The sequence below is a fragment of the Coenobita brevimanus genome, chromosome 40 (assembly GCF_032717465.1).
Source record: "Coenobita brevimanus isolate Jiangsu-jjx chromosome 40, ASM3271746v2, whole genome shotgun sequence".
NCBI classification, from domain to species: domain Eukaryota; kingdom Metazoa; phylum Arthropoda; class Malacostraca; order Decapoda; family Coenobitidae; genus Coenobita; species Coenobita brevimanus.
The window spans coordinates 44,246,981-44,319,069 of record NC_136993.1 but is presented as its reverse complement, the minus strand read 5'-3'; the positions used below and the strand labels follow the sequence as shown (position 1 = coordinate 44,319,069).

The following is a 72,089-nucleotide window of genomic DNA, read 5'->3' as shown; positions in this document are numbered from 1 at the left end:
TTCATTAGAATGGGGGAGAATTGTAACCATACTATGTTATGATAACCATACTATGTAACTTTAACCATACTACAGTATATAAACATCCCTTGTAATCCTATACAAATAACCATACATTCATAATGTCTTAAACCTGTGTACGTGACCAACAGGGTATGTATCAGCTGATTTCACAAATTGAAACCCAAGCAGCCGGCTCCCCTTGCACTGCCCTCGCTCTGTAGGAAGTTAAGAGACTGGCATAGAACGGATCAGGGCTGGGATGCACAAAACTCCGTCGGATGGCAGCCTTAAGGCTGGCCTTATATGAAATATTAAAGGCGGCCCTACGGCTGCCTCTAAGGCCTATGCACGACGACCCGTTGCTTTGTCTTAGGGCTGACTTAAGTTTCGTGCATTGGTCTTAGCTAAGGCTGGCCTTAACTGTAGGGAATGTTTTGGGGGAAATCTAGTGCGTCAGCTGCGACCCGGCCGACCAATCAGACGGCAGAACACAAACACTGGGCCAATCACAGACCTTCATGAATCAGCTGGGGGTGAGAGGCGAGAGGAGTGTTTATGTTACCGTCAATAGTGGGAAACCCGTCACTGTATAGAACGCCTAGGTAAACTTCAAGCCAAGGTATAAGATAAAATCATCTGTACACATTTCCTTGGTATTCTGTAGATTACCGTGTTTATTTTAGGCAACGTGAGAAACGACCAAACTGCAGCAAACCGACAAACTGTGAACTCAGTCATTTGAGTACGTTAGGTTAATTTAGGCTGCGGTTAGTTTTAGGCTGGGATGGTCTGGGCTACGTTTGTTCGATTACGATAGGTTAGGTTAGAAATTTAGGTAAGTGCTTAACATAATGTTCTTCTAAATTTACCTAACCTAACCTAGCCTAACCTAACCTAACCTAACCTACATTATCCCAGCCTAACCCCTTGTTATTACATTATACTTTGCCATAAAAATATTAGACATTCTACAGAATACCTATGCATTCTATTAAAGTCCCAGGTTAGGTAAAATATATAAAGTCAGAATGAAATAAACTTATTTCATACTTTGCCAAAAAATGTTGGTCATTCTATAGAATTCCTAGGCGTTCTATACAATACCTTATTTCACACAATGCTGGTAACAAAAACACAACAGTCAAGGATAAGCACGTGAATTGCCGGTAATTAATTGAAAATGGGTGCAATGACAAGACGTCCCAATATTAGTGATGAAGAGCAATACACCCACGCAACCTTTAAAACATTAGTAAGATGAGAGGGTTTAGGAGTAAAGAAATAAAATAGCAATATGAATGGGAACTTATCATGTTTGCCTTGTTTTACCTAACCATTGTCTAACTTTAAACAAAGTAATCAGCAACCACAATTACCTGGCATAAAAATGTCACCATAGACACCTTGGTTCAGATCTCTGGTGGTTAGAATTAGCCCAGATATTGGCAGCGTGAGTGCTGCCATGATATCTGTAATTACAGCTCATTATCATTTTCATGCTGTCAAACAACTTGCACAGCCAGTGAATGAAACCGTTTGCGGCTGACAAATACATTTTCTTTGTGATCTGGGGCCTTAATTGGTATTAGGGTTCAACCCATTGCTCCAAGCACTTTAGGAAGTTAGGAATAATGATGAATTATCACCAATCCATAATATGGCTGTATGGCATAGTAGAGGGAAAATAAAGACCATAAGAAAGACACAAACATCAAGAAAAGGGGGTAGAATGGAAGACAGAAGAGGACAGTAAGGAAAGAAGGACTGGAGACAAAAAGGCCCCTTTTAGTTGCCCCTTACAAGCAGGGATACTGGGGATGTATTCTTCCCCTCCCTTCCCGTGGGAACCCAAATACTTCAAGAAATTTATTTATTCTGTGGAAACCCTCGTCTCTGTCCTTCTCAGCAAACCACTGGCCATCTTAATTTTTCTGTCATTTTCTGTACAAAGTATCTGTCACACGTGATATTACTTTGCATACAGTTGACTCATGAATACCACCCTCCAACAACACTGAAAATTCCTACTGGCGGAGAACCTCTGGGTTGCCAAAAATTGTTGTGTAGGCAAGAATGGCATGGCAGTGTAACGTGACACTCCCAATATGAGGCTCAAGTTCTGTTAAACGAAGGAATTCGCTCCTGGGGAGGCGATATTGTCTCAATACATGTTCATCATTTATGTTACAAGGGGTTCAGTGGCTCCAAGAAACCTCCATTCCCTTCGCAAATCACGTTCTTGTTCACAGACAACCATCAACTCCATTCCGAGGCAAACAATAACAAGTTGGGTCCGGTTTGTGCTACCGAGAATATCAAATCGGAGTTACTTTATTTACGGGTCTCAGTACAGTAAGGCTGCTCCGACCCAGCCTCAGCGGTTGAGGCGGCCTTACCGAGGCTTACCCTCCTGTTGGTGCTTTGTGCATGGGCCTTAGCGACCCACGGCCTTAAACTACCCGACTTAAGGCCGTGTGTAGCCTTAAGGCCGTTTGTGCATCCGGGCCCAGATCTGTGGTTGTCTTCACCAAATAAACTCCCGTTATATATCACTCAAGACCTCTGGATTACTCCTAATGTGGGATACGAGAGGGGGTGAAACGCATATTCAGGATCCCTCTCTACGGCTGGGCATGTTGCGAGGGGATTCACAATTCTTCTTCACATCCACTTGAGTGGTGCTAGCATTCCTGCAGTGGTAATCATCACTTATACAACATTCTTCATCGAATCCTCTTAAAAGGGGGTGTGGGGGGGGCGTGGATTTATGTTCTTCAATCAACCCCTCTAGTATACAGTTTGTTACTTAATACGGAGGTCTTGACACCAAGACAACATCATACTGCAATGTAGTTCGAATTCACACTGGCACAAACCTACATGACTTCAACCGTTAAATGCAGGTTGTAGTCTTAACCTGCAGCATTCCATGTGGCCTCATCTGTGTCTCCTCAGGGACAGCGATGTGCAGAAAAGCCAAAGACAGACCCAGAGCTTCTGCAACAGGTTTTAGTGGCTCTGATCCTTCAAGTAAATGTTCTTATCATCATACGGGAGTTCATCCTTTTGTTTAAATGTTTTAAACATCAGAAGGATCTAAAGAACAATCAGAGCACACAGGAAGTTGCCTCTGAATGCCCTCCTGCAAAGAGTGCATCAACAGCAGAAGTACCCACCCGATGCAAAAAATGATGTCGTCACAACAAGTCTCGTGGGCACTGGAAGAGCAAGTGTCATTTTCCCCTAGGGACTGCAAACCAGGTTGCTCTATCTCAAAGCACTTCTCCGTTGTTGGGGAAAGCCCAGTGGCCTCCATTCCCAACCAGGGGTAGACTCAGATATTGAAGTAAAATCAGCTACTGATGGAACTGCTGTGGCGAATGTGGGGCCAGAACCCAGTGCTATGTCATTTGCAGTCTTTCATGAATCCTGTAAAATGTCCATACTTCTTGACACTGGCACTTGTGTCAATTTAACTGCAGAGGTCTCACTACAAGAAACTGAGCATCAAGTGGGAAAAACCTTTTTACGTCACCTTCCATCACTTGGTTTGATGGAACTTAGTTGTGCTCACTTAAATTTAACAGGTGTGGTTACCTTGCCTTTTCAGTTTGCTGGAGATGCACACACAGTTGAAGCTCAGTTTCATGTGGTTCCAGCATTTGTTCTTGCTTCAGATAGGTTTTGAGGTTACCTACTCTCTGTGATCATGGGATACATATTGTAACTAGTTCCAACTCAGTTACAGTATATATAGAAGCAGGAACTACACAGCCTCACCAGAGTCATTCCTACTGCTTCGTGCACCTTCTGCAGCAAATAGAGCTTACCCCACATTAGCTGATGGTGTCTTTAACCCTACACAGATTAACATTGAATCTCCCACCTTGTCTAACGAAGTACCACCCGTGAGTAATAATGACTCAGTTGTATCTACCGCTTCTTTTTCTTCTTCGTCTGCGACTTTAAGTGAGGTCATGATAAATGCACATGAGACCATTACAGTGGTAACTGACTGCAGGCAGTTGCAACTGGATGAGATAACTCGTGTGACTGTCCGTTGGCCTGACGTGAAGGAGGAAGTGGATGTTATCAGTTTGCCTGAGACTGTGGGTGTGAAAGGCTTTTCTCTTGGATCGACATTAGCAACCGTTTCCATGAATGGTCAAACAGATGTTCTGGTTCATAACCGAATGAAAGGTTTATTTAAGTTAAAACCAGGAGTTTGGCTGAGGAAGTGTCTTGTATACTCTTCCATTGTTACTGAAGAAACCTTGGCATCTGTAGAAGTTGTGGCTGGCCTGGTGTCACGAGTTGGTGCGATTAAGTATTTGGATAAACTCATGACATTAACTTTGGTGGGAAACCGCGAATTCTAGTGGAATCCCAGTATTTATCACTCAGTTTAACCGCCATGTATTCGCCCAATCGGGAGTGTTTTTCAGGACATTTTTCAGCATTTCATAAATGATCATCCTTGTGCGTGATGTTAGCACCTTCGCTGAGTGAATTGCGGGTGTGTATCGCTCACACTCGTTGGCCATTAGCAAGTGCGCCCATGACACTTGCCTCTCTCCCACAATTTGAATCAGTCAAGATTAGAGCACCGTGGAAGCAGGTAGTGTGTGTGGCAGCGTCCTTCCTCAGCAGCGACGCCTAGTTCCTGCCGCCGCCATTAGATTCCCACCTAGCATGATTGGCGAGAGGCTCAGCATGTGCAGAGTCCTTCCTCAGCAACAACGCCCAGTCATCCGCTTTGTCCACTTTTCTGACCAGTATTTCTTTTCGTTTTTCCTAGTTTGAGCGAGTGAGTGCGATCTCTTTATTTTGAATTCATGTTGAAATCTAACGTAAATTTATTTCATTGTAATGAATAAATTTAACAGTTCTTTTTCTTGAGCTTAATGTAATGTAAACTCGTGTTATATTTTCTATATTAAGCTTATTTCACTTATAGTTCCTAGTTTGCATAAACGCTTTGCCTTATTTACAACTGGTACTTAGGCCAGTCCTTTTTAATAACTTAAATCCGTTGTGCCATCTAAGAGTTAATTGCACCAGCAAGAACTTGTTTATCATTAATAGCATTATTGATTGTCAGGGGTGGAGTCACTTTCTCCAGAGGCCAACAGTACTAATAAACAGCACGTGTGAATAATTAGTCTCTGCTGTGTACTGTTGAGAAAGTTTATAAATTCTCGTCCTTAGAGAATCGGCGAAGTAAGCCGGCATAAAGTAATCATTGCTTGATTTTCACAAGACAATTCATTGTCCTGTTCTTAAGTATTATTGAATAATATTCTTTACTATTGCATATACCCAAAAACCCCGTGACATTTGTTGACCTCATTCCAGGATATTAACTCCTAGCTCTAAAGTTATTGACGAGATAATACTCACTCATACTTAGGTATTTATCATTAAAGTCTATAGGCACTATCTTACTGGCGATTATTGATTCAGTTCTATTAATTTACGTAATAGTTTTCAAAGTCAGTCGTTTGTTTAATTTTCTCTCTTTACCAGTTTGATTAGATAAAATTGGTCACCACTAACCTGTGCCTATATTCTTTATTCTTGATTATTGGCATCTTTCTTTGCAATTGCAGTCAGTACTGAGTTGCTAGTTCTCTTACATTGAGTTGGCATCATGTCTACCAGCATCTATGTACATGAAGCCAAAGATATTGGGCTTACAGACACCACAGAGGTAAAGAATTATGTCCTCTCTCGGCTTAGTCACGAGCAGCAACGCGAAAGTGATGCTCATGAAGAGTGTAGAATCCAACGTGGACATGAGCGAGAACAATGCGAACACGAGCGAGAACAGCGCAAATACGAGCGAGAACAGCACGAACACAAGCAAAAACAATGCGAACTTGAGTTAGAACAATGCGAGAGAGAACGTCAACACGAGTTAGAACAACGCAAGAAAGAAAGTCAACACGAGTTAGAACAACGTGAGAGAGAACGTGAATACGAGCGTGAACAACGAGAACATGAACATGCCGAGCGAGAAGCATGCGAAAAACATGAATTTGAAATGTTGAAGCTCAAGCGAGATTCCTTGGTTTCAGACACATCTGGTGCAGCTGGCCCAAGCTCCACGAGAGCTATCCCTGCACATATTATGGCGACCCCATACATCAAGCTTCCCCCTTACAAGGAAGGCGAGCGAATCGAGCCATACATAGCTCATTTTGAAGACATGGCTCAACTTTACCAGCTGGATGATGCAGCTAAGCGGCTTCATTTTCTTAGCCTGTTTGAGGGCCCTGCCCTCGATATTCTCCACAGAATTCATGGAGCAATCTCATGTATGAGATGATGAAGACCGCACTCGTCAAAGCGTATGGTCTAACAGTTGACGACGCCGAGAGTCAGTTCATGAGGGAGGGTTTACAGGAAAAAGAGACTGCCGTTCAGTTTCTTGACTGGCTTACTGCTTACTTAGATGAGTGGATGGAGAAAGATGAAACTCCTTCCACGCGTGAGGGGATAACTGACCTTATGCTGTGCACACAGCTAGAAAAGTCGTGGCCTACTGAACTTATGGCTCAGCTTAAGATCTGCCAGGTAAAGGATGCCAGTCAAATGGTGGAGAAGGCTGACGCATTCTTCACTGCATACGGGTATCAAACTCGCAAGCAGCATAACTGGAACAGGAAATCTGGGAAACCGTCACAGACTGAACCCCAGCAACAAGGCCGTTCTCTGAATAATGGCCAAGGTCCAAAATCGCAGAGGAAGGACCAGGGGCAAAACACTCAGAAGCCTGAGTGGAAGAGGTACAACAGATACCCTAACCAGCACCAGTATCAGCCATGCAATCGACTGAAGGGATAAACCTTTTCAGCACCAGCCCCAGTGTATCGGAGGCAGGAGGCGAACGCAGTCTTCATTCTTCACCATGCGTACAGTGGTGCCAACCCCACCAGTACAGGTACTTCCCCACAGTTCACTAGTCCCTCAGCGACATTGAACCCCCCTCCACAGATGGCCAATGCTCCCTCTTCCCAGGCAGTGAGTACGACCCCTCAAGTATCTAATTCTCAGGGCACCATGTTTGCAGCATCATTTATTCAGCAGCCTCAACAGTGGCTGGCTGCTACTCCACAGGCCCTCCCACAGGTGACAGTACCTTCATTGTTCAGCCAGGGTTTCTGGGAGACATTCCTGTGAAGGTCCTGAGAGACAATGGTTCCTCAGGTTGCTCTGTCAGGCAGAGTCTAGTTCGGCCTGAGGAGTACACAGGTCGACAGATCCAAGCTAACAATATTGATGGATCAGTGAGATTGTTCCCTGAGGCACATATCCAGGTGGCATCTCCATTTTACACTGGTATGACAGTCGCAGTTGTCATGCCAGAACCTTTATTTGACCTTGTCATAGGCAATATTGCAGGTGCCAAGTATAGTTGCACCGAAGATGATGCTACTCAGACTTTGGCCGCAGCAATACGAGCCATGGCTGACACTCCAAACTGTATCACCCTGGTGACCATTGAATCGCAGCAAGATCTGATATGTAGCAAAGTTGTTGTTCAAGAACAACATTCTGACCCGACACTTGCTGCCAAGTGAAAGAAACAAAAGGGTATAGTGATAAAGTATTCACGGGGATGTCAAGCCAAGTTCCTTCATAAACAAGGACGGCTGTACCGTGAGTCACGAACACCCCAGGGCGAGGTTCGACTGCAGTTTGTCGTTCCTGCCAAGTACCACCTAGCAGTGTTAGAATGGGGTCATTGTTCAGCCTCAGGAGGTCACATGGGCAAAAGGAAGACCCAGGGCCGTATCCGAGCTGACTTTTTTTGGCAAGGGATGGGACGAGAAATAGATAGTTTTGTGCGTTCCTGCAACGTGTGTCCATGTACCACTAATCAGGGACATGTCCTTCCTGTGACGTTTGAACCCACACCCATAATCTCTGAAGCAGTTGAAAGAGAGGGCAGTGATGAAGTGGGTGCAGACCTGACGTCTCGCCCGTTGGCCCCACAGGACAGTATGTCCAGGGCCTGTACATACATATGTACCGTAAGTTAAGTGGGAAGTTTGAGAACCCCGCAGAGACAGTCCGAGGCTGTGTATGAATTACCTTGTGGAACGTCTCGAGCTGAGGGCCTCTCTGAGGATTCCCGGAAAATGCACAATATCCACATGAGTGTTCACACCCACAGTGGGTGTCAAAACGTGACCTGGCCGAGATTGCGTAGGGATTCTCAGCTTCCTGTCATTAATCGTAAGTGTAGTGTTAGGTTAACCAGTAAACTGCCCGTTCTAAGAGATCTGAAAAATTCAAGAGCTGACACATTTCCTGGTTAATAAGTTAGCTTAACCAGTAAACTACAATGGTCCTGAGAGATCTGTAAATCCTAAGACTACGTTTCCTGGTTAATAATGACATAAGTACTGATTGCTCGGCAGAGAGAGAGAAATGACACTTTTGATGCTCAATCTTGATTCTTTTGCAGGTGCAGCTGGTGGGTGCAGCATTACCGTGCAGAACAGCTGGTTGTCCCTCGCATGCTGCTGCCCCTTCTCTTCTGCCGCATCGTCATTATTTAATATAAATTTGCATTATGTAATTTTACACATTGGTACAGTTACACCACAACTGTCACACCTACACCGTGTATTACATACATCATGCTACATAATAATTAGTTGTTAATGTAAATGTAGCGAACTTTTTGCTCAGTTTGACCTGAGTACAAGATTTTTCACCGTTGTCACGGGGTTTTTCCCTCAAGCTTGCTTCTATTACCGTAAATACGAGGTTTTTTCGCTCACTGGCGACTGTGACTTCTCCTATAGCAGGATAGCACACACACACCACAGTGTGAATCTTGTGTAACTGAAATAGGATTTATATGTATGTATATTGAAATTTTTTTCCTGAGAATAAAATTTCATTTTTGGTGGGGTGTAATGTCACGAGTTAACACAATTAAGTATTTGAATAAACTCGTGACATTAACTTTGGTGGGAAACCGTGAATTCTAGTGGAATCCCAGTATTTATCACTCAGTTTAACCGCCACGTATTCACCCGATCGGGAGTGTTTTTCAGGACATTTTTCACTATTTCATAAGTGATCGTCCTTGTGCGCGATATCAGCACCTTCGCTGAGTGAATTGCGGGTGTGTATCGCTCACACTCGTTGGACGTTAGCAAGTGCATGCACAACACTCGCCTCTCTCCCACAGTTTGAATCAGTCAAGATTTGAGCGCCGTGGAAGCAGGTAATGTGTGTGGCAGCGTCCTTCCTCAGCAACGACCCCTAGTTCCCACCGCCGCCATTGGATTCCCACCTAGCGTCATTGGCGAGAGGCTCAGCGTGTGCAGCGTCTTTCCTCAGCAACGGCGCCCAGTCATCCACTTTGTCCACTTTTCTGACCAGTATTTCTTTTCGTTTTTCCTAGTTTTAAGAGTTAGCTTTTGAGTGAGCAAGTAAGTGTGATTTCCTTATATTGAATTCATTTTGAAACATAACGTAAATTTATTTCATTGTAATCAATAAATTTGACAGTTCTTTTTCTTGACCTTAATGTAATGTAAACTCGTGTTTTATTTTCCATATTAAGCTTATTTCACTTATAGCTCCTAGTTTGCATAAACGCTTTGCCTTATTTACAACTGGTACTTAGGCCAGTCCTTTTTAATAACTTAAATCCGTTGTGCCATCTAGGAGTTAATTGCACCAGCAAGAGCTTGTTTATCATTAATAGCATTATTGATTGTCAGGGGTGGAGTCGCTTTCTCCAGAGGCCAACAGTACTAAAAAACAGCATGTGTGAATAATTAGTCTGCTGTGTACTGTTGAGAAAGTTTATAAATTCTCGTCCTTAGAGAATCGGCGAAGTAAGCCGGTATGAAGTAATCATTGCTTGATTTTCACAAGACAATTCATTTTCGTTTTCTTAAGTATTATTGAATAATATTCTTTAATATTGTATACTACATAAAAACCCCGTGACACCTGGCACCATCCCAGGATCACCCATTGTCCAGTGGGTCCTTTCTTCTGATGGCTGAGTCTCATCTAAATCAGCCTAACTTTCCTGAATTCAAGACTCAGTTGTCCTTGAACAGAATAGGGGAGCTGTGGCTCTAGCAGGCGAACCAGTAGGACACAAATGTGGTGCATCATCATATTGAGCTGAAGCCAGGAACTAATCCTATTTACATGCCTGCATATCGTCTTCCCCATTCACAGAGGCAGATGGCCGACAAGTTGGTTAAGGAGATGACTGAGTCAGGCATAGTCCGGGATCCTCTCTGGACCTTCTCTCAGAATATTGGGGAGTCCCTCTACATGTGGACTCTTGCCCCCTCCTCGCTTTCAGAACTCCTGATGGGCATTATCGTGAGGCTACCCATGGAGCTTCGGAATGCTCCATTATGCTTTCAGAGATAGATCAATGAAGTGTTCAGGGGGCTCTTGGGAAACACTGTCTTAGCTGATGTTGTGGATGTTTGCAAGGATGTGCCTGAACATCAGAGGAAGCTCCAACAAGTTTTCACCAGACTCATAGAGGCTGGTTCGAAGGTTAAGTTTTCAAGTGGAGGTTCTTGAAGAAGGAATTGTCCTTCCTGGGTCATGTTGTTGATGCCAGAGGCATTGGGATGGCCAATGACAAAGTTGCAGCTACCAGATATTTCCTTACACCCCCTTCAGTCACAGCAGTGTGCAGCTTCCCCAGATTGTCAGGGTACTATCGAAGGTTCATTCGAGGGTATGCAAACATGGCCTCTTCTCTCACTAGACTATTAACCCGCCCAATCCCGACGTTTTCTGAGCTTTGGTCCGCCACAGTCCCGGCTTTGTTGGACCATTTTTTTTTTTTTGCTCAAACATTCGCTTTTGGTCAGACACCAAGGAAAATCACAAAGAAAGGTGTCCCTTGGGTCCAGAAATGGCTTACCTGGAGCACGTAAGTTTGACAGGTACTGCCATGCTCTATGAGTAGTCTTTTCGCCGTACGTTTTCTATGGTGGCACGGGTACTCTGAACTGATGCAGTATACGTTTATTATCATGTATTCATATGTTGGAAATATGTATACCAGAAGTATATTGGGTTTTATACAGAAAAAACTGAGAAATAAGGTATGTACCATTGTGCGACCCTAGCAAAATCGGTCGATTATGTCACCGATGGATAACAAACATCGTTATTTCATCAGCTATTGTATTTTTTCATGTTCCATATTACTTCCACAATAACATCATACCATTTTCAACTTTACATAATTGTTTGTACATATTTTGAGGCATTATGACAAGAATTAGCATAAAAGTAGCGCTTATTTACCAAGTGAGATCATTTTATGTCATGCTTTTTTCAGCGCTGATTCTACTTTTTTACCTTTTAGATTACTCATAATATATAACCCACTTACATGTTATACAATTAGTTTTATAGATGTACTTGCTTTACGAAAAGAATTAGCATAAGAATAGCGCTTATTTACCAAGTGACAACTTGGTCTTTCATGCTTTTTTCAACTCAGATTCTATTTTTTCACCTTTTTGATTACTTATAACATAACATATTACCCATTTAGATGTTAGACAATTGCTTTTACAGAAGTACATGCTTTATGAAAAGAATTAGCATAGAAGTAGCGCTAATTTACGTAGGTAAATCATGTCATGTCATTATTTTTTCACCTCTGAATTTATTTTCTCCCCCTTTATAGTACTTCTCACATTACATTCTGGCCTTTTCCATGTTAGACATTTGCTTTCACAGTAGTACACGATTTACAGTAAGCCTTATCCTAATAGAGAGAGAGAGAGAGAGAAAGAGAGTGTGAGGTGGGATGGTGGTACACTGGGAGACAGCTTATCCCATAATTGGTGGCTAAATTTAGAGCCCTTGGGGAATTTCTCACTCCTCTTACACCCTGAACAGAATTACTGACTGTATGTTCTATGACTTTCAACTTAGACTATTTTTCAACTTACATACTAACTTTACAGTAACTATACCTTTCATGCTTTTTTCAACTCAGATTCTATTTTTTCACCTTTGTGATTACTTATAACATATAACCCATTTACATGTTAGACAATTGCTTTTACAGATGTACTATTGCGGACAGGAGTTCTTAGCCACCCTCGTCCAGCCAACCCGTGTATGTGGCAGCGTCGCATTCACGAGCACAGAAGTTGCCTTCGATGCACTTCTGTCGAAAATTATCCCTTCAGCTTTGGGCTTATACTAATGAGTAAAGCAATTGTAATATTTACTTTGAAGGTGTGACTCTGACAACACGAATATATCATACTGATTATTTAATAACTTGTTTCTCGTAATAGAGCCAAGCAAGTGACAAATATGTATATTTGGTTCCACTCCACAACTTCCTGTAGGGTTGAACCTGCGAACACAGAGTGAACCAGTTCGAAGCATTCATTTGTTACCAGGAGAGAGAGAGAGAGAGAGAGAGAGAGAGAGAGAGAGTATTTTTCTCATTAACTGGATATCTCTCTCTGGACAGAGAGGCAAATTACTTTCTTTAGCACAGCTTGTTAAATCAACAGCATTTATCTCCTAATTCATTATTCCAACGAAAGCAATCCTAATATATATATATATATATATATATATATATATATATATATATATATATATATATATATATATATATATATCACAAAGCAAGGCAAGTGATAGTGACTGATGGAAGAAATATTCACACTGTGGCCTGCTTTTAATGGATCACAGGAATCCAGGGTTTCTCATCGCTTGCATTTCCCTGCGCCAGTCTGCCTCCACCTCACTATTCCAGAAATCACAGGCGCCCACCATACACACACACACACACACACACACACACTCTCTCTCTCTCTCTCTCTCTCTCTCTCTCTCTCCTGTTAACAAACGAATGCTTCGAACTTGTTCACTCTGTGTTAGCTGGTTCAAACCTACAGGAAGTCGTGGAGTGGAACCAAATATACATATTTGTCACTTGCTTGGCTCTATACGAGAAACAAGTTATTAAATAATCAGTATGATATATTCGTGTTATCAAAGTCAAATCTTCAAAGTAAATATTACTATTGCTTTAGCCATTAGTACAAGCCCAATGCCGAAAGAATATTTTTCGACAGAAATGCATCGAAGGCAACTTCTGTGCTCGTGAATGCGACTCTGCCACACACACGGGTTGGCTGGACGAGGGTGGCTAAGAACTCCTGGCCGCAATAGTACATCCTTTATGAAAAGAATTAGCATAGAAGTAGCGCTAATTTACGTAGGTAAATCATGTCATGTCATTATTTTTTCACCTCTGAATTTATTTTCTCCCCCTTTATAGTACTTTTCACATTACATTCTGGCCTTTTCCATGTTAGACATTTCCTTTCACAGTAGTACACGATTTACAGTAAGCCTTATCCTAATACATACATATATATATATATATATATATATATATATATATATATATATACAGAGAGAGAGAGAGAGAGAGAGAGAGAGAGAGAGAGTGTTGCCTCCCCCACATCACTCTCGCTTTCACGAATCTGTCTGCGCTCTCCCGCCCCAACACTTTCACTTTCTGCTGCCCTAACCATCCCCACACCACTACTTGCTGCCACAGAACACATAGAAGGAACATACCTGTGGAACAGTCGCGATGTGACGTCTGTCCCAGTCCCACGTGGCGATATCTTTTCCTTCCCCAGCCAGGAAAATACGCCACCATGTACAGCTTCCTCGTCCTCGTCCTCATCTGATGGTATGTGTTGCTGCCTAGATGCAGCACTTGGTGCAGGCTGGCCGTCCCCTGCCCTCCTATATGTTATATATTTGACCTTCCTTGGGGAAGGGACCTCCTCATCACTGCTGCTGGTAACCTCCTCAGGCTGCATGTAATCGACATCGAGGGTGTCGTCGTCCAGTGGGGAATCACTATCCCCTGTAAAGGTATCCAGGGCGACTTGTATCTCCTCGTCTGACAGCCCACGACGCGCCATGTCTGACCTGGGTGACTGCTGACAGGTAAGTGAAGGATCACAGGGTCAGGTGGGGTTAATCTGGGTCTAGGGGATTATCCGCCTGGCGGTGAGTAGGTGAGGCTTGCGTAGGCGGGCGAAACAAAAATCAGGCGCGAATTTTGAAAAATGTGAAAATTCAGCAACTTGCAATGTTGCCGCGTTAATTCACGTCGCCGGGACATGAGTGCACATCATGTGCGGACGTTAATTCACGTCGCCGGGACGGTGCGGGTTAAAGAAAAAGGTTCCCTTTGTCTCAGGACCTGATCAGGAGAGGGCCATCACTGATTTAAAGGCTGCATTGATCTCTGCACCTATCCTATCCTTCCCGGACTTCAAGAAGCCATTCACAATCTTTACCAATGTTCCTGGTACAGGTCTAGGAGCTGTTCTGACCCAGCGCAATGCGTCTAGGATGTATTGGCCACCAGCCTATGCAAGTAGAATTCTTAATGATGCTGAAACAGGCTACTCTGTGATGCATTTGGAAGCCTTTGGTGTCGTGTGGGCTCTAAAGCACTTCCATGATCTCATCTTTGGGTATGACATCAGTTTATATAGACCACACGACTCTTACTGATCTCTTCAAGCGTCACAATCTGTCCAGCAGACAAGCTAGGCAGTTCTTGATTATTCAGGACTACCATCCTGAGATATGATACCTACCTGAAAGGGGAATGTCATGGCTGATGCATTGTCAAGGAATGCTCCTAAGTCACTGCAGCTGTGGTAGACACAGTTCTATCCACTCTCTCTCTAGTCAAGATTTGGTCTGCACAATGAAGTTATTTCAACTGGTCTATTGTTGTTTGCATTCTTGAGTCAGGCAATCGTCGTGCTGATAGGGATGTCCAAGGATCATTGTCTGATTTTGACATGATATTCAGTATCATAGTGCTGCATTTGGACTCTGATGCCACTCAGGTCGTGGGTCCTTCTGAGCTGATTCAGGATATGTTGGTTCTTGAACATGACTCTCCCAGGTAGGTCATCCTGTAGTGGAACGTTGCTTGTTGCAGGCTGATAAATGCTTCTACTGGTCTAAGCTGTGCTCCAACATTAAAACTCACATCCAACAGTGTTTCTCATTTACTCAGCACAAGGCTCAAGTTGTCCTCCTGCACCAGTGTTGTCGTACCTGACACATGCTAAGCCATGGGACACGGTAGACACAGACACTGTCAAGTTCCTTCGTACTGACAGTAGTGTGGAGTATGTATTGGTGTGTGTAGATCATTTCAGAAGGTATGTGGTTTTAGCTCCTCTGCCGTACAAATCTGCCTTCTCCGTGGCCCATGCTCTGGCCAAGCATCATTGTCACCCATTCACTACTCCAAAGGTATTGCTGTCTGACAAAGGTGCAGAGTTCCAAAACGAAATGGTGAGTGAGATTTGCTCCCAGTTCAACATTAACCAGACTTATGTAGTTGCCCATCATCTTGCTTCTAACGGCTTAGTCAAGGGGACTAACAGCAAGATTCTGAAGGCTCTTCGTCATGTGGTTCAGGGTTGCCACTCATCGTGGGATGAATGGATTCCTCAGATAGCTTATGCCATCAGTAGTTCCATTAATGTCTCCATAGGAGAGTCACCTCACTTTGCTTTGTTCAGTGAGGGCAAGCAGTTTCCGTATACTCTCCTTCTGCAGGGTCCAAATCCTGTGTATAACGTTGGTGATTATGATCAGGTTCATTTAGACATTAGTCAGGATGTCTTTGGTAGAGATCATAATACCCTGGACGCCTCTCGTCAGTTGATAGTATATCACCAGCACCAATGCATGAAACCCAGTGATAATGTTATTGATGATTTGGTATTCATGGCTGACCCTGACCATTCTTCTAAGCTCTCTCTGCACTTCTTGGGCCCACACCGTGTCATTGAGGAGGGGCTAGATAGCAAGGTGTGTGTCCAGGACTTACATTTCAGTGCTGAGCGAGTTGTGAACACTAACAGTTGTATGAAGGTAAGCAGCGATTTTCCTCCCTGTCTTCTTCCAACCCTCCATCATCATCATCTAACACTGATGAGTACCATAGTAAGTAAGATTCCACTGCTCACCGTGTCTAAGCCATTCTTATGTATCTGCACTGTACCATGTATTATCTAGACATAACTTTTGCAGGAAATCATTGTGACTACACATCATAAATTTTCAGCCTTGGGCTTGCGATGACAGCTCAGGCATTCCCTATTCCCAGTGCGGTGCATCCTGGTGTGCTTGTGGCTCCAGAGGGCTCTGTACTGATTGTGGAGTATGTAGTCAATGTCAGATACGACATATCTCCCATGGATTAGGTCTTGGCACAGATACCTATCCTGGTCCAATGTTTAGATGGTTTGGTAGGGTTATTCCAATCGCTCCTCACCATGAACTCCAGGAATGCCAGTACCCTGGACCCAACGTTGGATACATCTCTGCATCTAACAGTCGAGAGGATGGACACACTCTGTGCCCGGATTCTTGACTTGTCTGACCAGTTCCCCACCAATTCACTTGATGCGGGACGGAAATCTGCCTCCTGCCGTCAACGTCGAGGATTATTTGATTTAGGGGGCCTGGTCCTGAAGAAGTTCTTTGGCACTATTCAGGTGTCAGCTGTGTGTACATTAGGGAAACAATAGAACATTGTAGCTCAGGTAGTTGAATCACAGACTAGGCTAATCATTTATGAGCATGCCGAGTTTGTGAAGTTTAGGACTCACCTTAATACTATTGTCGAGTGTACCAATGTACTAACAGCACGTTTTCGTAGTTTAGGATCTCAGGTTGCCACGTTTGAGAATTTGCACCTTCTCATTCAGTACCTTGCACAGTTAGATTCAGATGTTTCCTTACTTCAGGAGTGGTGTTCCGCAATAATCACCTTCCTTGTAAATGCCAGGCTGGGTCGTGTTTATGTAAAACTGCTACCACTAGATTGTATGAGGTCCATTAATCAGTTTGCAAGTGTTAATTTCAGTTTGACCTCACTCTTTAAGGGAAGTCACTTAGAATTTTACTACCCCTTGTTGGAAGCAACCCACACTGACTCACAAATACTGGTTCACATTCCCTTGAAATCTGATGTAATTTATTCAGCTTACAGCATCACCCCTTTCCCGATGCACCTTAATGATTCATTACTCACTCTTGCATCCCAGTCAAACATGTTTCTTGTGGGGGATGATTTTATGTCCACTGCACTCACTACTCAAAGAGTAATGTCCTCCTGTAAATCAAGTTATTTCCACCTTCACGTTTGCCCTGTCTACTTGATTGCTCTGTTGCCATCAAAGTCAGCACCTTATGAACTGGCCCTCGTGCAGAATAACATGGAATTGATCCATAAATTCTGTCGGTTTGAACCTGTGAGTCCTGACTGGCCGGTCTGCCATGCACACATTGACAATAATCAGTTCTTCTACTTCAGGTAACCTGCAACCCTTACGTTCCTGTGTTCTTACAGAAGTAATAGTGTCATTCCAGAAGGTTACTATGTTGCTCCTGATTCATGCGAAGTTCATTCATCCGCAATCTCTACCCATCCTAACAGGAAACACCTTGGTTTTCAGGCGGTCCTACCCAGTTCTTTGGTTCCTCTGTCTCTGTCCTTTGACGTTCATCCTGAAAATCTGACTGTAGTGTCTGAGCGTGTGAAGATGTTGTCCTACTTGAATGATAGTGATGTCCTTATGTCCTCTGTACCATCATTCATACACCCTTATGTGTTGTACCCAATGACTTATGTCCCTGTAGTTGTTAGTCATTGTCTGTGTCTTTTATTGCTTTCTTAAGCATCTGGAAGATCGCCTACATACTCGTATTACATGTGAGGCATCAGGACCGGAAGTTGTTCCACCAACCCCTGCTTCACGACAGGTTAGCTAGATTGTAAGAGTCTGTAATAACCTTACTACTTTTGTTTTGCCGGCCTGAGGGCACTCTTATTTTACGTGTCTGAGCAATGTACCAATAGTATCCATATTTATGTATGTCCATATATAGGTATTAACTGTACTTATTATACCTTATCTTACCTACCTGCAGTATATGTTGCAGCTTACATTATATTTTACCTGTAGAATATCATTATATCTACCACTGTATCTTGTTATATCTATTATCTATCATTAGACATAGAATCACATAGGATCACATTGCTTGTTTCACATAACTTAGTCAGAGGCAGTGGAAACCTTCCATTGGACCGTCAGTTCCTCTCCCATGTCCTTAGTGCCGGCTGGATCAGATCATTTCTCACCAGGGAGAAGGGATAGGTACGTGTATTACACTCGCACTCAGACTTGCTCTATGACATCACTCCTGTACATAACTGTATCATACTGGTTATAATAGTCAAACTTCTGTTTTGCTATACTGGACTTTATTTAACCAGAACTAACTGAATCAACATACATTTCTGAAATAATGCTATCAAACAGTTGTATTAAGAGTTAATGCGGGCGAGGGAAATATCCGTCAGTGATATGGAGTGATTCATCGTTAAAGCCAGGTACCCGTACATTGAGAGGACGTCTACGGACGTCGCAGTTACTCACCTACTACAAATGTTCCAGGCCTGAAGTGTTGTGTCAGGTACATGTGTCCGAGTCTGGGGGACCTCCATTAGAGGTTTCTCCACAAACATAAGGGAACGGAAGTTGACTACTCTTTCCTTCATGCTTGAAAGAGCCTCTGGCTATCTGACATATATTTTTTGTTTTCTTAAGGAGATGAACTTCTTGCACATTATATAGCTGACTGATGATTAACTTATTTTGTTGCCTTTTTTTTTTTTCACCTTGATAGAGATATCAATTTTGTTTTAGTAAACAGGTTTTAATATATTTTTGGCGCCATATGGCCGAGTTGTTGCGGCGCCACAATACTATCCAATTATTCAGTTCAATTATTTTGCTATCTATAGATAATTTTTTAACAACTCAGGATATAACTCTTTGAAGGTTTGGAATTTTTAACCCCTACACCGCGGGCTTGTTTACCAATGACTTGCGTGTGCCGCGGGGTTATTTGGGCTCCGACAGACTCTCAAAAAATATTTGCCAAAAATCAGTTATTAGTCCTAGAATAATAAAATTACATATGCTTATGGCACATACCTTCAGCTTTCTCCTGGAATGATTGTTGAGCCTTCGTCTGTTACCGTAGGACTTGTGGAGACCTCTGAAGTAGGGTAACGAAGTCTCCACTTTACACTTCCCAACAACCCGTAATATGATTACCACAGCCAGATACAAACACTATAAACACTATTCTACAATTTTCAAGTAGTTTGGGATCCATACTAAAAAAAAAAAACACTGTAAAAGCAATGGAAATTACAAGCGCGTCTGATCGTCGCACTGGCAGTAGTTCGCTTTTGTTACTCTGTCATTTATTATTCATAAAACCCCTCACACTTTATATTTCTATTACTATATAACACTTATATATATCTACAGTCTTTATCCATAAGTTTCCTTCAGTAGTATTAGTTTATTGTCACTGTAGGGATTCAATTTCTTTCAGTAAAATACGTAGCATTCACTTTCTCGTCCTGTATACTGGCATTGAGAGTGAATGTCACTTTCATCTTCACTCTCATAACTCATAGCATTCAGACATGCTAAAGTGAAACTTTCACCTTCATTACTCCTAGGGTATATACTCGTATTCTTATAATACTACTCATTTACATTTCTATTTACGTTCTCTATTTTATTTACGTTATTTACATTTCTATTTTATTTACACTGTGTTGTGCACTGTCACTTGAAATAACTTATAAAACTATTTTCCATTGTTCACGTATATTTACATTCATTACTTTCACTTGCTGTTTACACATTATTTACACATTATTTACAATTCCACTTGCACTGTTTTACTCAATAGAAAGATCGTAGTCACTCTTTTATCAATTGTCAGCCCTTTACCTCTTTCCACACGAGGTTTAGTAGGGGGTAAAGGTCACAGGGCCATTTGCATGGGGGTGAAAAAAGGCCTTGAAGTCAACAAGAAGAAACATACGTACTCTCGCTTCGGAAGATGAGAGTAAACTGATAACGGAGGGCCAGCGTGGAGGCCTGCTTTAGGGGTTATTCAGAGTTACCAATATTGGTTCTTGAAACAGCTAAGTCTAGCACTGATATGATTGGCAGGAAATCTAGACAATACATTATAAATTTGGTAGTTCCAGGAGAATGTAAATATCACTTAGGCTTCTCCCTTCCCTCCTTACATGTATATTTATTACGAAAATAGATTAGAGGCCTACTTAGATATATATTCAGAGCTACCAATGTTATATCTTGAAACAGCTTTGTCTAGCACTGATATGATTGGCAGGAAATCTAGACAATACATTATAAATTAGGTAGTTCCAGGTGAATGTAAATATCACTTAGGCTTCTCCCTTCCCTCCTTACATGTATATTTATTACGAAAATAGATTATACGGCATATTTCAAGGGGAAAAAAACAGCGAAAATTAGCGAACGAGTGCACGTGAGGTGTTGTCAGGTGATAATTAGCCAATTCCAGGTGTATGGCACTCTCACTTACCTTATTTCTTTCTTGTATATATTATTTGGTATAAGAATATTACATAGGGCTTATTTCAATGGATGAAATCAGTGAAAAATTCCAGGGAAGATTTACTTAGCGTAGCACGGCCGGGCAGGCGAAAGGATAGGGTAATGGTGGGGGGGTTGGGCGGGGAGTCAAGAACGGGGAGAAATGGCTAAATTGTCAACAATGGATGGGAGTACAGATGAGATTAGGAGTGCTGACTAGTGTTGGACATTGGCAGTACTGATAGATGATACAAGCCCCCACTTGGAAGCCCGGGTGAATTCAAAATAACACAGAATCACAAAAGCGACGCCCCGCGGTATGATCCCTTGCTCCCAAGCGTCACGAAAGTGACGCCTCGCGGTTAAGGGGTTAAATGATAACCTTCATTATCCCAATCACTACTATTGATTTATCCGCAACTTGGTAAAAGTGCTTGCAGACTGCAAAAATTGAATATGTAAGACAACATCCTGGTGAAGTAAATAACATATTTACTACAATGATACCTTTAATAATATTGTTCTCTGAGGTCATTATTACCCAAGGAAGGATTTATTTCATATCAGAAGCATATTAACCCACCCCATCCCGTCGACGTATGGGTACGTTGCAACTTTTTGCATTTGCCAGTGCCGACAACGTACTGGTATGTCGTGCAATTGCAAGGTCCCTAATTTGCACAATTTTCAATTTTCACGCGTGATTTCTTGTACGTATACACGGGACACCTGCCTCTATTCCTCTACAAGATGCCAAGCAGGGACAATGCCTTACACCACATAAGCTCCCCCCTCCCCCCCTCACACCATTTTCTCGGCAATTCAACTGTTACCAGTGACCTGGCCAATAAAGACATTCAGGGCCAGAGTGATTCTCCAATCGATGACAATGTGGAGGACAAAGTTTACATAGCATTTGAGGAAGAAACAGTCAGAAATAATGATCAGGTAATATAGCAAAAGAAGGTCAGGTATGGTGATGAGTTAGTGAGTGAAACAATGCTTATAATGCCCATATTATTGTTTGAAAACCAATATACTCTCATACTACATATAAATTGGTACCAAGTAAATAAATAAATACCGTTTATGAGTGGTGTGAAATAATTACCCTCCCACAGAACTCGTATTCTTTGGTGCCAGCCTGTCAGAAAACCCAGACAGGTAAGGAGGTACTGGTACCTGGATCGAGTATTTTAAACCTCAGGTGAGCGATTTCTCTATGAATTTTCGATGTTTCTCACCAAAAGCGGAGGTTTTAGCCAAAAAATTTTTTTTTCGAAAATACCTCGGGATTGGGGGATGTCAGAGGTGCGAAATAGCTCGGAACGTGACGGGTTAAGCTAGAAAACAGATTTCTCTTACCCACCTGTGATATAATCCTTAGACATTTATCAATTTGAGGTGTGTATGGGGCATCATGAGGGACTGGCCAGCCCATCGAAGCCTGTCGCACGTTTCCTCTGCCTACATACAAGGGGGAAGTGCCATCTAGTTTAGCAAAGTTCCGGGATGTTATCAGCTGCAGGTTCAGGGGAATACCAATATGAGCACTCCTAAAACAAAGACAGAAGTATAGTAAAAGATATATATTCATCCAAAGGCTTCTCCCACCTGAAAATATCTGAGATAAGATATATAAGGAGAGAATATACGATACTGGGAGAATAATGCATAGCATGCCTCGTAGAATGGACCACATTATTAATTGTACATCATTCAGTTCTGAGGAATCCTGGTGCCTTATCACATGCCAAATCTTTTACACGATTTTGTTCCTTCAACTTCAGCTGCCAATTTGCTGTTTCACTGACTACTTGTATTTAAAAATTAAACATAAAAAAATATATATCAATATATCCTTCACCCGAATGGATCACTTTTGTGAGTAAGAACATAAATAATGGTTCACTTACGCTGATACCATGACATATTCAGCTGAGAGAAATATGGACGATGAAAGTATTTACCACGCCTGTACACCATCTCACTTTTTTTTTTCCTTTTCGAGTCCTTCCCTTTCAACGTTCTCTTAATTCCATTACTTGGAGGACGCATTTCCTATTTAGTTCTGTCAAAACTCAGATCATTATATTCAGCCTGATAAGAAGCGATAATTGAAATCTACATCTGGCTTTTCATGCTCAAAAGTTCTTGAGTATAATTGTGTGGGGATAGTAAGGTAATAACAGGATATATAGTGAACAGATGTAGAATGAAAACTAACTCGAACTGTAGCGATTTAGTTCATGGTTTCTTAGTTTAGAAATTTCTATCAATATAGCCTACCACAGAAATATTTAGTGCAAAGGGAAAAAATAAATGTAAACACGTTGTATTTCCTTCTGTAATGCCTGACAGTACTCTAAGTTTACTCTGAATGACGTGTAACAGACAGTTCACAGGGTCACTTTTCAAATAGCCATTGTTGCCAGTATTCTCGTCGGCCAAGGAAACTCCTTAACACATTTTCCAAAACTATTTATGCTTATTACACCTGACTGTAATGCTGTTGTATCTACTGTATATCCCTTACGGATCGCAATACTCTGAATTAATATCGTACAAAAGGATATTAACCAGGCACATTAAAAAATAAATTGCTATGGAAGAGGTGCTAAGGAGTCCTCACAGCAATAAATTCCAATGTTTATATGTCTGATATCTCAGGATGGGAATGGTATTTTTAGAGTCTATATTTCATTTTAATGTCTGTCAAACCCCCTTTTTTTTTTCACGTCATCAGTCCCCCCAGTGACTTTCCGCATAGAAATGTGTCTTATGGTCTAACACGAAATTTCAAAATGTTTAAACATTCCTTTTTTCTTTTATTTTAATGGCTCAAGATGCCATTTAAAAGTCCTAGTCATGAAAATAAAAATAATATGCATTCTACAGTTGCAATTCTCACTTTTTCAAAGATGCTCATATCATAGAAAAACTGTTTTGCAGAGCCCACTTGAAATGGCAACCGATTTCATGTGTGAATCGAATTCTTTACATATGCTACTTCACGTGTCTTTATAGCACATACTTTTTGTTTTTTTCAAAGTGGCGCTATTTCAACCTCTTAAATGTATCCTGAATTTTATTTACAATTGGTGTGTTTCCATGCAAATTGGGGAACACACTCACATTAAACTTTAAACAAGTCCTTTGTCTCTATTCTGGAATATCTTAGCAGTGTGTGTACAGTAAAAGACAAAAGTCTTGTTGCGGTTTGGTCCGAAGATTAAGTGCAACACCTGAAACATTATGATCGCTCTACCACGTTTACATACTCTTGATTGACATGCGTGACTTCCTCAAGCTTCATATCTGCTGATGATGGGATGACGGTATATATGAACCCAGGAAATTCTGAAGTTTTAACACTGACTCGCGAGAATAACTGAATCCGAATTTCGTGTACGAAATGCTAACGGTTCGGCGATGATCACCTGGACGTTTCACATTACACCTTAACAACGTCAAGCAGTCTTACCAGGGAAAGCAACATCCATCCAACTATTAGGGAGATGAGAGGTGGCATGATTTCCCTTTATTTACGAGAAGCAAATCCTGAACAGACAGGTCAAACATTTGCTATAAGCAAGAGAGGTAGATTAGGTGAATCCAGGAGAAAGGCACAACAGAAAACCGTCATCGTTCAGGTCGTCCTTGTGTTACCAAACCACTGTAGGACCAGGAAATAATCAGAATGATGGATGCAGCATCTGCAAGTAGTGCTTACGCTTTAAGAAACGAACTGCACCTGGAATGAAACACACGAACAGTTGTACGCAGACTTAGGTCGTCTTGTTAATGTGTTGGAACTCGTCTGCGAGATTCAGTTCGCCAGCAATTAAAAAAGAAAAAAAAATCGATTATCTTACAGTAACTCTGTTGTATGTTGAATACTGTAGTCAGTTTTGTTTTACTGTTAATTAATAATGTCAATCCCGGGTCATAATTATCAACTTGATTACTGATTTACAGTTTATAAAGATGAAGAGCTGACTTCCGAAGACTTACTGAGCTAAGTGAATTGTAACGCTGCGGACGTGGTAATAAAAAAGAAAAAGATGAGACAAGCTTCATACATACAGTATACTATATAATAATAGCAGTCGGAAAGACTTAATACGTAGATAATTTTCGTTTAGTTACAAAAAATGTGCTGGCATCCACATGCCGGTCACCCAGCATGAATGGCATCTCAAGTCAGTGCCACCAACAGTCCGTTCGACACAAAGCAGACCTCACCAAGACTATAGTCTTTTAGGAGATATTTTCACAAAATTTCACGACACGACTTTTGTGTCTGTATCTGCATTTTTTCTTTTTATCATTGGGACAGTTCGAAATATTATGCTGAATCTGGGGGGTTTCTCAGCCATGGGCAAATCTATTTATTAATATACTGTGAAAAAGTATAAACGTAGAGAAAAAACTTCATAAGATTAGCTCACTTGTATTATAAATGTACGTTCCTCAAGTTTTATATGTTCTCAGACTAATGCCAGGAATCTTTGAGAGGTCATATAACCAAGTCATATTACTTTTGTCTCCTCCAGATAATAAGTAATTGTTTTAAGTAGTTACACCACATGAAAGTCTCTGCAGTACAGTAAGCGTTCGCGAATATATACCATTGTCAAAAGCACCAATGAGACCAGTAGGTTCTACTGTTACCTTCTATCTGGTGACATTTGACATTTCATCCATGCTTTCTCCAAGCAATATCATTCAGGTATGGAAAGATTTTTCAAACAGGTGAGGACAGATCGGACATCCATTTACCCCTTCAGGACATGAGACCTCCCTAAAGCCGAACAAAGTCGTCTGGAGAAAAGATTAATAAATGAGGCTTAACAAACGGAACCTGTGTGACGATTATCGTTATATACCGGGGGCCGAGTCGGTAGAAAGGAGTTCTTTCATTCCCATGGATGTGGGTTCAAATCCAGTGCTAGGATGAGGAACTGTTTATGGTTCTGAATTTTTTTTAAAGCAGACTTTACTGATCTACCATAAGACCCACTGACATGTAAAAACACTCACTCTGATACCAATACCTCAGTCCTGTATGAGACAGGCTTAGCATGTTTTAAGTATGGACGGCGGACGTCAGTGCCGAAGTGGTGACATGTGGAGGTGTATGGTACAGTGCATGAGGGGACTGCTGGGCCTCATGGAACAGGATCTGGTGCTTACATGTGGAGTCCGACACATTAAATAATCTTGCTTTAACCAGTAACGTAAGACGATGTACAATATACAGTATGTAAAGTGGGCCACCCAAAAATAGCTGAAAATGACTATACATTTTTTCTTTTTCTTTTCCCTTTCCTTTCATGTACTGTACAAAAAAAAAAAAATCTACTGCAAATGTATGTGGCAAAAGTTTGGCATACATACAGATTAATACATTCAAGCATCCCAGTAATATCAGTTATCTTTAGTCAGTCAACCTATCTCCGAAATACCAATAAATTATGCAATGAGTTTTACAGGTATCATTGTAAGTTAAACCAACTCACTTCGTCTTCAGAGCTGCGTTGAGTCCGTCTAAAAGATCAACTCCGATGACCATCAAGTTCCCAAGTTCTCTAAAGGCACTTGATTCAGAGCTTAATAAGAACACCTTAACTGAAGCACCAAAAGATTCGATTGTCACTCTGAAAAATGTACAAATAAAAATTATAATTCTAGTACCGCGGCTGAGACCACTAGAACAACGCAGCACCAAAACTTAACGTCAAGATGCTATTATTATTTTAGTTTACTCTGACTTGGCCTAATAATGTTATCTTTGCATCTCGAATGCTAAGTTGTAACAATAAATTAAAATCAACATGTGATGCTTGTCACTCAGACCGTATTTCTTTGATTTTCCCTGGAATGATTATTTCTCCCATGGCCGACAGCCATCTGAGTCTGCCATGCACATTGCAGAGTTTATTCTCTAGGGCATGCAAACATCCATTTCATTCTCATATCCTTTGACTAATGCAAAAAAAAAATAACTAACCTTGGTTTAATCACGCTTGTTCTAATGTTGTCCAAAACAACGAGAAGGCCTAGAAAAGGTATCAGACCCAACCTACTCCTGAATCTCCTCATTTTTTTGTTTCTGTCCGGAAACGTGCTAAGTCTGTTCTTCGCTCTGTTAAAAATAATTTCATCAGTACTAAATGCTGTTAACTCTCCAACTCGAATTCTTCCCGCTTCTTCTGGCACCTTGCCAAAAACTTTTATAGTAACATTACCTCATCATCCACCCCTCCTCTCTTCCACTCTGATGGCTCTAGCTATTTCTTCTACTGATAATGCAAAACTCTTTGTTCAGACTTCCTCCTCCAGTGCCATCTTGGACGATTCCGGTGCTGTCCCTCCATCTCTTACCCCCTCTGACTTCTTCGTGGCTGACATTAAAATTCCTTGAAACGATGTATTTTCTGCCATCACTGGCCTCAGTACTAACAAGGCATATGGGCCTGATGGGATCCCTCCTGTTGTTCTCAAAATCTGTGCTTCTGTATATACACCCTCCCTAGGCAAACTCTTTTGTCCTCGTCTATCAGCCTGCACATCAACTCCTTGCTGGAGGTTAGCTCTCATCCAGCCTCTGCCAAAGAAATGTGACCATTCCCAGCACTTGAACTATCGCCCAGTTGCTTTAACATCCTGTATCTCAAAAGTTTTGGAATGTAATTCTTAACGAAAATTATTTAAGCATCTTTCCTATCACAACCTTATTTCTGATCGTCAGTATGGGATTGGTGATCTCACCTACCGTTCAGACTCCTGGTCACCTTCCTCTCAGGACTTTGACGAAAGCTTTGCCATTTCACTTGACATCTCAAAGGCTTTCGATCGAGTCTGGCATAAATCTCTCATTTCCAAACTACCCTCTTACGGTTTCTATCCTTCTATCTGTGCCTTCATCTGTAGCTTTTTTTCTGACCTTTCTATGGCTGCTATTGTAGACGGCCACAGTTTTTCTTCTAGATCTATCGTTAATGGTGTTCTACCACCAACTCTCTTCCTTTTATTATTCAATGACATAAGCTGTACACCGAACCCTATCGACTCATTCGCTGATGACTCCACCCTTCACCTTTCCACTCGCTTCCCACAGCATCTATCTCAGTACTGTAGTTATTTCAGCAAACAAGGGATGAGGCTATGGAACGCCTAATGTCAGACTTGGCTCATATCTTTGACTGGGGTAACAATAACCTTGTTGTTTTCAGTGCATCAAAAACTCCGTTCTTACATCTATCAACCCGGCAATATCTTCCACAGTAGTACCCTTTAGTTTTTAACAATATCCAGCTCAATCCTGCATCGTATTTAAATATACTTGGGCTTTCATTCTCTCGGGATTTATCTTGGATAAAACACAGTACCTCTCTTGTAAAATCTGCTTCCAAGAGATTGGGTGTGCTAAGCCTACTCCATACCTTCTTTTCTTCTGCACACTTGTTGACTTTATACACGAGTGTTTTTCGCCCCTGAGTGGAATACAACTCTCATGTGTTGGGAGGCTTCCCACACATAGCTCTTCTTAACTGGGATGAGTCAAAGGCTTTTCGTCTCATTAATTTTCCTCCTCTTATTAGCTCCCTTTAATCTCTGTCTCTTTGCCAAACTGTTGCATCCTTATCTCTTTTTTATCGTTACTTCAGTGCTCCTCAGAACTGTCTGCTCGCATCCCTCCACCACTACGGTGGGCACGTAGCACCCGTCTACCAATAAACTTTCATCCCTTTTCTAAATCTCTAATGCAAGAGTTAACTGCTACTCCCAGTCCTTCATGTATGCAACAGATCAGCTCTGGAACTGTCTCTCTCTGTCTGTTTGATCTTTAGTCTTTCAAACGCAGTGTGTCCAGTCATCTCGAAATGAATGGATCTTCAATTTTGCCTGCTAATATCTTTTTTTTCTGTTTTTTTTTTTTTTTTTTTTTCCATGGAGGGAGCAATTCACAGGTTCCTTCTTCCTTGCATAAAACAAAAAAGAAACGATGAAGTGCTATAAAAAGGAAGTACGTAATGTTGTCTCTTTCTACCAATGACTTTCGTGAAAATAGCAACCAATGTACAAAAATCTGGGTCAAATTAAAATGAAAGAATTATTCTGTTATTTGTTGACCTTTATACCATCTAATAACTGCATATTCCTTGCATTTATCATATTGTAGCGCATGGAGGAAAAATGATAAACTTACAGTACACAGTTGTCTGATCAATGAACGTGATAATTTCCAGTGCTAAAGGATGTGCATATCCAGTTCATGCATTAAGACAAACACTGGAGAGAGCATAAGTGAAGGACCGTATGGGTCTGATGTACATGACGAATAATGCATGTGGGAGTGAATTATGTTACGAGTGCAGTCACTGCAAAAGTAAAAAAAAAAAAAAAAAGTAAGTTGGAGATATATACTGAGGGATGGAATATTTCAAATATAGTCTGTGAGGATGATGTGTTACGTGGTACTTGACAACACCATTTGTAGATTTTTTAGGTGTTGTCTTGCTTGTGAACAGTCAGGTTGGGAAGTAAAGTATCATTGCGTATGAATGAAACACTAGTTGCGGGGAGAAAACTAACTCACAGTGTGATGTGTTGGTTAACTGGAGAGTAAAAAAAAGTGAGAGTTTCAGAACTTGGGTGCAGTGACAGAGCCAAAAGATAAATATAAAAACGACCCAACATTAACTCAAATTTCAGTTTCATTTAGCATCTCTTTTGTCCGCCAATATCTCACCTGTCAACTGCTTTCACCAGCTCTTCGATTGTCTCGGGTCTGGGAGGCAGCCTGGGGAGGGTGAGGGAGGCGATGAGGCTGCTGCGATAAGCTGTGCCCACAACCACACCAAAGAACAACCAGGTGCTGACCAGAATGTGGTTGGACTGACTGGTTGATAGGCGGCCGTACAGTCCTTGGCCCAATAGGGTGCCCACAGACTCCAGCACCACCGACCCAGTACTCAGCACTCCATGCCTCCTTCGCCACACTTTTCTCCTTGTGATCTGTAAAATATTCATAGACACATATATACGTGGACACTGAAATGAGTGAGTGAGTAGCTGTTTCCTTTTGTGTCATAGAGGTGAGTAGCGCTGTTTCATACAATGGAATGGTTAGACAGTACCAGTCATGAAGAAAGTGCATCTCCGTGCATCAGATACTGTCAGGAAAACACATACATCTAATTATGTCTTTGGACCCCCCCTCCTTTTTTTTTTTTTCCGGGATTGCCTGATGTGCCCATCTTCCGAAGATCATTTTTCTTTTTCTTCATTTCCTAATGTGATTTTTTGGCCACATACTGCACGCTCTGAAATAGTAACATACTGGAATACTCACTGCTTGCAGTGACGTTATTATGTATTATTCACTATTCAAAGAGTTCCGTTTTTTTTACGAATGGCTAAAGTTCTTAGTACTCTGAAAAGGACAACCCGTGATAAAGCTGTATGGAAGTAGAATTAAATAACAATGCCATGCTGTGATTTTAAGAAGTCAAAAAGTTTGAACTACCCTACTACTTACATGACAGTGGCGGTTGTAGAGAGGGCAGAGGGTGAGAAGTAACTTTGGAACCCTGCCTTTACTCTTCTAAATCATAAATAATATGTGCTCCAGCAAAATGTTTGAGGAGACGATTTTTAAAAACAGTAATATATACTCATGACTTATTACTGCATAAATATGGCATCATTCAAGGACAGTCTTTGTTTGTTGAGCTGTAAAACGAAAAATATTTTTCCATTTTATTTCTTTATCTCTCCCTCTGATTTTCTGCTGTCAATCTCCTGTTAAACACTGACTTAACCTATCGTATGGCGTTAACTGGAAAAATAATGAAGTTTCCCTCACCAAAGGAAGGTTAATGGTACCAGAATAAACACTTGTCTCCACCGACTCACTCACCTGAATAAACGTCAGACAGTGTAGCCTATTGTTGCCTCCTGTTATATACAGGAGAAGAACATGAAACCGCGACCATGAGAGGGTAAAATGCATCATTGTGCGTGGTGAGTTTAAAGCAATAAAGAACAATATCGCCATATTGATGTGTTACCATACAGGACTTCGCTAAAGCAAAGGACCATAATGTGCTTCGCTAGAGTACAGGGATTCTGTGGAAAAATCTTTAGGAACCATGCAGAAACACCCGCCTTGTGAAAATAATATTACGTGTGTGACTAACAGTGGAAGACGGCCCCGGGCTGCTGTCAGAGAATGTCCCACGTCTAAATTAATGATAATGATGATTATTGTGCTACTACTGCTACTACTACTACTACTACTACTACTAATAATAATAATAATAACAATAATATAAACAATAATAATAATCTATCTAAAAATTGCCAGACGCCGTCATCCCATAAAGGGTGGCCACAAACAAATCTTCTCCATGTTGCACTGTCCCCTGCAGTTTCACTGCCCTGTTCCCAGTTCATACCCCCCTCTCTCATATACCTCTCCACTCTATCCCTCCATCTCATCCTTGGCCTCCCCCTCCCCCTCCCTCTCCCCCTTCCACCTCACTCACATACTCTCTCTTCGTCAGTTTCTCGCCCCCGATCCCACCCTTATGGCTAAACTACCACAATGGCTTTCTCCTTACGTTTCCTATCACATCCACATCCACACCACAATGCTCCTTCAGTTCCTCATTTGTCAATCTGTCTCTGCATGTGACTCCACATTGCTCCTTTCAATTAACTCATTTCTACTGCTCTCACTCTTGCTTTGGGTCCCTCCAACAAGGTCTAAGCTTCACTTCCAAACATTAGAGTTGGTATCACAATACTGTCATGCAGTAACTTTTTCACCGCAATGCTCACTTCTCTGTTTCGTATCACAGCTTTCAGAGAACCAGCAAACTTTCTTGCTTGTTGTACCCTTTCAAGCACTTCACCCTCTAAGCATCCACCCTTACTCATCACACTGCCTAAATACTTAAACGCACTCACATTTTCCATTTCCTCCTCGTCCAACCTCACTGTACATTCAGTGATTTCATTTCTCTCTCGAAGATCATAACTTTGCTTTTCCCTACATTCTCCTTTAGATTCCGTTTCCTACACACTTCCATTCACCAAGCCTTGCAGCTCCCCTTCGTCTTCATTTAACAACACAGTATCATCTGCAAGCAACAGTACAGAGAGTTTCCAAACACAGTCTTCTCTCATTAAAGCCGCTCCAACATCCACTGCCCTACTTTGTATCTCTTTTATAACCCCATCTATATACAGATTTATCAACATGGAAACATGACACATCCCTGTTTCAATCCAACTTTCAAATAGCAAAATTAGCTCAGTTGACTGTCCACACGCACTGAAACCTTAGCACCCTCATACATAATCTTCACGGAATTCAGCAACTTCAGATTCACTCCATATATTCCTAACCCACCCCGTCCCGACCAATTTTCCACCACTGACTCCCCCCAGTCCCGACCAATTTTGGATTTTTTATTTTTTTGGCTCAAACCTCCACTTTTCATGAAAAACATCGAAAATCATAGAGCAATCACTCACCTGAGGTTTAAAATACTCGATACAGGTAGCAGTAGCCTACCTCTTACCTTACTAGGTTTTCTATCAGGCTGGCTTCAAAGAAAACGAGTTCTATGGGAGGGTAACTATTCCACACCACTCATAAGCGGCATTTATTAATTCATTTGGTACGAATTTATATGTAGTATGAGAGTATATTGATCTTCACACAGTAATATAGGCAATATAAGCATTGTTTCACTCACCAAACATATCAGAATACCTGACCTTTCATGCCAACATTACCTGATCATCATTTCTGACTGTTTCTTCCTCTGATGCTATGTAAACTTTGTCCTCCACATTGCCATCGATTGGGGAATCACTCTGGCCCTGAACTTTGTACAGTGGCACGACATGTCTTTACTGGCCAGGACACTGGAAACAGGTGAATTGCCGAGACAATGGCGTGGGGGGGGGGTCATGCGGGGTAAAGGCATTGTCCTTGCCTGGCATCTTGTAGAGGAAGGTGTCCTTTGTATACGTACCAAAAATAATGCACAAAAATTGAAAATTGTGCAAATTAGGGACCTTGCAATTGATTTGAGTTCATATTTGTCAACGGGACTGACAGTGACAAAACGTGTGGACGTACATATACGTCAATGGGATGCAGCAAGTTAATACATTCCACAGTCCTTATCTATCCACCCTGTCATATGCTTTCTCCAAATCCATGAAGGCCACATACTTCTTTCCCTTCTCTAGAAACTTTTCCGCTAAAGACCTAAGAATGAATATTTGATCTACACAACCTCTTCCCTTCCTAAAACCTCCCTTTTCTTCTCCAGCTAATTCTTCTGTTATATCCCTAAAGATGTCAGTAAGTATCCTACCATATACTTTTCCTAGTACACTAGGAAGAAAAATGCCTCTTTGATTACCGCATACTTCTTTTTGCCAATTTACTTTGTACAAAGGAATAATTATGCCTGACTTTCAATCCTCCAGGACTTTACCTTCCTCTCATGCCAATCTGCACATCTTACACATTCATTCTACTACCATCTCTCCCCCATGCTTTAGCATTTCACCACACAGTCCATCAATTCCTGGGGCTTTCCCCATTTTGACTTTCTTCATTGCTTCCACAACTTCTGTCTTACTGACTTCTTCCTCTCTTTTAATATACCTCATTCTCCCAGGCATTCCCTAGCCACTTACACTTACATTACTTTCATTCTCTATGTTCAACAATTCCTTAAAATGTTCTCTCCATATGCTCATTTTTTCTTCCTTCTCGACTAGTAATCTGCCATTTTTATCTTTCTCTCCCCCACTAACTTCTTTAATACTGTGTCTAACTCTCTTTACCTCTTTCCAGAACATTGTCTTAAATTTCCTCCATTTTACACTCAAATTCCTTCTAATTTCCTCATCCAGTCTTTTCTTACTTTCTCTTATTAATCTTTTTGCTTCTCTCTTCCTCTCTACGTTTAACTCTCTCTTCTGCCTCTGAACTTCCTCCATATCCCTCTTCTTCATCCACACTCTATACTATCTTTTGTGCCATAGGCTCTCTCACCTCTTCATTCCATCATGCTGTTCCTTGCACCCCCTTTCGTCTTCTCTTCATCCCACACAGCACCTCACATGCTGCACAGATTTCTTCTGTGCATATGTTGCACACACTTTCCACGTCCCCCATCTGCTCCATATCATATTTACCCAATCGTCCCTCTACTTCTGTCTTATATTCTGCCTTTTTTCCATCCTCTTGTAACCTCTCTAACCTCCTTGTTTTAACTACTTCCTCCTGTCCTTCCCTTCTTCTATTGCTCCATTTCATTTGGACCTTAACTCTTACCACCAGAAAGTGGTGCTCAGAAAGTCCAGTCCCCCAACCTCTATATGCTCTTGCATCCATTGCACACCTTCTCATTCTCTCATCCACACACACATAATGAATCATTGCCTTCCATTCATTCACTTTACCATTTCATCACTCACCAAGTATACCTGTGGATCATTTTGTGTCTGAAGAGGGTATCACCAACCCTGTCCCAGCACAAATGTCCACTAGAGCATTGCCATTCTCATCCACTTCTGCTGGCACACCCCACTCATTAACTACTCCATCCACCTTCACATTCCCTACTTTTCCATTTATATCTCCAAACAAATATACTCATTCCTTTCAAACCTTTCCATGCACACTTCCACATTTGTCTAGAACTCTTCTTTCACTCTGCTTGCACGATCCTGCCTTGGTGCATGCACACACACAATCGCCCACATTTGTAGTCCAACTTTCAATCCTACCCACACAAGCCTTGAGCCAACTGATTCATACTCTCTTATATTCTCCTTCCAGCTCTTAAACGAAACAATACACACACCTTCTTTTGGCCTCTCATTCTCACCCGCTCCCATGCATATAATACCACATCCATACTCCCATTCTCTCGCACTCTCACCTCACCATTTAGTTTCAGTTAATCCATATACATCCGCTTTTGCACCCTCAAACACCTGGACAGTCTCTCTCTTTCTTTCACATCATCATTTGCACCCCACACATTTGAAGCTGCAATCCGTATCACGTCCTTTGTTCGATCCTTAGTCGTCACCTTTTGGTCAGTCCTGGTCCGAGGCTTCTTTTTCAAATTTTTAGTTAGTGTTTTTCCGGGAAGGGGCACTAACCCTCCGCCAACCCACTTGTTGTCAAGTAGGGAACGCGTGTTAGTTGGTTGTAAGGTTACCAACAAAGCTGTCAATGATTCCCTGATTTACAGGGAATCATTTGACTTGCCACTCAGTGTAGAGCCACCCTAAAAACAGAGTACCGCTACACTAAGTGGGTGGATGATGAGCCCCCACATGCCACATAATAATAATAATAATATTATTATTAATAATAATAATAATCTAAATTATAATGATCCAATTTCTGTATGTTTGTTGGTCTGTCCATTTGTTACTGTAAAACAGCAAAACGGCACATTGTAGCACAATTTTTGGCAGAGCAATGTAACACTGAAATGCTCTACTTTGAAAAATAAAACAATTTCCAGTCCCGAGTAATGACCATTTCTGGCCTTTTGACATCGAGTAGAAAGGCACCCTTCGGCGGCCATTAAGCGAGTAATAATAATAATAATAATAATGAAATAAATGGATAAATATGGAATGATGTCTGTTGCCTGTTATTACTAATACTGGTTGCATCCATGCCTGACCACTTGCATGTTTACCTTGACGAGTGTGATGCAGACAGTCAGCGTACAAGCCAAAACACCGATCCACACCTGGCCACTCAAAGGGTAGTAGAAGCTCAGCCAACTGGGTGTTATGACCGGCGTGGCCATGACGAATTTAGCAGCAGTTTGCTCATGGACGAAAGTATAATCCCATCTGGAAACACTGCTAGAATTAAAAAGCATACTTTTTTATTGGTATTATTGTCATCTATTCCATCCAGCCATTGGAAAGAGTGCTTTCTTCACTTATTATTATTATTATTATTATTATTATTATATTACAGGTGAAGGTGAACTTCCATTTGGAAACAGTGTCAGATTATTTGTTTACATTTACAGCTTTACCATCTTCCCACAACTCCATGCATCCCTCCAGAGCAATTCTTCGACCATTGAACATTGTCAGATTACATGAGACTATGTTATTTACAACTCCATCGATACCTTCCCACCTGTTTATCTTCCCCAGTCCTTGTTTGTACGGTGGGAAGTCGAAAATAACAATGAATTATGCGCAGGTGATATATTTCTATCGTAGATGAATATAGTATCTCTCTTGAAAGCACTTTCAGAATATTACATATTGCTACTGATACAATGTTTTCTCTGGCCTACAAAAGAGGTTATTTTTAGCAGTAGAGTTAACTGAGCCAGTTTCTAATCGCTTCACTATGGGATGGACTTTCTTCGGCATACTAATATTGCTTTGCAACATAAGGAAAGCAAAAGAAGTGTCATTATTGTGAAGAAACAAAGGGAGCTTATATGTACAGAATGCAATTCCAGTCTGTAGACAGCCAGTAGATGAATGCTCTTGAAAATGTGTGCACTGTCAGTTTCATTATGTGGTTACTCCACATTAACTAGTGAAATAAAATTAATGAATACATTATTTTCCTCGTCACTTACTTTTTCTATAATTAAAACGACATCTAGCAAATTCGGATTAGATATGCTTGCTTTACCTTTTGACAGTGTACAGCTTTACTTTGCTGCATAAAATTATCTGTAGTTAAACTGGATTATCGACAGTAACAATGAACATTGCAGTGAAAAGGTTAACATTAGAATCTCACCTGTTAAGACGTTGTGGAAGAACACTATATACCATTGTTGCCATGAACGATTTACGAATCTCCACCTGGTCTGTCACCTAGAAGTAAATATAACATTAAAATAAAGAAAAAATGAAAGCCCTAACTGATTTTTTTTTTCTCATAAGTCATTGCAACCATAAATCCCTTCAGAGAAACGTTTCGAAGTAAAAGTTAAGAAGTAGCATACCTTAAATCTTACCAGCAAGACGCTTTTCCTAATTTGAAAGAAACTAATTATTTTAATGCACAATAAAGTACAAGACAAAGACTCGACGTATGTTGTTCTTCCAAGGAAAAACTGGAAAAAAAAAAAATCACATTTATTTCGAAATGTTGGGCAGTGGACACACAGAGTTTAAATGTCTGAAGGTCAAAGGCAAAACGAAATACAGAATGACGAGGACAGTTCCTTAGCAGCTCAATTGTATACATGAAGGACAGAATACCCAGAAACTCTTATGTAAAAGCAGGCAACCTCTTCAGTGCGAGAGCCAGATGAGATTTTGGGAAGCAGCCTGCAGGCCAGAGTGACAAATGAGAACACAGATGTCACTATAATATACATGGATACCAGAGGTGGGCAACTCCAAAAACCACTGCCACAAATCACAAATTCCACAATGGAGGAAGTATGATTTTCGTTTGCGATTTTGCATTCACGGCAAAGTCATCGCAGATTTGCGTTGCGGGAGACAGCAAACACAAACCTGTCTCAAATTTTAATTTCCTGCGTGGCTGAGCCTGGCTGCCACTGGTCACAGGGCGGCATCAGGTTGGGTGTGTCATTCTTCCCGCCACCCCTCGCATCTCCCTCCAGGCTCCAACCTCCAAGCCATTCAGTTAGGAGTGAGTAGCCAATGTAGTGACAGTACAGTAATCAGAGCTCCAGCCTACCAGTGTTTTGTTTCTTGTTGACTCTTCACCATTTGTTAGTTAAAACTGCTTTCTCATTTGATATTTGTACTATTTGATTTGAGCTGTGATACTGTGGGAGTGTAAGTGACGATGCATAAGTGGGAGCAAGAGGAAGAAGAGGTTATGATGGCAGACCAAGGCCGAGGGACACAGTCGGCGTCGGCTCACACTCAGTCGAGTGAAGAGATGGACGTCAGCCACCCGTGACCCCACCTGGAACGTTTTTATATGGCCCTGTTCTAGCCAAGAAAAAGGTGATGGACAGGGGCAAGATGAACATCAAGGGATCCCTGGAGTGCAAGAAGTGTAAAGCCAAGGTATCATTCAACACGAACAGCCTGTACGCCCTAAAGAGCCTCTACCAGCATGTGAGTACTTAGAACTTTAAAATTGTTTATGTAGTTTCATTATTTTTAGGTTAGGCTAGCCTATCCCATATTTTATTTACCTTACCCTCTAAAAGACTCGTAGGTTCCAGTGCGAGTTAAGGTGACGTCAATAAGCTACTTTCAATATGGAGACAAAGCAGACAAGAGCCAGCCTACCTAGCTTTATTTCACCTTTTTATGGCCGTGACAGCACTATCTGCCTCAACATATGGTATAGAAATCGAAATTTTATTGAGGTAGGAGTACTGTAATAATTGTGCTAAGATTCGTAGCTAAATGAGCACAATCAACCAGATCATGAATGTTTACTTTTTTCTTATCATTTATTATTATTTTTTTATTTTTGTTCCTTTCCAAGATCAACCTCTCCCTCCCTTACCCTACCATAGCCAAGGGGTAGCCACAAAATTAACAAATGAATTGCCTCTGGCTTTCCATGCTTTTATTTTAGTTAACTAGCAAAATTATTATTGTCATTATATTTTATATTTATTTTACTCTATTATTTTCTCAGGTCCACCCCCAACAATTTGAAAGACCTCGTAGCTGCCATTGGTAGTGGGTCGAAGCGCGGCCAGTCCCTCTCTGCCAGCTCGGGCGACACCATTGTCACCAAGAGGATGCACCAGACCAGCATTGACATGTCCTTTGCTGGATCTTCAGCGTTTAATAACAATAAGGGCTCTGGAGCTTTTCTACAGGTAAATAATATAAATAAATAGTTAAATGTAAACGTTACAAGCCAAAGCAGTAAGCACCCTGACCACGGCTGTTTAACTCTGTAGACTGTAGTGTACTGTGGTCTGTTAACTTAGTAAAATCAGTACTAGGATTTTTTCTTAAATAATTAGAACATAAATTCATAAAATTATAATACATATTGTATATCAAAACACTATAGTATGAGTAATTACATTTTCAATTTAATAAATAACTGAATAATTAATTAATATTAAGTTATTAACTTATCTTCTCCACAGGTACATGATAGAAGAGATGTTGCCTGTGAAGAATACTGAGTCTCTCGCCCTAGCTACATTCCTGAAGTTCCTCAACCCACACTTCAAGCTACCCTCCAGGCAGACCTACATGAAGACCCTCAAGAAGAAGGTAGAGATGTGGAAGGATGTGTTGACCGCCATGATGGACGAGGTGAAGTATGTGGCCACCACTGCAGACTGCTGGACAATGCACAACTGGTCATCCTGGGCATGACCGCCCAATAGATCAATCCTTCCAATCTCACCAGGAAGAAGGTGGTCCTAGCCTGCATGGAGCTGCATGTATCTCCCCCTTTTGACGTTCTGGCGAACACCTTACAGGACATCCACCAAAAATTTCGCATTGAGACCAAGGTGAGCAAAAACATAATACGCTAAAGTTTAAGTAAAATAAATTTAAACATTGTGACACTGACTAAACAAAACAAAGCACATACTGTGTGATGTACGGATGATACGTTAGACCTACTGACTGTACAGTCTTTGTCAGTCTGTAGTCTGTACTTGTCACTTGGCTTAGAAGTTTAAGTTAGATACATTTATCAAAGTATAAGGCAAAGTTACCAGTTGAACTTAGCAAGTAGTTTGCAACCATAATCCATTACACTGATTTTTGTTAATGCTGATAACATGTTTAAGTATACAAATATATTTAAAAAGTTTTTAGAGCGATTGATGGAATTCAGTAATTAATTAAATTTTATTTTTGGTATTTATATTTTTACTTTTAAATGGTATTTTTATTATTTATATATTTACTTTTACCTTTTTTTTTATATATGGTCTGTCAAAGTGGAAGATAATAACAGAATGGAACGCTATGAGATGCGTGTAATATACTTGAGTGGAATAATATATGCAGTCAGTACAACTTATGGACCTGTACAATTAAATAATACTTTTATCTGATTTTAAAGCTCACCAGCGTAACCAGGGACAATGGGAGCAACTTTGTCAAAGCATTCAGGGTCTTTGGCGACTCCTCCAAGGATCCTGCTGGTGCCACTGATGCTCATGAGGCTCAGGACTCTAACGAGGACAGTCCAGATATGATCGAGGACGAGGACACTAATGAGAGTCGGGAGGTTCAGCCCGTTGACCTGGCCCAGCTCATGGAGGAGGAGCTCATGACCGAGGTGACTTCCAACTGGCAACTATCTAACCACCACTGGTGTGCAGTCCATACGCTGAACCTGTTGGTGACAGTGGATGTGGATGGAGTTCCCATGTGGTCAGCGGGTGTCCATCCCTGAATCTCCAAGGTGAAAGCCAAGGCCCAGGCCTTAAGGAACAAGCAAAACCGTAGGCTGACTACAGTGGCCACAATCAAGAAGAAGCTAAGCAGGAAATTAAAGACCCCCAACATCACGTAATGGAACTCCATGTATGATTCTATGGAGTTCTTATCAGAACAATTCAACACAAAGCTTGCCCAAGTAAACATGATCTGCTTGAACAACAACATCTCCACCTTCAGCCAGACAGACATGATATGATGAAGGAGTACCTCACTGTGATGAAGCCAGTCATCACCAGCCTGGACAAGCTGTAGTCTGAAAGGGAGGCTTACCTGGGTGTGCTTCTTCCAACTCTCTATGTCCTCAGAAAAAGGCTGGAGGGCATGAAGACCAAGCCCTTCAAGTAAGCCAAGCCATTGTTGGAGTACCTCCTGGAACACCCTGATAGTGAAGAGAAGAGGCCAAAAGGGTTCAAGGCAAGATTCTCCGCGCTATCCTCGGACATGGACCTTCTTATGGCAACTGCAATCCACCCCCACTTCAAACTGCCTGTGGTCCGGCACATCAACCCTGGCAAAGTCAGCGCAACAAGGAAGAGGCAGCTGGATGAAATCCGGGAGCAGGCTGCCATCGAGTCTTCTGGATCCAGCAGTACCGAGGATGATGACGATGACGATTTCATCAAGGTGATTTGCTGATAATTTTTCCTATTTACACAATCATTATGTCGATTAAGATTTAATTGTTTAGTTACAAATTATAATTATTTATTTTTTAAATCAAAATCATTATCATGTAGCCCCATAGAGGTAGCGGAGTATTGTAATGAGTGGGTCTGTGACTGTGTGTGTGTGTGTGTGTGTGTGTGTGTGTGTGTAACTGCACTCTACATAGCTTAGTTGTAGTAGTAGCCACTTACTCATAGTCTCACTCAGTCATTCAGTTTGAACAATTTCTGACATTCACTACCTTCTGGCGTTTAACAGGATAACGATATTCTGAGTTATAGTTTTTAGTATATTTATAGTCACAGAACTTACAGAGTGTTATTGTTAGTTGTTTATGAGTCTGTCAGTAACTTAGACACCATACTAAATTGTTTGTTTGTTTTTTTTTTGCAATATTTGTTTCTAGGAGTTGAGGACCCCAACGCCAATGGAGACCAACATCTCCAGCCGCCTCTCCAACAAGTTCGCGAAGGAGCTAGACATTTGGTCCTCTGACAAGTAGGAGACCACCAAGGAGCTGGAGCAGGGTATGTTCCCCATCCTTAACCGTATCGCCTGGGTGGATGTTTTCCCCAGCTCTTCAGCCGTGGAGAGACTGTTCTCCCAGGGGTCAGATATAATGAAGCCCAAAAGGACCAGCCTGACCTCTGAGAACACTGAACTTCTCGTGTTCATGAAGGGGAACATGAACCTATTAAAAATGGATTTGGCTCTGGTGGAACACGACTGAGTATGAGGGGTTGACAATGACTCAGTGACAATGTACACTGTAACAGTACAGTACTGAGTTGTAGATAGTGGGATAGTGGGCAGTACCAGTGGTATACAGCACACTTGTAGAGGGGCTGAGTTGTACAGTAAGTTGTAAACAGTGTCAACTTCAACTTCTGTGTACAGTACAGTCTTCTCTAATGTGTCTAAGTCTCAAAATTTATGAAATTACTTGTAACTAAGTTAGTATTAATTAAATTAATTTATAAAAATTTTGAACTGCGTGTAATCTACATTGCATTTGCTATTTTTATCACCATATGTATTGCTTTATTTAGCCTTTTTTTAAATGTTTTGGATAGTTTTTATAATTAAAATTGGAAAAATGGTTTTCATTTGCGGATTTGTGTTTGTGGCACCTCAAATGTCAAGCAGTTTGCGGATTTGCGGTTATGGAAGGTATGAGTTTGAGTTTGTGGATTTGCATTTGTGGAAGTGAATTTTTTTGGCGGTGCCCAGCACTGATGGATACACAAGTGTGTACCTGCCTTAAGAGTGAGACATACCTCCTCTCAGTGCGGAAGTCCTACAGATACTGGTGTCTGGCAGGATGGTGGAAAAATTGTATCGTGCAGGGTGACGGGAGCACCGAGTTGCCAAATAGCAAGCGGCTGGCAGATGCTACTTGTCAAAATTTAATTTATTTAGGCTGGGGTTTCACGGGCTGGATTGCTATGCTGGATGATAGACCCCCATGGGCCGGATCTGGCTGGCGGGCCGGAGGTTGTCCACCCTTGTCTTACAGGAATGAGTTGGACAGAAAAGTGGACTAGAGTTTACTGCTTGGCGGATGCTATATATCTTAAGGAAATGGGGAGAGATAAAAACATTCAGTTCACAAGAGTAATGATCTTTCAAATATTAGTAATATAAAGAATGAGATCCAATGTTGCAGTCATGTACGAAGAGTAGGAAGTCACAAAGAAGAGGGGAGATGGCGAGAAGTTCTTCCTTTACCTCTACCTCAACACACACACACACACACACACACACACACACACACACACACACAGAGGGGGGGGGGAAATACCTTACAAAGTCGAAAATGTCCCCTGGTCAAAGTCAGCAAAATGCAGAGTGCTAAAGCAATAATCCTTTAATTTTCAATTTTTACTAGTTACAGACTAATTAGCCAGCATGATACATGAACTTGCTTTCTGTACAAAACTGTTTGAAAAGAAATTTAATGACGTACTGGAAATAATGAGATATGTACTGATAGAGATGTCGTCGAAAGAAACATAGTGCATAGCAGATCAAGAAGAAACGCGATGTCACTCGAATAAACTTTGGTGTACTATGGTTCAAATTATCCATCTACATACTGGGGGCCCTCAAAAGACACCAAACAGGGCAGATATCCCAGGAGTTTATCATACAGCTTTAGTGGCAGTGACAAGACGGATTGCAGCGACCGATTTTGTTTCACTGATCGACATCAGTCAACACTGAGGGCAGTGAAGAGGTTAAAGTGCCACTTCAATAAGCTTACATGTTTCATCTAGGGTGATGTCGAAGAAAACAGACAGACTGGAGTTGAATGGAGTTTGAATATCACCTTAAATGAGATAACATGGTTTGAAACAAGGTTTCTGGCCGTGGCAGCCAGAAACATTGTAATGTATACTTTCTGAATATGAATATTGTGAGAAAAAAGATGTTTTGTCCAGACAGATCGCATTCTAAATAAGCAGTAACATATCACACAAGAAATTGAGTCAGCTACTAAACATTGCAAAACGATGCTAATATAATATACGGATATATTATTTAGTTGCTCTTACAGCAAAAAAGACTGAAAACAAAAGTTTAAATGAATATAGATATATAATTCTCACCTCGTTCCAGCTGCGTGAAGGAAGGACACGGAAAGTAAAATTCAGGGCCTTGCCGACCGTAACCAGTTGCTTGTAATCTGTGCCTGAGTATCTGGTGGAGCTGCCCTCCATGGACTCTTGCCAGTAGGGTTCTTGTGGTAGCGCCGTCACGTTAATTGTCGCACCGTAGAAACTGCCAAAAATAATATAATATACTAAATATAAGGAAACTACAATGCAGCATTTAGGGAGGGAGTGACATTTTTCCTTTATATGACAATCCTATACGAATAAAGGCAATTGCACATTATTCAGTGCAATTAAGGAACTGCATGACAAATTTTAATAATATTGTTCAATGCCATTTCCATAACACTTCGTCATGTCTAGCACCATATCCTATTAATTTCTTATGTTAATCTCTTGTTATACCTTAGCATTCAAGATGGAGAGATGACATTTTTAGGCCAAGTTAGAATAACACAAGTATAGGCTAGTCTATATCAGTAAGTAATTTGGATACATTACTTATATTACTCCAGTTTGTTAATGTACAGTAATTTTGACAGACTACATAAGATATTCCAGTTCTGAAATGTCCGGTAATTTCGACAGACTACATAAGATATTCCAGTTTTGAAATGTCCAGTAATCTGTACACATTACTTGGTGTATTTCTCCGGGAAAAGGGTGAGAGGTGTGAGATAGCGTAGACCTGTGGTGGGGGTCCAGGAGGCCACTTGCTCCACCCGAGCACTGTCAGGGCTGTACGGCAAGTGAACCAACATGCTGTACCTGCACAATACGTTTATAGTTTTCAGACAATGAATTATCTGTTTTCCCTCAACACTACAAGGTTGTAATTTAATATTTCTTGTAGCTAATGCAGGACAGTTTCATGTAGTGTGTGGCAGAGCTCTTGTAGTGAAAGTTGAATCTAATAGAGGCTCTAATTTAACCCTTTCAGTTAAGAAAGCTATAAAAAAAAAACTGCTCAGTCTGAAAAGTATCACCCGAGTGAAATTTTCTGTTGGTAACAAGAATGAACGAAAATCAAATGTATGAAGTTAATTCCACTTATTGTCTGTTCATCACATAAGGCCGTCTTGTCGATGCCTTGGACGTTTTCTAATAATATATCTTTCTCAGTTTCTTTCCACATACGGTAGCCTCGTAAGCCATGCGTTCCACGTACTTTGCACTGTTTTTCTGTCACCGAAAGGAAGCCGTAGCCAGGGTTTCTTAAGGGTAAAAGACCAGTTTTTCTAGTTTGTTCACATCATCTTGGCCTAAAATTACCATCTCTCCACCTTGAATACTAAACTGTAACTAGGTATCAACATTATATGTTGCTAGTCATGAAGTAGTGTCATAATAAAGATGTATAACCACAGAATTGTTATTCTGCCACTGAACTCTGTAAAATAGGATCCAAAAGGAAAAACATCTGGGACAAGTTAAAATGAAGGAAATATAGTCAATATATAGACTGCACAAGTAATATCATTGACCTTTGTTCCTTGTTCTATCCAGTTAAGGTTTGAACAACTCAGCCCTGGACAGCGGGGTTTTATTCAGTGTGGAACTCTGGCTACGATTTCCTTGTTCTCGTGGGGCTACGATTTCCTTGTACTCGTGGGGATAATTAGAGGATTGGCAGTTACTACTGCTTCAAAGTGTACGTGTTTATTAGCCCTAAATATAACAGAGACTTTTTTTTCTTTTTCTTTGAGGGGAGGGGGTTTTTCACGCTAAATGAATTTATTTAACTTTGGTGAATTTTTCCTCTATGAGGGTGAAATATTGGCATCATAAAATCCTTCACAATGAAAACTCCTTGCAAAGATCAATTAAAAAGTTTGGTTTTACTCTTGATTAACATTTATGAGATGTTTTGGTTCTCTAAATGTTACCATTTCGTCTTTGATTACGTATTCGTCGTTGTTGAACTAATTAAAAAACACACAAGAGCATAAGAAGGTGTCCCGTGCAAAATTAGTATAAAAAAAAAAAAAAAAAAACAGTGGATCTACCTACTCTCTTAAGACAACGGGGACAGGACACAAATGACAATACACTTAAATTACAAAGAAGAATATGGACTCCTATTATAATAATGGATAATTCCGCATACAAGTGGCCGAGCTTTACGTGGTGCACGTGAACACTGTTCCAGTTCCCACAGCCCAGGTATGGGGACAGTCGAAACTTTTGTGAGGGAAGAAGGGGAAGTGTTTCAGCCTGCGGCAGCTGCTTTTAATGATTCTCAGGCAAGTATTTTGACAGATTTCCTGAGGAGAGCCAACTCGTGCATCATGGATTTTTCACGGCATTTTTCCTTGTCTGTGATGGAATACCTGGTGCACAAGATCACTATCACCAGGAAATCTCCATACACTGGCTTGACCTCCCTTCTATTGACATGAGCCTACATGATGGAATGGTATCCTGTTGATGTCGGTGAATAAAACATGTGGCCAGATCTGACCTACTGGCTTGACCTCCCTGCTATTGACATGAACCAACATGATGGAATGGTATCCTGTTGATGTCGGTGAATAAAACATGTGGTCAGATCTGACCTTGGTGATGGCACAAATAAAAATGCAAGCTATACAGGACTACTGGATCATGTAAAACCTCACAGCCATACCTGTCTCAGGGAGTTACAGTACGTGATACACTACAGTGTACCTTGCCATTCTATGGTTCCTGCATTTTTCCCCAAACCAGAGACCCATACTCAATGACAGCGTGTGAATAATTCTCCCAGTTCTGACCATGCTAAAAGTATCTTCCACCATTTTTTATTTATTTATCTTTTTGCATTACCAGACAGTGGTGATAGATGGGTTGCATATTTTCTTCTGGGAATGACTGGCATTTATCTAATACATCCATCACTTCCCCCCTCTAACTTCTTCATGCCTGACATTAAAATTTCTTCAACTGATGTGTTTTCTGCCATCATTGGCCTCAATACTAACGAGGCATATGAACCTGATGGGGTCCCTCCAGTTCTCCTCAAAAACTGTGTTTCTGTGCTTACACCCCTCCTAGGTAAAGTCTCTCACCTTTGTCTGCCACCTTCTACCTTTCCTTCTTTCAGCAAGTTTGCTCCAAAAGAAGGGTGGCCATTACCAGCCTTCTATCAACCAATTGCTCTAACTTCCTGTATTTTAATAGTTTTGAACGTAGTCTTAACGCAAAACTTTTTACAGCACTTTTCCTATCATAACCTTCCTTCTGATTGCCAGTATGGGTTTCTCCACTGGCGATCTTCTCACCTTCCTTTCAGACTCTTGGTAATCCTTCTGTCGGGACTTTGGTGAAAGTTTTACCATTGTACTTGACAATTCAAAGGCTTTTCATCGAGTCTGGCATAAATCTTTATTTTCAAAACTGCCCTCCTACTGTTTCTATCCCTCTGTCTGTGCCTTCTTTAGTCTGTAGCTGCTGTTGTAGATGGCCACTGTTCTGATAGGGCTATAAGTAGTGGTGTCCCTCAGGGCTCTATCCTGTCACCAACTCTCATTTGCGTATTTGCCAGTGACCTTCTGAGCTGTATATCTAACCCTATTCACTCATACGCTGATGACTACCCTTCTACTTTGCAAACACTTCCTGCAGCATCCTTCTCGGCAGGTACTCTATCAGACAAGAGATGAGGCCATGGCACACTAACATCTGATTTGACTCATATCTCTGACTGGACTAAAAGTAATCTTGTTTTTAATGCATCAAAAACTCAGTCCTTCATCTCTTGACATGTCAGAATCTACCACGGGAAGAATCCTCTAATTTTGACCAATATCCACGTCAATCCTGCATCATCTTTGAACATACTTGGGGTTCCATTCTCTCGGAATTCATCGTGGAAAGATCATATTACCTCTCTTGTAAAATCTGCATCCGAGAGATTAGATTTGCTAAGCTGACTCTTTGCCTTCCTTATCCCTGTAAAGTTGTTGACTTTATACAGTGGTTTTATTAACCCCTGTGTAGAGTACAACTCTCATAAGTGGTGAGGCTCCCCAACTAGGTGGAGTCAAATGCTTTCCGTCTCATTAACTCTCCTCTGTTCCTGCCTCCCTTCAACGTCTATCTCTTTGCTGTACTGTTACATCTTTATCTCTTATCTTTTTGTAGTTCCATGGTCACTGATCCTCTGATCTGTCTACTTGCATCACTCCACCATTATAGTGGGTGCGCAGCACCCATCAACCAGCAAACTCTCATCCCTTTTCTGTTCAACTCTCCGGTACAAGAGTTATCTGTTAATCCCAGTCTTCATATCTGCAACTGGTCAACACTTGAACTGTCTTCCTCTGTCTGCATTTTCTACTGCCTATGATCTCCAGTCTTTTAAACGTAGTGTCCAGGCATCTCGAAATGTCCCAGGCTGGTGTGAGGGCAGCGGGCTGTAACTGCTGACTCGCCCATTTACGAACACACCTTTACATGATTCCCCAAATATCCTCCATCCATCACCCCCACTTCCACAATGCATCCACCTAGAGACCTGGGGACACTTACAATATGGATAGGAAGGATAAATGAATAATATGGTCTTTTAAATGAAGCTTCAATGTGCTGTACATATGCAATTCTGACAGGTTGAAAACAACCTATCAAAAAAAAAAAAAATACAAGAAGGGCTTGGTTTGTACGGCCCCCAGGCTTCAGGGGTTAAGATTGAGGTGAGCACATTTCTTGAGCAATGACATTCTGAAGCTGTTGTGAAAAACAGTATGCCACTGGCTGTACTGGTCAATGAAATAATAATGTTCATAGGGAGTGCTAAATGTGGACTGGTTAGAGATAGAACAATGAACAGGAGTGTTACTGATGGTGACGGAAGCCGTGGTGTGCAGCATGAGTAGATCTATACTTTTTGTAGACTGGTACTATAAGTCAAGTAGCGCTAGCAATGGAAGTAAGACTTCTAATAGAAATTCTTTGTAAGGCACAGGAGGCTAAAGTGGATTATGTAAGCAGAGATGAATGAGTAGAAAAGACAAGAATGAGTAAGTGCTGGGAAGGGAGGGTGTAGTACACCTGGTCAAGATTATTGTAAGCTTAGGAAAGGATTATGCAATTTTATTTTAAAACCAACTAAAAAAAAAAGTAAGCATACAACACTTTCAAATACCTGGCGTCCTACAAAACTAATACAAATAAAAATATCGATATTAAAGGAATGTTCTTGGTTGCTGAAAAACTCGCCGTTTGTTAGATGTTGAGGTTTCAGCACTGATCGCCATGGTGTTCATCATGGAAAATGTCCAGTGGGAAGCGAGTAAAGCCCTGAGGTCTTCCCTGGGCAGGTGAGTGACCACCAGCAACCTCGTCGACCACACCAGGAGGCGGCCCTTGAGGGACCACTCGGCGAAGGCAGTGAGGAAGGCTGGGTCATCACTCACCACCACCACCATCACGCACCATGACACCTGCCGCAGCTGCTGACGTCACCAGGGTACAAGTTAGCTGTGTAACCTACCTGCCTCAGCAGTAGTGTGACTGACCAACCCACCCCAGTAGTGATGTAAGAGTGGCCTACCTGCCTAAGCAGTAATGTGAGTGACCTACCCACCCCAATATGGATATGAGAGTAGCCTACCCGCCTTAGAAATAATGTGAGAGTAATCTGCCCACCTCAGCAGTTGTGTTAGAGTGGTCTGCTCGCCTCAGCAGTAACGTGAAAATGATTTACCCATCTCGACAGCAATGTCAGAGTGACCCAACCACCCAATCAGTAATGTGAAAGTGAACTGCCTGCCTAAGCAGTAATGTGAGTGTGATGTACCCACCTCAACAGTAGTATAAGAGTGACCTACTCCCCGCAAAAGTAATGTTATAGTGACGTACCAGCCTCAGCAGATATGCGAGAGTGACCTACCCGACGAGCCTGGCCGATCACCCAAGAGAGCTGTGCCTTGTCATCCACACCCACCTCGAACACACCCACACCCCATGGCGCTCCAACACCAACAGTACCCTAACAGAAAACAGGAATATAATCAGAGTAAATCAGGTTTCATGGGGATGCCAGAGACAAAAGTATAATACTACTTTAAATTGTCTTCCTAACTACAGTATCAAGGTATTAATTATAGTACAGTAATGTCTTTGATAAAAGGATACATTGTTTTCTAAGTATTGTTCAGTGCTAAAGGGAACATTAATCGTAACTATAAGACCATCGCTGTGGTAAAGAACACAGCTTTCAAAGTAACGATCTCATCGGGTTATGGAGCGATATTTAGCATCTATTAACGTACTCTGACCAATTACCTTTACTATGGTGCTATTTACTACTAAGTTGTCCGTGAGCAGCATCGGAAAACAGCTGCCTTGTAGCCAAGATTTGAACACTAAACCAGCCACATGTACCGATTCCCACAGACGATCTCTGGATTCTGCAAAGAAATAATTATGTATATATATATATATATATATATATATATATATATATATATATATATATATATATAGAGGGTGCCTAAATGGCTCACTTGGTAAGCTGCTGTACTCACGCAGTTGCAAGCGCTGGTTCTCCCTACGTGTCAAGTGGGGTTGGTGGAGGATTAGTGTCCCTCTCTGTAAAACAATGAACTCTAAGCCCTTGGCCACCCCGTTTGGGATACATGGCGTCTGGCAATGAATGAAGTATATATATATATATATATATATATATATATATATATATGTGTGTGTGTGTGTGTGTGTGTGTGTGTGTGTAGATAGATAGATATTTGTCCTTCCTTCTTTCCTTCCTTCCTCGTCTGTCTTTCATTATTTCACTTTTTCCTTGACCTTCTGCCTATGGGTTACTTTACACTCCATCTTTTGTCTGTTTTTCCATCATTCTTTCCTGCTCCTTCTGCCTATGGATGAGTCTACACTGAGTGACGAGAATATATATATATATATATATATATATGAAGAGAGAACCTGTATTTTTTACACAGGAAAAATCATCAGAGAAATTACAAATATGCCGGGAATCGAACCCGAGACTCTCAGGTGAGAGCCAGGCAGCATACCACTACACCACGACCAGGTAAAAGTTAACTTACGTTGTCACAATCTTGTAACCAACGTCCCTCCGCCCCCACTGTGGGCATGAAGAGGATGAGTTAACCCCCTGGCACTCGGGCAAGTAGATGCTTTTTAATCTATCCCAAACACTTACGGCAAGTCAGAATGAAGAGAGAACCTGTATTTTTTACACAGGAAAAATCATCAGAGAAATTACCAATGGGCGGAGGGACGTTGGTTACAAGATTGTGACAACGTGAGTTAACTTTTACCTGGTCGTGTTGTAGTGGTATGCTGCCTGGCTCTCACCTGAGAGTCCCGGGTTCGATTCCCGGCATATTGGTAATTTCTCTGATATATATATATATATATATATATATATATATATATATATATATATATACCTAGGCCGCTTCCCCCAAGGAAAGGGAGGTAGCTGAGACAGGATGACACACTCCCAATTTACTCATCCACTCAAACACGTTCATTCACATATTAACTCCAAAGTGGAGAAGGGACAGATCCTCACCGCACCACACCACACGAGGGTCAACTTCGCAGTGCAATCAGTGACACCCGCAGCAGGGCCCAACAGCAGGGCTGGTTTACCCCTGCCACATCATAATAGACCCATCCCCGTACCTGCAGACAAAATGTGGGAGAATATCCCCTCAGGGCTTTGTCATCATTTACTCATTCACTAATTCTCTCCATTCATTTCTATCATCCACAGCTACTCACCCTTTCTCACAGACATCCCTCTCGCATCCATCGCTCCCTTCACACTGTCTATCCAACCTATTCGTGGTCTTCCTCTCAGCCTTACACCTCTCACATCAGATCTAGTTATCTTTTTCACCAATCGCTCATTTTCCATTTTCTCCATATGCCCAAACCATCGCAACACTCTCTGCTCAACTCGATCAGCCATCTCCTGAACAACTCCAGTTCTCCTTCGCACTTCATCATTTCTCACTTAATCCATACCCGTCACTCCACACATACTCCACAGACACCTCATTCCCATTACATTCAAACTTCTCCTCTCTGCTACACCCATATTCCATTTTTCAGCGACATACGACACAGTCGGTACCACAACACCCTCATACAGCCTTCTATGTACATCCACTCTAAGCGAACGGCATCTAAACACGTTTTTCATTCCTTCCAGCACCTTTCCTACTTCGTTCATTCTAAACATCACTTCTGTATCTATTTTTTCATCCACAGCAACATGTGACCCTAAATACTTAAAACACTTTACCTCCTCAAGCAACTCACAGTTCAGAACTCTATTCATCCTCCTACCATCTACCAACCTCGTACACTTCATCGCTTTATTCTTATTCTCATTTACTTTCAATTTCCTCCTTTCACACACCCTTCCAAACTCCTCTACCTCTTGTCTCAATGTCTTCTCTGAATCAGCCACCTGTGCAATATCATCTGCAAACAGCAGCTGCTTCAGTTTCCACTCTCTACCATCAACATCCAACAGGCTCAGACCTCCACCTAACATTCTTGCATTCACCTCCCTTACAACACCATCCATATAAATATTAAACAACCAAGGCGACATCACACATAGCTGCCTCAGCCCCACTCTTACGGGAAAACAATTACTCACAGTATTTCCCACTTTTACACACGCTTTACTATTTACATAAAAACTTTTCACTCCTTTTAGTAACCTACCATCGAGTCCATACAATCTTAAAACAGTCCACAAAGCCTCCCTATCAGTTCTATCATATGCTTTATGTTCATCCATGAATGCCAAAAACACATCCTTACCTTTCGCTAAATACCTTTCACATACCTATCTCACAGCAAACACCTGATCCACACATCCCTTCCCTCTCCTAAAGCCACGCTGCTCATCACCAATCACTCCCTCTGTACTCTCTTCAGCTCTCTTAATTAGCACTCCACCATACACCTTACCTACAACACTTAACAGACTTATACTCCTAAAGCTAGTACATTCATACTTATCACCCTTACTTTTATTCAACGGGACCACACAAGCACTTGCCCAGTCAGTTGGCGCCATACCTTGCACAAAGCACGCATTCAACAATCTTACTAACCAGTCAACAATAGTCGCTCCACCACCCTTCAGGCATTCCACAGCACACCCATCCATACCTGCAGCTTTCCCTGTTTTCATCTCCTTTACTGCCTCCTGCACTTCCTCCTTCATGATCAAAGAATCATTCAACTCTCCCAACACATTTATTCCTTGCACCCTTCCATCCACCACAATCTCAGCCTCCCCTTCCTCCTCTACATTTAACAGTCTTTCAAAATACTCCACCCATCTCATTCTTACTGCATCCATCTCAGTTATCATCCTTCCATTCCCCTAAGTTTACTCAATCTTCCTTCCCAGACTCTCCCTTTCACACCCTTTTCACCTCCTTACAAAACATTTTCTTATTATGTTGAAACTTTTCAGTCAACCGCCTACCCTACCTCTCATCTGCTGCCACTTTAGCATCACACACAGCGCTTGTTGCCCTATTCCTCTTTTCCTTATACCTCTCATATGACACCTCATCCTTCCTTTGCAGCCACACTTCATATGCAGGTCTCTTCTCAGCTACAGCCAGACTTACTTCCTCGCACCACCATTCACTTCTTTTTCTTACACCGCCACCCACTCGTCTCACACCACACACCTCTTCCGCATGCCCCACCACAGCACTCTTAAACAACTGCCATTCCTCCTCCACACTGCCATTTTCCTGATCTTTCACTGTGTTCCACTCACCTTTCAATTTTTCCTGATACTCTATCATTTTCTTTCTTTTGTCCAACTCACTCACGTTCAAAACCTCCCTGCCAACCCAAGTCCCCTAGCTTTCACCCATCTCTTTACCTACTCTTAACTTTCCCTCCTCCAGGTAGTGGTCAGACATACCTCCACCCTTTCAAAACTCTCACATCCAACAATCTTCCTATTGCATTCCCGGACACAACCACATAGTCTATCAATGCTCTATCAACAATCCTTCCACCCTCCTGTCTCACCCATGTACACTTATATCTTTCTTCTCAAACAAGGTATTTCCAATCACCATCTCTCGCTCAACACTCATCCCTATCATTCGTTCTCCATTTTCATTTCTTCCAGGCACAGCATGCATACCAACTACACCTTCAACTGCTACATTTCCCACTCTAGCATTCAGATCTCCCATCATTACCACATTCACATTGGCGCCAAAACTCTGCAGACGCTCATAAACATCATTCCAGAAAGACTCCCTCTCTTCATCCCTTTCACTACCAGGCCCATATGCACTCACAAACATCTACAACTCAGTTCAAATTTCGGTTTCACCCATAGCAGTCACGATGACACCTCCTTCCATCAATCACACACACTGCTGTACTTCCGGACTCACTAACAAGGCCACACCTTCTCTTGCTCTTCCTCTATCAACATCTGATAATCTTCCATTCACACTTCCAAACTTAGACTCACTTTCCCCTTTCATCTTTGTTTCACTCAAAGCTAACACATCCAACTTTCTTCTCACATTCTCCCAATCTCCTCCTGTTTAGCTTCATTCTTACTATAACCACTCACATTCATAGACCCAATCTTCAGGGTACAGGGATAACGCAATCCCCCATCCCATTCTCTGGTCTATCTCTTTTTAGGAACGAAAAACAGAGGAGGGGGTCCCGAGTCCTTCCTTCTTTCCTTCCTTCCACTTCTGTCTTTGCTTCATTCATTCCTCGTCCTTCTGCCTATGGATGACTTTACACTCCCTCTTTTGTCTGTCTTTTCTATCATTCTTTCCTGTTCCTTCTGCCTATGGTTGACTCTACACTAATTGACAAGGCGAATGGTTTCCTATTCACGAGGAAACCATTTACTATGCTTGGTGGTAACCATATAACCAAATGACGGCGCCTGGTGGTTTAGTGGGTAATTGTCGCGCTCTACTCGGATTGAGTTGGTGAAGGTTTATATCCAAGGTGTAGTTGGGGTTATTGCTCATGTAATGCCACTCAGGGATGAGTGAGGCTGGTCACTCTCATCTTATATATATATATATATATGGTGGCATACTATATCAAGAACCACCTAAAGTTCTGCGGCCGGATGCTCAAAACGAGCCTTTTGCCACAGCGCCAGTTGATGAACTGCACCTTTTTGTACGGCAGTTCAAAGGCGCCATTGGGAACACACTGAACTCCCATACTCAAACAATTTTAAAGGCCCCTTTGATGTGCGTTTCCGTGGAAAGGCAACTTTCCCTCAGAAGGCACCGTTTGATGGCTCAGCCAATCACAGCAGCGTTATAAAAATACTCGTAGGAAGTGTCTGCCAATCGCAAAGCAGCATTTCCTCTCAGCTGACGGACGTAAACAAAACATGAAGTGAGGGTGCATTGCAGTTCTCCCGACATATTTCTGTTTTCGTAGTGATATTTGGTGGGAATGGTGAATAGACATAAGTTGGGATTCAGTCGCACTAACTTCAAAGTTTTATGAAGGACCTATAACTCACTGCCCAAAACAAAGATACGGTCTTTTCATGTGTGTACAGTACCTTCAGTAACACCTTCCTTAAATATTTAGTGCACACACACACACACACACACACACACCATCCATCCATCCATTGCCAGACACCATGTATCCCAAACGGGGTGGTCAAGGGCTTAGAGTTAATTGTTTTACAGGGAGGGGCACTAATCCTCCACCAACCCCACTTGACACGTAGGGACGCCAACAGCATCTGGTGTTCCCAGGTGGTCACCCATCCAAGTACTAACCAGACCCAACGTTGCTTAACTTCGCTGACCGGACGGGAAGCGGTGTACTCAACGTGGCATGGCCGTTGGCCACATATATATATATATATACAGGAACCTTGTGTAACCTGTGATTTTATGAAATCCCTTGGGAATTCGTGAAATTAGTTTAAATTAGGATGGGTTAGTAAAGGTTAGGTTAATTTAGACTGTGGTTAGGTTAGGCTGGGACAATCTAGGTTAAGTTTAGGTTAGGCTACGTTAGGTTAATTTAGATGAACTTCGCATCTTTCTATATAAAATTTAACCTAACCTGACTAACCTTAACCTTGATTATCACAGCCTAACCTAACCACATCCAAAGTTAACCTAACCTAAACTTAGCCTCAATTATCCTAGCCTAACCTAACCGTAGTCTAAAATAACCTAACCCTAATTAGACTGTAGCACCAGTCGAGCAGGGCAGTACTCCCGAGGTGGATGGAAAGCTGATGACAGGGAGTGCTGGAGCTCCCGTTTCATCAGCCCTCAGGACTAGTTCCTGACCATCCCCCTTTGCTGAACTTTTTCAGTGTCTCAGTTACACAGAGAGTAGGCCAGCATGCTCTCCAGTACAAATTTCTCTATCTATCTTCACCAAACTACATGCACAGTACACACTACACTTCCTATTCAAAATTCACCAAAATGGCATCAATTCACCCAGTCTCGGAGTCCCCAGGGGGGGGGACCATAAATGCCCCCACCATCTGCCCCTCTCCCGGTGACGACTCGAGGTGCCTGGAACCACTGTCTGACTCTCTTCTTCTTCATTTCTGCAACATTCGCGGCCTTTCATCTAACTTTCGCTCTGTTGAGCACCACCTCTCCTCCTCTAAACCTCACCTTCTTTTTCTAACGGAGACTCAGCTGTCTGAGGCAACTGACAGCAAACCCTTTTCTGTATCCTCCTACTTTCTCTATACTCATTTCAAAGCCAAAGGTGGCTGTTGTGTATACATACGCAACGACTTATCTTGCTCTCGTGTTCCTGAACTTGATTCTTCTGAATTCTCCTCTCTCTGGCTTCGGCTTTCCTGTCATTCTCTGACTAAATATATCTGTGCTGTTTACTTATCCCCTAATTCTACTGGCTATCAAAAATTCTTCGACTATCTTACTTCTACGATGGAACACATTCTGTCCATTTCTCCTTTCTCTGAAATCTCCATTCTTGGAGATTTCAATGTTAACCACCACCTTTGGCTCTCCTCTCCTTTCACGGATCCACCTGGTGAACAAGCCTACATCTTTTCTATCCTTAATGACCTAGAGCAGCTTGTACAGCACCCTACCCGTATCCCTGACCGCCTTGGAGAGAGCTCCAACATACTTGACCTCTTCCTCACAACTAATCCTTCTGCTTACTCTGTTAATCTTTTCTCTCCGTTGGGCTCCTCCGATCACAACCTTATTACCTTAACCTGTCCTATCGCTCCAGTACGGCCTGCGGACCCTCCAGGGAAACGTCGTCTCTGGCATTTTGGAGCCGCGGACTGGGAGGCCCTCAGGCAGTACTTTGATTTTCCCTGGAATGATTATTGCTTCCATGGCCGTGAGCCATCTGAGTGTGCCTTGCGCATTACGGAGGTTATTCTCTCGGGCATGGAAGCATACATTCCTTTCTCATATCCTTTGACTAACGCAAGAAAGCCTTGGTTTAATCACGCTTGTTCTAATGCTGTCCGCAACAAGGAGAAGGCCTACAAAAGGTACCGGAGCCAACCCACCCCTGAATCACATAATCTTTACGTTTCTGCCCGGAATCGTGCTAAGTCTGTTCTTCGCTTCTACTAAAAATAATTTCATCCATACTAAATGCTCTCAACTCTCCAACTCGAATTCTTCCCGCTCCTTCTGGCACCTTGCCAAAAATCTTTCTAACAACTTTACCTCATCATCCTTCCCTCCTCTTTTCTACTCTGATGGTTCTGTAGCTATTTCTTCTACTGATAAAGCAGATCTCTTCGCACAGACTTTCTCCTCCAATTCCACCTTAGACGATTCCGGTGCTGTTCCTCCATCACTTCCCCCCTCTGACTTCCTCATGGCTGACATTAAAATTTCTTCAGTTGATGTATTTTCTGCCATTACTGGCCTCAGTACTAACAAGGCATATGGGCCTGATGGGGTCCCTCCTGTTGTTCTCAAGAACTGTGCTTCTGTGCTTACACACTGCCTAGGCAAACTATTTCGCCTTTGTCTGTCAACTTGTACCTATCCTTCTTGCTGGAAGTTTGCTCTCATTCAGCCAGTCCCAAAGAAGGGTGACCACTCCCAACCCTCCAACTATCGTCCAATTGCTTTAATGTCCTGTATTTCAAAAGTTTTCGAGTCAATTCTTAATAGAAAAATTTTAAGGCATCTTTCCTATCACAACCTTCTTTCCGATCGTCAGTATGGGTTCCGTCAGGGACGCTCCACTGGCGATCTTCTCACCTACCTTTCAGACTCCTGGTCATCCTCCTTTCGGGACTTTGGCGAAAGCTTTGCCATTGCACTTGACATCTCAAAGGCTTTCGATCGAGTCTGGCATAAATCTTTAATTTCCAAACTGCCCTCCTACGGTTTCTATCCTTCTATCTGTGCCTTCATCGCTAGCTTCCTTTCTGGTCGTTCTATAGCTGCTGTCGTAGACGGCCATCGTTCTTCTCCTAGATCTATCAACAGTGGTGTTCCTCAGGGCTCTGTCCTATCACCAACTCTCTTCCTTTTATTCATCAATGATCTTCTAAGCTGTACATCTAACCCTATCCACTCATACGCTGATGACTCCACTCCTTCACCTTTCCATTCGGTTCCCGCAACGCCCATCTCAACAGTTACTTCAAGAAACAAGGGATGAGGCTATGGCACACCTAATGTCTGACTTGGCTCATATCTCTGACTGGGGTAAAAATAATATGGTTGTCTTTAATGCATCTAAGACTCAGTTCTTACACCTATCAACCCGACAAAATCTTCCACAGGTATACCCACTAATGTTTAATAATATTCAGATTAATCCTGCATCATCCTTGAACATGCTTGGGGTTTCATTTACTCGGGACTTATCTTGGAAAGATCATATTACATCTCTTGTAAAATCTGCTTCCAAGAGATTGGGTGTGCTAAGCCGACTCCGCTCTTTCTTTACCCCTGCTCAATTGTTGACTCTATACAGGGGTTTTATCCGCCCCTGTGTGGAGTACAACTCTCATGTGTGGGGAGGCTCCCCACATACAGCTCTTCTCAATAGGGTGGAGTCAAAGGCTTTTCATCTCATTAACTCTCCTCCTCTTACTGACTCCCTTCAACCTCTGTCTCTTCGTCGCACTGTTGCATCTTTATCTCTTTTCTATCGCTACTTTAATGGTCACTGCTCCTCTGAATTGTCTGCTTGCATTCCTCCACCTCTACGACGGGCGCGTAGCACCCGTCTGGCAGCAAACTCTCATCCCTTTTCTGTCCAACTCTCTAATGCAAGAGTTAACCGTTACTCCCAGTCTTTCATTTATGCAACAGGTCAGCTCTGGAACTGTCTCCCTCTGTCTGTATTTCCTTCTGCCTATGATCTCCAGTCTTTCAAACGTAGTGTGTCCAGGCATCTCAAAATGATCGGATCTTGAATTTGGCTCTCTATTGTATTTTGTTTTTCTCTTGGAGGGAACTGTTACTGCGGGCTCATGCCTTTGGTTCCTTCTTCCTCGCATAAAAAAAAAAAAAAAAAAAATCCTAATTTTCATGAATTCCCTAGGGATTTCATAAAATCACTGGTTAAACAAATCCCCTGAAACAAGTTCATATTACAAGGTATTTATCAGGCCAGTATTCCTCGTCTCTAAGAAAAGTAGTTGCTATTTCATTTCTTAGACATACTGGCGGAACAGCAGCTGTTGTCACAGGGAGAGAAATTAGGTTAAAGATGGAAGAAACACCAGCATTACTGAATTTTGGTTTCAATCCAATATTTCCTTGATTTAATTGTACCGTACAGGCCCAATTACAACAGCAGGTATGTCTCATCACATGCACAACATTCCCATAAAGCTATGTCTTTCCTGTCATAATTGATTTAGAATAATTAGGTTTAATTAGTTTAGGTTTAGTTCAGGTGGTATAACATAGGAGGAAATCTGAGGGGATAAATTTGTAGTTTTGGACAACAAACCGTATTATAACCTACCAGTATCCTAAACTGGCCTAACCTATCATAACCTTGGCTATCCAAATCTAACCTATGGTAATTGTGGGGAAACCCGTAGTGGGTGGATTTTCTGCTGTTGCATGTTACTGTAGTGGGCCTTTGCACCTCCAGGTTAGGTGCCATACCCTTAACCCCTTAACCGCGGGGCGTCACTTTCGTGACGCTTGGGAGCAAGGGATCATACCACAGGGCATCACTTTTGCGATTCTGTTATTTTGAATTCACCCGTGCTTTCAAGTGGTGGCTTGTATCATCTATCAGTACTGCCAATGTCCAACACTAGTCAGCACTTCTAATCTCATCTGTACTCCCATCCATTTTCGACAATTCAGCCATTTTTCCCCATTCCTCTAGCCTGCCCGGCCGTGCTACGCCAAGTAATTCTTCCCTGGAATTTTCCACTGATTTCATTCATTCATTGCCAGACGCCATGTATCCCAAACGGGGTGGCCAAGGGCTTAGAGTTAATTATTTTACAGGGAGGGGCACTAATCCTCCACAAACCCCACCTGACACGTAGGGATGAAATATTGCGAGGATTCGAACCAGCGCTTGCAACTGCGTGAGTACAGCAGCTTACCAAGCGAGCCATTTAGGCACCCTGATTTCATCCATTGAAATAAGCCCTATGCCCAATTCTTATACCAAATAATATATACAAAAAAGAAATAAGGTAAGTCATAGTGCCATACACCTGGAATTGGCTAATTATCACCTGACAACACCTCATGTGCACTCATCCGCTAAATTCGCTGTTTATTTCCCCTTGAAATATGCTGTATAATCTATTCTCGTAAGAAAAATATATATCAGAAAGGAAGGGAGAAGCCTAAGTGATATTTACATTCACCTGGAACTACCTAATTTGTTATGTATTGTCTAGATTTCCTGCCAATCATTTCATAGCGTATATATTAGCAGTTGTCAGGACACTGACATTGGCAGCATTGCACTCCCCCTAGGCAGCCACCCCACTGTATTCAGTTTACTGTCGTCTTTCAAGGTAAAAGCACGTCGGATTTGCGCCTGTCCAATCCCGCCACTATTTAGCCCGATGCAAAGGGCCCTGTGACCTCTACCCCCTACTAAACCTCGTGTGGAAAGGGGTAAAGGGGTAAGTGACTGCTGTGGAACGTCAACTGGCTAATTTGTCAATGAAAATGATAGACAGTGACTACGATCTATCTGGTGAGTAAAACAGTGCAATTGGAAATGTAAATAATGTGTAAATAATGTGTAAACAGCAAGTGAAAGCAATGAATGTAAATATAAGTGAACAGTGGAAAATAGTTTTATAAGTTACTACAAGTGACAGTGCATAACACAGTGTAAATAAAATAGAAATGTAAATAATGTAAATAAAATACAGAATGTAAATAGAAATGTAAATGAGTAGTAATATAAGAATTCGAGTATATACCTTAGGAGTAATGAAAGTGAAAGTTTCAATCTAGCATGTATGAATACTATGAGTTATGAAAGTGAAAGTGACAGATTCTCTCTCAACGCTAGTATACTGGACGAGAAAGTGAATGCTACGTATTTTACTGAAAGAGAAATTGAATGCCTACAGTGACAATAAACTACTATTACTGAAGGTTTAGTAGGGGGTAGAGGTCACAGGGCCCTTTGCATGGGGCTAAATAGTGGCGGGATTGGACAGGCGCAAATCCGACGTGCTTTTACCTTGAAAGACGACAGTAAACTGAATACAGTGGGGTGGCTGCCTAGGGGGAGTGCAATGCTGCCAATGTCAGTGTCCTTACAACTGCTAATATATACGCTATGAAATGATTGGCAGGAAATCTAGACAATACATATCAAATTAGGTAGTTCCAGGTGAATGTAAATATCACTTAGGCTTCTCCCTTCCTTTCTGATATATATTTACCTTACGAGAATAGATTATACAGCATATTTCAAGGGGAAATAAACAGCGAATTTAGCGGATGAGTGCACGTGAGGTGTTGTCAGGTGATAATTAGCCAATTCCAGGTGTATGGCACTATGACTTACCTTATTTCTTTTTTGTATATATTATTTGGTATAAGAATTGGGCATAGGGCTTATTTCAATGGATGAAATCAGGGTGCCTAAATGGCTCGCTTGGTAAGCTGCTGTACTCACGCAGTTGCAAGCGCTGGTTCGAATCCTCGCAATATTTCATCCCTACGTGTCAGGTGGGGTTTGTGGAGGATTAGTGCCCCTCCCTGTAAAATAATTAACTCTAAGCCCTTGGCCACCCCGTTTGGGATACATGGCGTCTGGCAATGAATGAATGAAATCAGTGGAAAATTCCAGGGAAGATTTACTTGGCGTAGCACGGCCGGGCAGGCTATAGGAATGGGGAGAAATGGCTGAATTGTCGAAAATGGATGGGAGTACAGATGAGATTAGAAGTGCTGACTAGTGTTGGACATTGGCAGTACTGATAGATGATACAAGCCACCACTTGAAAGCACGGGTGAATTCAAAATAACAGAATTGCAAAAGTGATGCCCTGTGGTATGATCCCTTGCTCCCAAGCGTCACGAAAGTGACGCCCCGCGGTTAAGGGGTTAAGGGTATGGCACCTAACCTGGAGGTGCAAAGGCCCACTACAGTAACATGCAACAGCAGAAAATCCACCCATGATGGGTTTCCCCACAATTACCATAGGTTAGATTTGGATAGCCAAGGTTATGATAGGTTAGGCCAGTTTAGGATACTGGTAGTTATTTTGTGAAATCACCAGTCAATCTGTGAAATGGCTTTTTAAACCAGGATGATTTTGGTTAGATTTCAGTTAAAGTCAGGTCAGGTTTGGTTACATATGGCTAGGTTAGATTAGACTGGATTAATTTCGATTATGGTTTGTGCAAATTACCATAACCTAGTCATAACCTATACTAACCAAACCTAACATTAACATTGCCTAACCTACTGTAATTTAACCTTTCTTAAATAATGTAATTTAACCTCACCTAACTACAACCTTCATTTATAGTAATATAACCATGATCAACCCAAGTTAAAATCCATTTCACAAACTGACTAGGGTTTTCATTAAATTACATTTTCCACACATTCCTGTACGGGTAATATAAAATTAACCTCCAAATAGGCAACCTGACTTCAGATAAGTACCTTAACTATTAGGATGAAAACTGAATATATCCAAATACTGTTAACTGAAGTACTGCAATATCTCTAGCTGAAGCTGGTGGGTTAGGCTTAAGCTAGGAGCGACTAATCCAACAGAAGTCACACTTAATTGTTAATATATTGCTGAATATTAATATCTACAGAACATGCACTGAGCAAACAACTGTAACATTATACACGCGTTGGTACAGCCTGAATTATGGCTAAATGTATTGAAGAAACAGCATTAAACAGTATGTGCCACTACCACCTAGGTGACTACATCCACATATCACACATATTCCCCAGTTATGTCTTTATTACTAGAATATGATATCTTGATACCCAGTAACTACTTTTGATGCAAACCATTCCACTCCAAATAAGGTAATGAGGCAGTTGAATACGAGCGAGGAGCACCGCATACATCATCCACGACTTGTTGTTGTTGTCCAGGAAAGGCTCCTTTTGATTACTAGGGTTCCCCCAACCCTGCCTGTCCCATAAGGTGCTAACGAGCCTCGTTTTCCAATATGGCCATGCCCAGCCGAGGTTTTGAGTGTGCGCCTTTCACGAAAAAGTGATGTGTAATGGCGCCTTTGGCACAAAAGCCGCTGTCAAACGTTTTGAGTATCCGGCCCTTGGTTGCACACAAGCGACTCAAGGTCAGACTGCTGCGCGACTCAAGATCATGTCTTAGTTGGCTCCCACTCCTCCCGACTGGTCCTGAATCTGCTCTGCTCACGACTGCCTCACGACCACGTCACGACTGTCTGACGACAGGTCATGACGTCCTCAAGAACGTGACAAGATTACAAGGTGACTGCAAGGCGACAGAGCTACGAGTCTTCAGATTTTAAATTTTACGTTTTTGTCAGCCACAACCGTGACACGACCGCCCATGAAAGCAAGATGATTACATGACGCGTTTCAGGAATGCACCCCAACCCCCCATGACTCCCCCACCACTGACCCTTGAGGCAGAGCATCACACCAGGAGCACCAGTGACACCCAGTGGGGGGCAGGACATCACACCTAGAACACCAATGACACCCAGCATGGGGTGGGGCATCACACCTGGACCACCAGTGACACCCAGTGCACCACCATGGACCTGTCCAGTGTCTAGTTAGTTGATGAGGGACACGCAGTTGTAATACTTTTTTTTGTCGGTGACAGCATCACGACACACAATGACCGCATCACAACTCATCCAATTGAGCTAAGATTGCTTCACTCCCGACGTATGACACTCCTGACTGTGACGCAACTGTGTCATGACTTTTGGCAAATTGTGGGGCCTAACGAGTCGTCCCAGTGGCTCACGAGTGCCCGAAAGAGTCCAGGCTTTGCCGGCGAATCAAGGGAAAATTGATGAAAAAATGCGTTACAACCATGACTCGGGATGGGGTCAGACCTTGAGTTGCTTGTGTGTGACCGAGGCTTAAGCTGGAAAGCAGAAATTTTACCATAATATAGCCTTCAGCCAGATGCAGTGTGGGAGTGAGTATAGTTCCAATTGGTTGATTATTCTCTTAGACTGCCTGGGGTCAAAAATTGGGGCAGTTCCATTTATTCCGTTTCTTCAAGTCCGACTTTTACAGATTATTTAATGAATGGACGATTCCAGGAATCTGGTGTTTGGATTATTTTTTTCCTTCCTCAGTTCTGGTATTAAAAAAAAAAAAAAATGGAATGTCACAAATTTTCCATGCAGGATTAAAGCTAGAGGCACCACACTTGATGGACTAATAGATCGTTATGACATAAGGTGACATGCACAGTATCAGTTACCTTGACCTCAAATCCCATTATAGCTCGGCTTCTACTAGCAACACAGAGATAAGTTTTTATATATCAAAATTGTCCTTGGAGAATTTTACTGTGTTCTAGTTCTTCTTCTATTTCTTCTTCCTCTTCTTTTTCTTCTTCTTCTTCTTATTATTATTATTATTATTTGGAAAGAATGGGAGAGTGTTTTTGATTGGTGATATGAATGGTAAAATAGGGAATGTGAAGGTGGATGGAATAGTTGGTGAGTGGGGTGTGCCTGCTGAGATAGATGAGAATGGCAGTGCATTAGTGGACATTTGTGGTGGGAGGGGGTTAGTGATAGCCAATACCCTCTTCAGGCATTAAATGATCCACAGGTATACATGACGAGTGATGAGAAGGGTCGGTGGTGAACTTTTTTTTTTTTATGCGAGGAAGAAGGAACCAAAGGCCATGAGCCCGCAGTAACAGTTCCCTCCAAGAGAAAAACAAAATACAATAGAGAGCCAAATTCAAGATCCGATCATTTTGAGATGCCTGGACACACTACGTTTGAAAGACTGGAGATCATAGGCAGCAGGAAATACAGACAGAGGGAGACAGTTCCAGAGCTGACCTGTTGCATAAATGAAAGACTGGGAGTAACGGTTAACTCTTGCATTAGAGAGTTGGACAGAGAAGGGATGAGAGTTTGCTGCCAGACGGGTGCTACGCGCCCGTCGTAGAGGTGGAGGAATGCAAGCAGACAATTCAGAGGAGCAGTGACCATTAAAGTAGCGATAGAAAAGAGATGAAGATGCAACAGTGCGGCGAAGAGACAGAGGTTGAAGGGAGTCAGTAAGAGGAGGAGAGTTAATGAGACAAAAAGCCTTTGACTCCACCCTATTGAGAAGAGCTGTATGTGGGGAGCCTCCCCACACATGAGAGTTGTACTCCACACAGGGGTGGATAAAACCCCTGTATAGAGTCAACAATTGCGCAGGGGTAAAGAAAGAGCGGAGTCGGCTTAGCACACCCAATCTCTTGGAAGCAGATTTTACAAGAGATGCAATATGATCTTTCCAAGATAAGTCCCGAGTAAATGAAACCCCAAGCATGTTCAAGGATGATGCAGGATTAAGCTGAATATTATTAAACATTAGTGGGTATACCTGTGGAAGATTTTGTCGGGTTGATAGGTGTAAGAACTGAGTCTTAGATGCATTAAAGACAACCATATTATTATTACCCCAGTCAGAGATATGAGCCAAGTCAGATATTAGGTGTGCCATAGCCTCATCCCTTGTTCCTTGAAGTAATTGTTGAGATGGGCGTTGCGGGAACCGAATGGAAAGGTGAAGGGTGGAGTCATCAGCGTATGAGTGGATAGGGTTAGATGTACAGCTTAGAAGATCATTAATGAATAAAAGGAAGAGAGTAGATGATAGGACAGAGCCCTGAGGAACACCACTGTTGATAGATCTAGGAGAAGAACGATGGCCGTCTACGACAGCAGCTATAGAACGACCAGAAAGGAAGCTAGCGATGAAGGCACAGATAGAAGGATAGAAACCGTAGGAGGGCAGTTTGGAAATTAAAGATTTATGCCAGACTCGATCGAAAGCCTTTGAGATGTCAAGTGCAATGGCAAAGCTTTCGCCAAAGTCCCGAAAGGAAGATGACCAGGAGTCTGAAAGGTAGGTGAGAAGATCGCCAGTGGAGCGTCCCTGACGGAACCCATACTGACGATCGGAAAGAAGGTTGTGATAGGAAAGATGCTTTAAAATTTTTCTATTAAGAATTGACTCGAAAACTTTTGAAATACAGGACGTTAAAGCAATTGGACGATAGTTGGAGGGTTGGGAGTGGTCACCCTTCTTTGGGACTGGCTGAATGAGAGCAAACTTCCAGCAAGAAGGAAAGGTACAAGTTGACAGACAAAGGCGAAATAGTTTGCCTAGGCAGGGTGTAAGCACAGAAGCACAGTTCTTGAGAACAACAGGAGGGACCCCATCAGGCCCATATGCCTTGTTAGTACTGAGGCCAGTGATGGCAGAAAATACATCAACTGAAGAAATTTTAATGTCAGCCATAAGGAAGTCAGAGGGGGGAAGTGATGGAGGAACAGCACCGGAATCGTCTAAGGTGGAATTGGAGGAGAAAGTCTGTGCGAAGAGATCTGCTTTATCAGTAGAAGAAATAGCTACAGAACCATCAGAGTAGAAAAGAGGAGGGAAGGATGATGAGGTAAAGTTGTTAGAAAGTTTTTTGGCAAGGTGCCAGAAGGAGCGGGAAGAATTCGAGTTGGAGAGTTGAGAGCATTTAGTATGGATGAAATTATTTTTAGTAGAGCGAAGAACAGACTTAGCACGATTCCGGGCAGAAACGTAAAGATTATGTGATTCAGGGGTGAGTTGGCTCCGGTACCTTTTGTAGGCCTTCTCCTTGTTGCGGACAGCGTTAGAACAAGCGTGATTAAACCAAGGCTTTCTTGCGTTAGTCAAAGGATATGAGAAAGGAATGTATGCTTCCATGCCCGAGAGAATAACCTCCGTAATGCGCAAGGCACACTCAGATGGCTCACGGCCATGGAAGCAATAATCATTCCAGGGAAAATCAAAGAAGTACTGCCTGAGGGCCTCCCAGTCCGCGGCTCCAAAATGCCACAGACGACGTTTCCCTGGAGGGTCCACAGGCCGTACCGGAGTGACAGGACAGGTTAAGGTAATAAGGTTGTGATCGGAGGAGCCCAACGGAGAGAAAAGATTAACAGAGTAAGCAGAAGGATTAGTTGTGAGGAAGAGGTCAAGTATGTTGGAGCTCTCTCCAAGGCGGTCAGGGATACGGGTAGGGTGCTGTACGAGCTGCTCTAGGTCATTAAGGATAGAAAAGATGTAGGCTTGTTCACCAGGTGGATCTGTGAAAGGAGAGGAGAGCCAAAGGTGGTGGTGAACATTGAAATCTCCAAGAATGGAGATTTCAGAGAAAGGAGAAATGGACAGAATGTGTTCCATCGTAGAAGTAAGATAGTCGAAGAATTTTTGATAGTCAGTAGAATTAGGGGATAAGTAAACAGCACAGATATATTTAGTCAGAGAATGACAGGAAAGCCGAAGCCAGAGTGTGGAGAATTCAGAAGAATCAAGTTCAGGAACACGAGAGCAAGATAAGTCATTGCGTATGTATACACAACAGCCACCTTTGGCTTTGAAATGAGTATAGAGAAAGTAGGAGGATACAGAAAAGGGAAGGCAATGATTGATTTTGTGTGTGTGGATGAAAGGATGTGAAGATGTGTAATGGATGGAAGAGCTTATAGAGGTTGGGGGAGTGGACTTTCTGACCACTACTTGGTGATGGCCAGAATCAAGATGCAAATAAGATGGAGAAATAGAAGAAGGGAAGGACGGGAAGAAGGAGTATTTGCAAGGAAAGTGGAAAGGTTACGAGAGGATGAGAAAAAGGCAGAATATAAGAGAGAAGTGGAGGAACGATTGGCCAAATATGAACTGGAGCAGATGAGGGATGTGAAAGGTGTGTGCAGGATATTCACAGAAGAAATATGTGCAGCATGTGATGTGGTGTGTGGGGTGAAGAGAAGACGGAGGGGGGGTTCAAGGAAGAGCGTGGTGGAATGAAGAGGTGAGACAGGCTGTGGCACAAAAGAAGAAAGCATACAGTGATTGGATGAGAAATAGGGGCGTGGAAGAAGTAGAGAGGCGGAGGAGAGAGTTATATGTAGAAAGGAAGAGAGAGGTGAAAAGATTAGTAAGAGAGAGTAAGAAGTGAGTGGATGAGGACATTTGGAAGGAATTTGAGTGTAAAGTGTAGGGACTGTAAGAAAATGTTCTGGAAGGAGGTGAAGAGAGTAAGACAGGGTGGAAATGAAGTTAGCAGGGGAGTGAAAGATAAAAATGGTAGATTACTAGTGGAGAAGGGAGAAAAAGTGAGCAGATGGAGAGGACACTTTAAGGAATTGTTGAACATAGAGGATGGAAGTAATGCGAGTATACAGTAAGTGGCTGGGGAATGGCTGGGAGAAGGAGGGAGGTGAGAAGACAGGAAGAAATCAGTAGGATAGACGTTGTGAAAGCAATGAAGTAAGTAAAATTGGGGAAAGCCCCAGGAACTGATGGAGTGTGTGGTGAAATGCTGAAGCATGAGGGAGAGATAGTAATAGAATGGATGTGGAAGATGTGCAGATTGGCCTGGGAGGAAGGTAGAGTCCCGGAGGATTGGAAATCAGGTATAATTATTCCCTTGAACATAGGGACATTTGTCTTCTTAGTATAATAGGAAAAGTGCATGGTAGGATACTTATTGACAGAGAGAAAGAACAGAGAAATTAGTTGGAGAAGAACAGGGAGGCTTTAGGAAGGCAAGAGGTTGTGTAGATCAGATATTCTTAGATCTTTAGTGGAAAAGTTTCTAGAGAAGGGAAAGAAGTTGTATGTGCCTTTCATGGATTTGGAGAAAGCATATGACAGGGTGGATAGACAAGGATTGTGAAAAGTATTAAGAATATATGGAGTAGATGGGAAGTTGTTGAATGCTGTGAAGAGTAGGTATAATGGTTCTAAGGCTGCAGTGCGTGTGGTTGGTGAACTGAGTGAATTTTTCTCTTTAAAGGTTGGATTGAAACAGGGATGTGTCATGTCTCCATGGTTGTTCAATCTGTACATGGATGGGGTAATAAAAGAGGTACAAGGTAGGGTAGTGGATGTTGGAGTGGCCCTGATGAGAGAGGGTAGTGTTTGGAAACTCCCTGTACCGTTGTTTGCAGATGATACTGTGTCGTTGAGTGAAGATGAAGGCTAGCTACACTTGGTGGATGAGTTTGGGAGAATGTGTAAGAAACGGAATCTAAATGTGAATGTAGGGAAGAGTAAAGTGATGGTCTTTGAGAGAGGTGAAGACAGTGAATGTGCAGCGAGGTTGGATGGTGGGGAATTGCAAAATGTGAGTACGTTTAAGTGCTTGGGTAGTGTGATGAGTAAGGATGGAGGTTTGGAGGGTGAAGTGCTTGAAAGAGTACAGCAGGGAAGAAAGGTTGCTGGTTCTTTGAAAGCAGTGATAAGGAACAGGGAAGTGAGCATGGAAGTGAAAAAAGTTACTATATGACAGTATTGTGATACCAACTCTAACATATGGAAGTGAAGCTTGGACGTTGTTGGAAGGACACAAGTCAAGAGTGAGAGCAGTGGAAATGAGTTATTTAAGAGGAGCCTGTGGAGTCACATGGAGAGACAGGCTGACAAATGAGGATATAAAGGAGCATTGTGGTGTGGATGTGGATGTGATAGGAAGCGTTAGGAGGAATACACTGAGGTGGTTTGGCCATGTGGAGAGGATGGAGGGTGAAAGACTGACGAAGAGAGTGTATGTGAGTGAGGTGGAGGGAGGGAGAGGGAGGGGGAGGCCGAGGATGAGATGGAGGGATGGGGTGGAGAGGTATATGAGAGAGGAGGGTGTGAGTTGGGAGCAGGGCAGTGAAATGGCGGGGGACAGGGGGACATGGAGGCGATTTGTTTGTGGCCACCCCAAACGGGATTGAGGCGTCTGGCAATAGATAGATAGATTATTATTATTTTCAGTAGTAGTAGTAGTACTAGTGGTAGTAGTAGTAGTAGTAGTAGTATGCAATAGGAAGGAAATACATCTATGGGATTATGGGTCTCTTGTGGAAATCTAGTTTCTGCAGGAATTTCATCCACGACAGACGAAAAGCTCATGCAGGAAATTATGCCTGTGGAGAAAATGTCCCCCACAGATAGGAAATAGGTCCATGTTGTAAACAGGTCATGAAGTGAGATTATTCCATGACGAAAATTACTCCAGAGAGAAAAGTGGTATAAGGGATGCATAAGTTCAGGGGGAAGTATAGGTACTATGTAGAAAACTGGTTAGTGGCAGAAACTAGGTCTGCGTTAGTGGCAGATAATTGAGTCATGGGGGAAAACAGGTCCTGAGAAAACCGACCCATGGGTGAAAATAGGTCCTGAAAATCCGACCCATCGGGAAAAATAGATCCTGGTAAAACAGACTCAAGGACAAAAAACGATCCAATAGGCAGGTCACCGAAGGACATTGGGTTTGTGTTGGTTGACCCGAAAAATGTTTAGTAGGTGACAAGCTTATATGTGAGTGAAAACTACATGATAAGCATGGAAGAATAACTCTATATGCATATAAGTGTATAAGATCACTGAAAGTGTGTGCATATTTTAAGCAACCGTACCTGCAAAAGGTGTAAGCAGAGGGTTCCTTGCATCACATACAACGACAAAGAGGGTGATCAGCAGCAGACTATGCTTCATCATCCTTGGGGCCAATATCTGTGAAGGCAATCAGCCATTTAGCAATGTAGAAAGCTCATCTATCATGCAATACTCCTTTTCTCAACAATAAGATAAGAGTCAGGAGCCAGGGTACTACGTACTGGCATTTAAGGAATGGGCGAGAAACCCAGATAACCCAGGTGTCATCAATTTAGCAATGATCCCGAAACAACTCTTAAACGGAAACCTTTATGGTTGCCATCTAGTAAAAGAACCTGAAGCCAAAAGACCACAAAGCATCGATTTCGTTATGTGGTTTGCCACACACCACAGTAAATATTTTCCTTGATTACAAGAAACCATTTAGCTTGTAACTCAGGGTAGAATCGCCAGAAGGGTCCATTAAATGCAGCAAATGGATGATGGCTGCCCCCACTTACCATTGAGATCATATGACAAAATATTATATCTCATTGGTTATGCATGAAGAAACATGTCAAAAGGCTTCCAAATGTATATGAGGGTACTGCTATTGTATGTAGTAATGGTTCACAACTAAGAAATGCACTTCAATTATAAGTTAATAATTGCTCCTACTTCCAATTCTCGACAGCCTATTTATGTCAAAAGGGGTGTCCGCATTTAGCTGGCTGTAGGGTTGGCTCCATTCACTTCTGCTGCAAGCAACAAGGAGTTTTATATCCTTGAATTCGCTGAAGTAAGTCCAACCAAAACATCGACAGAGCCAGCAAACGTGTATGCAATCTTCTCCTTAAAAAGGACCGCCCATTTCAACTCAGAAACAGAGGAGAGCAACCCAGTAGGATTGGTACTGGCAAATAGAGGAGGCCCATAATGCACGTAGTATAGCCTGTGCGACATTAGGTGGATAGTGGGAGGTTACAACCCGCAATAAAAATACCATGCATAATGATTCAATGCTGAATGCAGTTTCTCTGTTAGGGGGTTGGTAAGGCATGCCTTTCCCAAAGGCTGTGGAGTGGGGCACTCCCTTTGCAGTACTCTGGTGTTAAAAGCAGATTTCTCCCAGTCAAGACTGAGCTTGCTAACAATGTTTGGGAGAACTTTGGATGCATTGGGGGAATCAGATGTATGAGTGTCCACTTTAATCAGTATTCTTCTAATGCATCCAGTCACCTGTCGGCATACAGCGTATCTTGGATAGGTATAGCAATAACTGCATTGTGTTGTTGGTGACAAAGAGGTCCATGTGAGTGTGACCAGACCTAAGAACCAGTGAGTTAAATATACCCCACCAAAGAATCCATTCATCTAAGGCCATCTTGAACCTCCAAAGAGTATATGCCCTCTGGTTCTTCTCTCTAGAAAGTACTGACAGGTACCTATGGCGATGGTGGATGAGCTGCTGGATTTCTTCTGTCTGTGCCAGTAAGGACTCTGACCTTGACGTACCACATTATTTGATGCAATATTCTGTTACTTAGTTGTCCATTTGGACTACCCTTAGCTTCCTGACATATATGTGCATGACATTATGTGCTTGACATGCTCTGTCTCTGTCCAGGCCTCCTACTGTTAGTGTCCCTCTCATGACTGCATGTTCCATCCCAAGTCTGAG

The 72,089-nt window shown here is 42.1% G+C and overlaps 2 protein-coding genes and 1 non-coding gene across 3 annotated transcripts; all 3 read right to left on the bottom strand.

The window, feature by feature from the left end:
• Positions 1-16,306: 16,306 nt before the first annotated feature.
• Positions 16,307-35,459, bottom strand: LOC145397066 (glutamate receptor ionotropic, kainate 3-like). Its single transcript, XM_080270277.1, has 5 exons — positions 35,333-35,459; positions 29,329-29,594; positions 26,093-26,230; positions 21,940-22,126; positions 16,307-16,534 (listed from the first exon to the last, which is right to left on the bottom strand). Exons 1-5 carry the CDS (start codon positions 35,444-35,446, stop codon positions 16,307-16,309), a joined length of 933 nt encoding a protein of 310 aa, XP_080126403.1. The 5' UTR covers positions 35,447-35,459.
• Positions 35,460-45,560: 10,101 nt separating this feature from the next.
• On the bottom strand, positions 45,561-61,967 carry LOC145397065 (uncharacterized). Its single transcript, XM_080270276.1, has 4 exons — positions 61,914-61,967; positions 49,194-49,292; positions 48,521-48,753; positions 45,561-45,651 (listed from the first exon to the last, which is right to left on the bottom strand). The coding sequence occupies exons 1-4, from the start codon at positions 61,965-61,967 to the stop codon at positions 45,561-45,563; spliced, it is 477 nt and encodes a 158-aa protein (XP_080126402.1).
• Positions 55,083-55,201, bottom strand: LOC145397326 (5S ribosomal RNA). Its single transcript, XR_013896906.1, has one exon. It is a non-coding gene; the product is annotated as a 5S ribosomal RNA (ribosomal RNA).
• Positions 61,968-72,089: the final 10,122 nt, after the last annotated feature.

Coding starts and splice junctions, on each gene's coding strand:
- LOC145397066 (XM_080270277.1), bottom strand. CDS start 35,446: ATGGCCACGCCGGTCATAACACCCAGTTGGCTGAGCTTCTACTACCCT. Junction 26,231..29,328: donor CTGGTGAAAGCAGTTGACAG/GTGAGATATTGG, acceptor TACATTTTTCAG/AGTGACAATCGAATCTTTTG. Junction 22,127..26,092: donor AACGCAGCTCTGAAGACGAA/GTGAGTTGGTTT, acceptor TCTTTGTTTTAG/GAGTGCTCATATTGGTATTC.
- LOC145397065 (XM_080270276.1), bottom strand. CDS start 61,967: ATGGGTGGATTTTCTGCTGTTGCATGTTACTGTAGTGGGCCTTTGCAC. Junction 48,754..49,193: donor TGATCGGCCAGGCTCGTCGG/GTAGGTCACTCT, acceptor TGACGTCAGCAG/CTGCGGCAGGTGTCATGGTG. Junction 45,652..48,520: donor ACCTCAACATCTAACAAACG/GCGAGTTTTTCA, acceptor CTTGTGCACCAG/GTATTCCATCACAGACAAGG.